Source organism: Sceloporus occidentalis, unplaced genomic scaffold, assembly GCF_023333645.1.
Source record: "Sceloporus occidentalis isolate IW3139 unplaced genomic scaffold, rSceOcc1.0.p SCAF_430, whole genome shotgun sequence".
NCBI classification, from domain to species: domain Eukaryota; kingdom Metazoa; phylum Chordata; class Lepidosauria; order Squamata; family Phrynosomatidae; genus Sceloporus; species Sceloporus occidentalis.
The window spans coordinates 1-70,147 of NW_028317410.1; the positions used below are offsets into that span (position 1 = coordinate 1).

The 70,147-nt window shown below is 46.5% G+C and overlaps 5 protein-coding genes across 5 annotated transcripts in view; 3 read left to right on the forward strand and 2 right to left on the reverse strand.

Annotated features, from left to right (window-relative positions):
* Positions 1-1,651: 1,651 nt before the first annotated feature.
* Positions 1,652-22,557, reverse strand: LOC149272616 (roundabout homolog 4-like; the record flags this gene model as incomplete). Its single annotated transcript, XM_089506897.1, has 19 exons — positions 22,497-22,557; positions 20,755-21,063; positions 18,716-18,873; positions 17,912-18,032; positions 16,868-17,000; positions 16,496-16,623; positions 16,128-16,249; positions 15,508-15,733; positions 14,583-14,704; positions 13,232-13,400; positions 12,542-12,736; positions 12,232-12,274; positions 11,717-11,856; positions 9,982-10,293; positions 8,230-8,337; positions 7,602-7,758; positions 7,073-7,267; positions 5,143-5,522; positions 1,652-1,839 (listed from the first exon to the last, which is right to left on the reverse strand). Coding segments are annotated over exons 1-19 (3,267 nt in total), but the record flags the coding sequence as incomplete, so codon positions are not given.
* Positions 22,558-32,829: 10,272 nt separating this feature from the next.
* On the reverse strand, positions 32,830-37,110 carry LOC149272617 (hepatic and glial cell adhesion molecule-like). The gene is made up of 7 exons (XM_089506879.1): positions 37,017-37,110; positions 35,127-35,462; positions 34,767-35,048; positions 34,578-34,671; positions 34,370-34,443; positions 33,852-33,922; positions 32,830-33,099 (listed from the first exon to the last, which is right to left on the reverse strand). The coding sequence occupies exons 1-7, from the start codon at positions 37,108-37,110 to the stop codon at positions 32,830-32,832; spliced, it is 1,221 nt and encodes a 406-aa protein (XP_089363005.1).
* A 1,098-nt stretch (positions 37,111-38,208) lies between these two features.
* On the forward strand, positions 38,209-44,418 carry LOC149272618 (coiled-coil domain-containing protein 15-like). Its single transcript, XM_089506880.1, has 10 exons — positions 38,209-38,349; positions 38,646-38,795; positions 39,195-39,407; positions 39,962-40,072; positions 40,449-40,607; positions 41,154-41,273; positions 42,910-43,013; positions 43,777-43,947; positions 44,062-44,210; positions 44,309-44,418. The coding sequence occupies exons 1-10, from the start codon at positions 38,209-38,211 to the stop codon at positions 44,416-44,418; spliced, it is 1,428 nt and encodes a 475-aa protein (XP_089363006.1).
* A 4,131-nt stretch (positions 44,419-48,549) lies between these two features.
* On the forward strand, positions 48,550-58,671 carry LOC149272619 (glucose-6-phosphate exchanger SLC37A2-like). The gene is made up of 18 exons (XM_089506881.1): positions 48,550-48,608; positions 50,356-50,437; positions 50,931-51,021; positions 51,805-51,883; positions 52,768-52,903; positions 52,981-53,057; positions 53,138-53,304; positions 53,521-53,558; positions 53,639-53,797; positions 53,889-53,979; positions 54,390-54,452; positions 54,663-54,748; positions 54,844-54,892; positions 54,979-55,052; positions 55,135-55,213; positions 55,448-55,545; positions 55,681-55,750; positions 58,568-58,671. Exons 1-18 carry the CDS (start codon positions 48,550-48,552, stop codon positions 58,669-58,671), a joined length of 1,602 nt encoding a protein of 533 aa, XP_089363007.1.
* Positions 58,672-60,785: 2,114 nt separating this feature from the next.
* The window catches only part of LOC149272620 (high affinity cGMP-specific 3',5'-cyclic phosphodiesterase 9A-like), an 11,070-nt gene continuing 1,708 nt past the window's right edge, over positions 60,786-70,147 (forward strand). Inside the window, exons 1-14 of the mRNA XM_089506882.1 lie at positions 60,786-60,856; positions 61,726-61,796; positions 62,347-62,431; positions 62,522-62,603; positions 62,846-62,920; positions 63,253-63,339; positions 63,522-63,626; positions 64,202-64,284; positions 64,915-65,071; positions 65,623-65,736; positions 65,972-66,076; positions 66,348-66,476; positions 67,013-67,108; positions 68,254-68,307. Of these exons, the coding sequence (XP_089363008.1) occupies positions 61,730-61,796; positions 62,347-62,431; positions 62,522-62,603; positions 62,846-62,920; positions 63,253-63,339; positions 63,522-63,626; positions 64,202-64,284; positions 64,915-65,071; positions 65,623-65,736; positions 65,972-66,076; positions 66,348-66,476; positions 67,013-67,108; positions 68,254-68,307 (1,239 nt within the window). The 5' untranslated portion in view covers positions 60,786-60,856; positions 61,726-61,729. The remainder of the gene's footprint in view (positions 60,857-61,725; positions 61,797-62,346; positions 62,432-62,521; positions 62,604-62,845; positions 62,921-63,252; positions 63,340-63,521; positions 63,627-64,201; positions 64,285-64,914; positions 65,072-65,622; positions 65,737-65,971; positions 66,077-66,347; positions 66,477-67,012; positions 67,109-68,253; positions 68,308-70,147) is intronic.

Consider the following 70,147-nt stretch of genomic DNA (forward strand, 5'->3'; position numbering starts at 1 on the left):
CATTTTTACATTGATTTATTTATAGAAATATACAACTACTACAACTATAAATTAGTAAATTCAGGTAAAAATCATATTCTAAAAGATAACCTGAGTTTTCAAATCATTTCCAACATCTGCGCTGTGTGTATTTAGGAAATAAGGGGTTAATGACATGGGGGTAATGGGGGTGCCCCATTTAGAACTTTATGGGGGACGTGAGGGAACCTTTGGTCTGTGGAGGATCACGTGAGCTGACATTTCGTAGCCCTCACAGCGGCGTTACTCATTACTCATGCAGTCTCATTACGGGACGTCTCTTCTGTGCCCACGGCCGCCGGGGTTTGCAATGGACGCTCTCTCTCCATCAGTATGAAACGTAATGGTTTAAAGGTGTAAGGGTTTATCCGCTGACCGCCGGCCCCTGTGTGGCCCTCGCTCGTTGCGGACTCCAGAAGTGCACATTTTGGTTCCCAGAGAATGACCCATTTGTTATATTCCACGCACGGCGTTAGAACGTACATTAAAAACGCTCATAAAGCAATAATTTCCGCTTAATGCCGGTTTGTGACAAAATCATGTGATTCCCGCCAGATCTGGTTTTATGTTACGTGTTCGCAACGCGTTACAATTCCCTCCTTACAATAATTTTAAATAATAATATTTTAACAAAATTGGGCTGTAGAGGAATTTGAGAAGAAAATAGACGTTATTATCGCCCCAATTCCGATATGTCTAAAACTTGCGTTTGCACTTTAACAGAATACTTTTGAATCATAGAAAAGGAATAAAAACCTTTTAATTAGACTTTTTCTAAACATTTTGGTTCAAATTTTCTACCTGCGCATCTGTAACGGCTCATCGCGTCCCTTTTAGTTTATGATGGCGGACGGCGCACTCTGGGAACACCACCAGTTTATCAGAGTTTACCTCCTGATCCGTAATCTGCAGATAACAGAGAGGCAAATCAGTTGCCGGGAACCGGCGGCGGTTGGTACCACGTTGAGCCATAATGATCTTTCCGGGTGTTCGTGGCTCTGCAGCTTAACACACAATCGTTCGGGTAAAACCTTCACTAAGGTGGCAGCCCTGGGGATGGTCGAGAGTCTCGGACACAAAGTCTTCTCATCGTGCGCTTCACTGGAGTTAATTGAAAGGATCCATCTGCAAAAAACGTTGACTGTTAGAAAGAAACGTAATTACGGACAAAGATTTGCCGTCCGCTCCCTGCGGTGCAGAGGGGTAACTTTGGCTCTACCGGGCAGTTCGGGGGCAGTCTGCCGGCATATTAACCACTCAAGCTCAGTATATGACCCCTCAGCTCCTCGACGTACCAGCGGCCGTGCGGCTGATTTCTGACTCGGGGTACTTTCACTAAACATTGAATATATCCAGAGACCCCCACGATTAAGGGGTAAATCTGCAGTGGGGTAGTAATAAGTCGGAAGCAGGAGGAGTGCGGCAGAAAATGTGCGAGGGATTCAGTTCAATGCGAGAACACGAAAAGGTCGGGGGTTTCAAGCCCCTCAGGGACGTAGAGTGCGGATTATTGATTAAACGAGGCGTTCTGTCTTTTCTGCGATGTGCGATGTGACAAGTTTCCGACAGAGGCTGCCTCTGATTAATAAAAACAGACATTTTCCATCCATTTGCGGATATTCCTGACTTTTACCTTTTTATTGAAAGGAAAGTGTTTGGCCTCCGTCCTCCGGCTGTACTTGGCCTCCATCTCGTCCATCCAGTCGATGTTCCAGTCCAGGACCGGCAGTGGATTGGCTCTCGTCTTAGTAATATCCGCGCGATCGATGTGATTGTGTCCGGACCGAATTCCGTCCAACGGAGACGCTGAAGACGGGAAATCTAGGAAGGAGGCGAATTTGAGAAGGAAATCAGATGATAGCATCTAGAATTTGGGTAAAATCCACATACATAGAAAAAACATCATCCTCAGCCACCCTCGGAGTTGCGCATGAGCAGTCGCCATATGCAATAAACACGAGGTCAGCTGGGCTTTTGTCCTAAGAGTTTGCAGTCTAATGGAGGCCAGTGGATACTTAGAAGTAAAATTGCTGTACTATATAGGTTATATATACAGTTCCTGGGCTATAACTATAAAAGCGTGAGCGCAGGGCCACAGAAGCGACACGGTAAATGTGTAGGGGAGAGGAGGGTGCTGGGGTATATTCAGCATTTCTTGCCCCTGTCCTCAGAGCCAATAAAACAGAATGCGGCAGGCGGGAACCACCAGCAACGCGAATCCCGCATCATACCGACGAGGAGACGGTTAAATAACGCCCCGCGAAAAACATTTAAAAAACATTAGCGTCCCGGCAGCAGGACCCGATAAAACGAGATATCGGAGATATCGCGTTTGGGGGAGAAGCGGTTAATGTGACGAAGCCTTTCTGTACAATACGCCGCGCTTCGTCTCTCTACGGAGTTAATGTCCATATATTAAAATAAAACATAAAATCCATAATTTGTCTCAATTCAGCTGAATTTCTATTGCAGTTGGATTTTACACAATTTAGGTGCAGATTTCACAGTTTTTATCGATTAGTTGATATAAATAATATATATGATGGGGGCGCTGGCCAATTTATTGCCCCAGTTCAAATGCATCTACATGACACGCAGGATTCTAAACAGGCACGGGGGGCACTTTATTTGGTTTGGAATGTGAAGGATATCACACGGTATTTAGTGGCTTGCTGGAGGAGTCCAAGATCTTGACTCGAGGGCCGGCGTCCATTGCATGCCTTGTTCCGAGGGCAAAATTGTAACAGTGAGTTCGGAATGTCAGATCGGGGCTTGTTTCTCTTAACGATAAATTCTCCAGGTTCCCGAATGAGTCTCAGGGCAATTGTCTAGACCTTCAGCAACGTGCCGGCTGGGTAAATACCCCGACACCTTCCATGCACACTTTACACCATTGTGATACCTCGATGACATTCAGAAACAGACGAGGACATTAAAGTCAACACATTGTGTGCGGCAGAGACAGCTGGTTAAAGAAGAGCAGCTTCAAATAACCATGTTTTTACTGAAAAACAAGGATTTTATTTTTTTTTCAGAATAGATAACATTAACCCCGTTTCTCCCAGCGACTGGATGCTTTACTGGAATGAGCTTTTGTCCCTAAAATATAACAGATACTTTGTGGAGCTTTAGTCGCTCGTTATTTAATCCACAAAAAGAGAGCTGAACGAGTGAAGATTTACGAGGCGAGTAATGGAAGCCGAGGCGTTTCTGTCCGCTCTGTAAACATATTATTATACAGTTCTAATGAAACATTTACTGCGCCCCCCCCCGTATATCGCAGTTTATTTTAATAGGTTTTATAATTTGTTGGAATGTTTTGTTTTTCAGACATCTGATAGCGGACGTCGTCGTCTCTTCGCTCAACCGAGCATCTTATTTAATTCAGTTTATTTGAAGCTGACAGATCTATCAGTTTAATGTCGATCTCTCAGCGGGGACTCCCTGGCTCTCCATACGCAATGTCTGAGATATCGCGTCACCGTAAACGCAGGCATTTTATGCCATCGTTTCATGATGGACCCCCCAGCCCCCCACATTAACCTGTAGACCCCTTGGGCTGCGCTGCGCAGGCGCGACTCTGAATAGTGAATTTTCATTGTGTTTCTGGCATCATCCTTTGAACACTTGGCTCTGGAAATAATCATTATACAGATTTATGGGGGGGGGAAAAAAGAGAAAAAGACAACTCGTAGCTTCATCGAGCAGATGGAGGATCAGACTCTGTGACCTCATCTAACCCGGGAAGGGAGGCATGTGTCCAGAACGGGGAGCAAAAAAGACACAGCGATATGCCTCAAACCAACTGACCCAGTTATTCCACTGAAATGATGAACCCCCTTATTCCCCAGACGCCGTTATTCCTCCATATAATGGACGCCGTCCATTCAGCTATTAAACTACATTATTCCTGCTTTACCAAGCAGTCCGATACAGGCCATTCAGGGGGACTGACTCGGATCGGGTCAGGAAGCAAAGAAAAGTAAAAATTTGCATTAACTCTTCTGCTTAAAAATGTCAGAAATAAGAAAAGAAGAGGAAACGATCATCAGTCGAGTCTGTAAGGGACGGATTTTTCAGTAAACTGATGATGCTGGCCGGATCGAGAACCCGTTTTCCAGTAAATCCCCTAATTCTGCCTGCGCTGTTATTATTCAGAAGAAACCAGCCGGCCGTCGGGCGTTCCCAGTGTCCCGACGGTCACAATAATCCCATGTAACGAGTCCCACGGGGAGATCCCGGTGTCTGCCGGTTCCTAAGATCCCTCACCAAGTCTCCAGCCGGTGCGGCCACAAACATTACCGGCACATCTTTCCAACGTACCAATAATGTATAGATGACCGTCGATAGGGCAAGAACCACCAGAAAGGGCCCATCAGAACGCGCCAATCGCTGAACCCAAGAGATTTTAACTGTATTTTCGGCAATCTATGTAAAATATAGGACTTCATTTAGTTATAAGATTTGAATATTTTATAAAACTTTTCCACGTGAATTCTTCTTACAAAGTTTGTTTTCCCATTTCCTAGAGGTCCTGTAACTAAATTACTCTACTGATCAATTTTGCAAACCACAGAAAGAAAATCTGTTTCAAAAAGTACAGATCTTCAGAGTTTGTGAAGGTCTTTAACTTTCTGGAGGTTAATATTTGCTAAAATTTGGTCCATACTTGGGCACAGGTGAGATCCTGACACTGATAGGAGGGAATTATTCTTAACGGCGCTAACGTTATAAACCTGAAAGTAAAGCGTGTTATCAAATAAACCGACAAGTTAATGTTCGACAGGACGGCGACAAAGGCTCCCGACGAGCCAACGGAGTTCCCAAATCCCACGCGGAGTTATTCGAAGGTTCTCCCAACAGAAAAATTCCTCCCTGACTTAAGATATAAAGATTAATTATTATCGGGACGTTTCTTGTCCTCCTTCAATCGCTTGTTAACAGGGCAATAATAATGATAAATTCGTACTTATTTTTAAAGGGATTAAAAACAATCTTAATTACGTTACAATTCTGCAAAGCATATTCGTCCAGACAAACACCGAGAATCCCGACAGGAGACGGGCTGAGTTCAGTCATGAAAGGATAACGAACGATATACGAAGCCACCTTTCTGCAACTCACCTGTATAACCCATCTCGGCTCCTCCGGCCTCCGCCTGGGGCAGCCCGGAACAAAAACTGTCGACTGCTACAGCGAGGGCCTTGGCGAAGTTGGCTTCCATTATAAACGATGCGTCTGAGGAGCTGATCATACTGCACCGGGCGCTGGTGTAATTATCCTCCGAAACGGAGCCCCAGCCATTGACAAGAGACCCGGCCATGGAGCTCTCGTACTCGCTGATGCTGGAGGTTGGGGTTTCGCAGTACTTGCGATATGACTTCAAGGAATTGATGTCATCGATCTCAAGGTCTTCATCTTCATCCAATCGATGGGACGGCAACGGGCTGAAGATATAGCCGTACGTGCCCGCCGAGGAGATCGACTCACACTCTGAATCCAGCCTTGAGAAGAATGGAAAATGAAAAGCAACTGAAAGGACGTCACAATTCCTCAGAAAATTCTACGCTTTCCTGGGAAATATCAAACAGCTTTACTTCTTGGCACAGGACATTCTGTCTGTACGGCAACAGCTTCTCACCCCTCAAAGTCAGACATGACCCCACGGTTCCTAAAAGCTCATTAAATGTGTCTTTTGATAATCTTTTGATAAATGGAGCATTTCCCAGGACGTTAGTCTTATATTTAAAGCAGAATCGGGGACCCCCCCAGCTTCTGAGTATTTCTCTCCGTGCCCTACGAGCCTGGGATGTAAGAGTTAAAAGTACAGAGTGTAAGAAGCTTGTTTGACATGAATCTCCGTCAGGATTATTGCCGACGACGCAGAAAGGGACAGTCCAGGCAGGAAGACCTTGGCAGGTTTGATGGTCTCGGCTTGCAGCGTCTCGTACAGAAATGATTAATATGCACGGCGGGGATTTAGGCTTTAATGCGTCCAGCTCCATGGCTGCCAAATTTACTAAGATGATTAAATGCGTTAATTCGAACGCAGTCTGATGCCCTCTGGGCAGCTCACCCACCTCTGCCACGACCCCACTTACCGTATCTTCTCGTGTATAAGGTTACTGAACCCTTTAATGACAGATATCAGCCCCTATCACTCTCTGAGATAATAGGTTTTCTAATGTAAGTTACCTCAACGGGGACAAAAACTCATAAGGGCAAAACACACATTTTCACATTAAAAATAAAATTTATTTGGGAAGCGTCTCCCCAACTCAAATCTTGAAATTGTAAAAATTCTTAAGCTAACGTTCTTGACTTCATCCACAAAACCATTTAAAGAATTGCCTGACGCGGGAGCTTCTGACAGCTGAGAACGCTTGGCTCTGCTTTCCTGCGGCCGCTCAGCGCTCGTTTATATCACGCGTGACAGCGGCCGGTTATTAATCACTTCATAGCCAACGTTTTAGAAAACATCCTTAATATCCGAGCCAATCGTTGGCTTTTTACATTAAATAAACTCATCGTTCGTCTTCCACTTGATTTATGACTTATTTTGGAATCAGGGAGGAAAATGTAATGAATCATTAATCAACGTGATGCCAGCCCAGCGCCAAACACATTATCACATACTTACATTAATTAAGATGGCTTACCCCAGTGGTGCGCAGGGGGTGTGTGGCGCCAGAGCTCAAGGGCCACAAATAGGCTACAGTTACCCCTGATATAGCAGCTTTAGCAGAAGCATCTAAATGAAAGAGTCATTAAATGTGATATACTGAATTCCCGGGCCGTTTGCAGCCCTCGAGGACTGGAGTTGTGCAGCCCTGGCCGATGCTAATAAAACTGTAACCATATTAACCATTTGTGCTCTGTGCAAGGCTGGGTGGGCGCTACATTAAAGCCATGATTGTATTGATACAGTTTGCTGTAGTTTGATCAGCTTTCCTTCTAATCACTTTCTATTAAACAGATTTGGACACATTCGTTGGATACGTCTGGGATACAAAGAAAAAGTCACATTAATGTCCGACGTTGCGCAGGCGCTTACCCCGTGGTGTCTCCTTCACCGAGTTCCAGATATTTGGCGACATCGTCCGGTGTAAGGACGCTGTCCCCGTTCATTGACAAGGGAAGCGATGCTGCTGATATTCGGTTGACATTTAACCTGTTCGGGGGGGTCCTTTTATTGTTCATATTCTGTTTCTGCTGATTTTCAGGTTTGGCGGCTGAATACGAGGAACCTCTTCAAAAAACAAAAAAACATTTTGGAGGCTGCATTTAATTATGCGATGTTATCAGCTATGCATTGATACAAGACCGTTATCTTCGTCTTCATCGAATCAAAACATAGAATCTAGAGTGGGCGTTGTAGATCTGACCCGGCTGATGGGGTCCGGATCAGAGCCTCTCACCCCCAGGCTCCATCGTCCTGAGGCCTAACAAACTTACGCCTGAGGCTGAATTTATTAGAAGACATTCCCTCGCGACTTTAGTCTAAGAATACGTTTGTTTGGTAAATAAGAAAGTTGGCCCCAATGGAGTCAGAGGGACTTCCACGTCGCACACAAACATCTTACTTGTCATCCAAGGGTCCACAGCTGGGGTCTTCCTGAGGGGGTGGCATAGGGGGTGGTGGGAGAGAAGTGAATGGAATGAGGTCCATGACTTTCAGTGACGTTGTGTACTGAAGGATTTTGGGGGAGCTGAACGTCTTCATGACTTTTGCGTAGTCACCTGAATAACGATAATTATTCATATTAATTAAATACTCAAGGCAGAGAAAACATCAAATATGAGAGCGTTTAAAAGCAGGACGGGAATGGGGAGAATTCCTAACATGCAAACTTGCTCTACCACTATACACATCTCCCTCTCACCATTAACCACAGACTCACCCCTGACACTGCTCTCCCTCTCACCATTAACCATAGACTCCCCGGACACCATATGCTGACACACCATCACACCAACACCAAACTTACACATACATACTCACTCTCTCCTTCTCCATTTATCCATGCAGCTCACACTGCTCTCCTTCGTTGTCCTTCTCTCCCCCTCTCACCTAGTACAGAGCCCTTGCTTCACTCCATCTCTCACTCTGTGATACTGCCACCTAATTGCATGTATTGGTTTCCATGCGCCTCCGTGCCGTGTACTCTTGGCACCCACCCAAACTTCCCCCTGGACCGCTGCTTCACTCACCTTTACCGCTTTGGTTGATTTGCAGTCGCTCAACGCTCGCTGCACCGCTGCTTTGCGTTGTCTTCTGGCAGAAAGGAGAGAGCGGGGCGCTGTTTGCATGGTGGAGCTCTGAGAACAAAAAAAAAAAAAAGACTCATTCAGAGGGTTACAGTTTTGGGTCGTCCAGCAGATTTTTTATGTTTTATAAAATTTTGTCCTTCGCACCCGCTCGTGGCCCTCACTTATACGTTTGATTTGCGTCAGAATACGAAGCGCCCTTGTTCTCTGTTTTGCCGATGGTTTTACCCCAGTTCAGAGTATTACCGGCCCCGAACAGCCTACTAGCAGCAGAAAACCATCCCCTTGCGCTGCGTTTTCTGCCGTTCATTGACATTAATGGGAATTATTGGAACTGCTGGGTCTGTTACCCACACAGAAAATGTAATATAAAAGGGGAGCCCCGAAAGGGCATGCATAATATAAGAGAGAGAGGTGAAAGGTCAGTATCATTTTAAATACATTGTATCAGCCGACAAACACACAAACTCTCTATCCAGGACAGTGAATAAAACGAATAACTATTCGTTTTCTGAATTTAGAAAAAAAACACCAATTAATAGTTGGGGGACAAATTCCAGGACTGGGAAAAAAGGCAGCCAATGGGTTATTTCAACAACAACCATAGGTGCCCTGCTTGCTCCACATTGTTCTATGGGGAAGGCAGCCAATGAGAGGAGCCGCTGCTGTCTCCGTGTTACTCGATGGAGAGCAGCGCATGCACTGGCTTCACCTTTATGCCATGTGACCATGTGATGCTAATCTGTGGGGGGCTGCGCTGATGCACTCCCACTCCCATCACATAGTGAAAAACCAAAGCCAACGCTTTAATCCCCAGACTGGGGCAAGTGTTTCGTTAACCATCGCTGAGAAAAGCAGTACAGACCTGGCTGGCACTGGAGGGGTTAACATTTCATACTTCTGCCAATTTACAAATCAAACCCAATTAAAACGCTGTAATTTTGAGATTTCAGGGTTATTTGTATTTAATGAACCAGATACAGTTTTAATTACAAAAATCTGCCAAGCTGTTCCCCCATTTTCAGGGCGATATTACTAATTATGTTATTATGATAAAAGGATTAATCTTCCGTGTTCTACAAGTTCCGCCGCATGCATGTGGGGAGGGGGGAGATTATCTCCTACCTCTCACCGTGTGTATAGGGCAGTGTAACGCTCTGTCCCTTTAAATGCAGCCAGGGATTGCTCAGTCTTTAGGCAGAATTTCTAGAATATTCTAAGGGAAGGCAAAGGCCATGCTGCCCATCCCCATTACTGGGCTCAGTGCGGAGTCCCGCTCAGGAGCCGAACCTGATAAACCGGACACCACACAGGATAAAGCTGGAATTACTGCACACACTCATCACTCACAGCCATCCCACAGGCCGACAAACCTACGGGCCTCAACCTAAATAAAGGCAACCCCCAGATCATTCTACTGGGCTACTCACACAGATATCGTGTGGGAAATCTAGGTTTTTGCGCTTTCATAATTTATAGTCAGTAAAGTCACTAACGATCACAGCCTCGGAGGCTGCTGGAGAAAATGCCATAAAGCAGAACCTTAGTGCTGTGCTTTAACAATGAGCAGGAATCATTTAGCGCTTTCCCTTATAATATGTCTGCCTGCGCCACTCAGCGCTAAAGATATTATCATGCAGTCCAAATCTAACACGTCCATCACCCAGCATGTTATCAGCTTATTAAATATTTTACCTTTTTTGAGGTTTTGCAAGATGTTGGGGGACACGGGGAGCACAGGTTTCCCCGTCTGTCTACTTCTTGCTCCACTGTAAGTAGTAACATTAAAATACTGCGGGAGGGCCGTTTGGTCGAAGAGTCCGAGCGGTACAGGAGCTCTGCTGTGCGGTGCTGCTCCGACCTGCTTCCCAAGCTGTGGACGCTGAAATGTGGTCAAGTCTCTGCCAGGGAGGTCAGCACAGAGGGCTCCGTACAAGCCGGCGCCGTCAGGACCCAACGGGATTATCCGACTCCGGCTCCCTTCACTTCTCCTCTCAAAGGACATCGCTGGAGAGAAAGCACAGGACATACGATTATCTCACGCGCCACCAAGAGCCTCGCTAATTCCTAATATACTGTTATGTATTTATACATGGCCCCGTCACCCGGTCCAGATACTGCATTACACCAACAGAAGCCACGACCTGGCGGGTAACAGACATTTCGCTGAAAAGCACACAAAGCTCACATAACGGTACGTTTTGGGATTAATCTGGATCTTTATGGCTTTGCTGCAGCAGACATGGATTTGAAGCCGTTGGGTTTGGAAGAAGAGGCTAATTTATCTCAGACACAGAACCAACGGAATGAAGGGACTGTCCGCGCATCCGTCACCAATATTTATTTCTCTGATCTTTCCAACCCATGGCCTCCCTACATCATCAGGACTTCACAGGAGGCAGCGGGGATTTATGCTCAACTATGGAAAACATCTTCTGGAGCAAAGATCTAAAGTCAGCGGTGATTACGCATTAAATACAGGCTTCGCAAATGAAGCAGGAGATCCTGGAGAGTCCGAGCAGCATCTGTATGGCGTAGAGTCAAGGAGCCAGCAGGCTGGGCCAGAAGACGATCAGGTGTCCCGTCTGGGTACAAACGCCACCCACACCCCGTTACAGTACCTAGTAATGGCCCCGACTCACCCTTAACGTGTCTGAGATAAGCAGCCTCCCGGACAATGAGGAGATTTATGGGGGACGCGGCACTATAGGGGCATTATAATTATTATTATAATTCAGGATATCACTGTAGTGTGTGTTCTGCCCAAAGGCCAATCCCTGTAACTACTGGGCTTTCTGTCCCAACCCAGTGGCCACATGGAATAACGCAACGCCCTTCAGATAACAAATGGTCAGGGTGCACTAAGGTATCTCACTAGAGCAGGGGTCCTCAAACTTTTTAAACAGGGGGCCAGTTCACGGTCCCTCAGACCGTTGGAGGGCCGGACTATAGGGGCTGGCAGTATGTTCCCCCCACAGGCATACAGCCTCCAGCCATACAGTATGGCTGGAGGCTGTATGCCTGTGTACTGCCCCATTTCAGTGTTCCGACCATAGCAGGACCGGAGGATCGGTGGTCAGAACACCGAAGGGACGCGCATCTTTCGGAACACATGGATGTCCTGAGGCAAAAACACCCGGCGGGCCGGGTAAATGCGCTCCGCGGGCCGCATGTGGCCAGTAATAATATACCAGTAATAATAAATATAATTAAAAAATATTTATTACTATTGGTACAAGTGTCACAGTATTTTATTAATGGATTCTTCTTTTTTTTTTTTACCAGATCCTCTATTTCAAATTAAACTGTATTTACTGACTGGGGTCTGGGAAATAGAAAAGGATATTTTTACCCATTCTCTCCCTTGATGTCAGTAGCAGCACTGCACGTTTATTTTATAGTTAGATAAGATACAGCAGATTTAACTCACTAGATTTGTGAAAATCGTTCGCATCTTTGGCGTCTGTCCACAGTAAGTGGCTGTTCACGCTCGTCGTGCTGCTGTGGTTTCTAGAGCAAGATGTGGATTTCCAGGTGTTTGAGAGCCACGGCGAGTCGCTGGTGTCCATCCTAAAGAGTGAAAACATAAGGATGGAAATCAATCTGAAAAGAAACGGACATTAATGTGCAGAGCAGCGGACACGGTACAAGACGGTTTCTGTAGCCAGTAGCCCAGCCATTTAATGTTCATATAAACGAAAGGACTGGCTTCGGGAGACAGTAAAGCTCATCTCCTGAAATGAGATGTATAACTCGGCGTGAAGGAGCCACGTTAAGCGAAAAGCGAAATCACCACATCTGAGGTGTCTCAATATGAGCCTCGTAGCGGGTCACGCAGGGAGCGACACCCCGACTCCTCTTCCGAGAAATGCAGATAAAGCGCGTATTGTGTCCGTTCTTATGGTTCTTATAGTCTAAACCAGACTTAAAATGAGCGTCTCTTACCTGTGCTTAATTATCGTATCTTCGCTTGCGAAGCGGTACAGACCTGAAATAGAAAAACATATAATGATTTCATTTTATCACCATGTCTCAGATCCCTTCAGTGATTTTGTCAATAAATAAATCTGTAGCCGAACCCTGAGTGAGGGTCGCAGAGTCTGGTTTATGGGTCAAAATATAAACCTCTCTTTCTCTTCAAATGCATGAAACTTAACGTGCAGACAATTTTCTGAATATTCACATTTACGTTTCCAGCTGGACGGGGCCGGTACGGTATAAGGTGAGACAGACAGCAGTTAAGCGGACACGTTACCGTTTCCCCAAACGCTGTGCTTTTTGGTGCTGTAACGCTTTGAATGGCGCTGACACACGTAGATAGCAGCCATCATTAACACGACCCAGGTAACTCCCCCCGCAGTGGCAATAAATGCTGGGTGACGGATCACGCGGAGGAACAAATCCACCGACGTCAGCTCTTTTGCTTTCTCTCTCGTCACTTCTGGAGCTTCTGCAACAAAAATGAAAGGAAAAGAACAGATTTTCAGACTTAAAAGAAATGTGTTGAAAACGGACCGGTATGTATCTCCGTGTCCATTTAGAGCTTAATAAATAAAAAGTACAGCGGAGGTGAGTTTTATTTTGTTAACAACTCAAGCGATGAAGCGGATTGAGACTGGCTGGGGGGATAAGAATTACAAACTCAGTATTTTGAGTATATTTTCAGAATTGGGAAACATTCCCTATTAACACACACTGTTCCTGGTCCTTTTATTGCCTTTACTTTACAGGACTCTGGGCACGCAGAAGGTTAATTGCCCACAATCACAGCCTTAATGATCTTTCTTCTGTTTTAGATTTATTTCTTAACAGGAAACAGAAGGAAAACAGGGAGATGATGAGGGTGGAATAAAATCCTCTGCTTGGGTGTGGAAATAGACCAGACGGGTCACGTTTATTGCTTTTATTACATTTCCATCGTGTTCCCACCCATAGCGCTTCTCACCAATAAAGACATATTTGGGTCCGCTCGGCGTCCCAATTCCCGCATCATTTATCGCCGCCACCTGGACGTGGTATCGGACGCCAGGAACCAACGTGGGAATCACCAGACTCCTGGTTTCCTTATCCACAAACCAGTCCGACTGATACGTCTCGTTCCCAAAGCACCAAACCTGAGAGAGGACAAGGAAAGAGGCACAAGTTCAGCATGCGCGACGCATCAAAATATTACACTGTCCAACTTAAAGGGCAACAGAAATGCGGTCATTTATATGACGCCAACAATTTCCGCAGCGCTTCTTCCTAGACATATCTTCAAAGGGTCTGACAAAACTACAACTAACCAACTGAGGCGAGCCGTTGGGTAACGAGGGCCCGGCGGCTCGTGAGCTTAACCCATTGATTGTTCGAGATGCCAGGTCCTCCAATATCAGATGCTAAACCCAATTTTGTATTATTTATTATCAGGCTGCTGCGTGATCTTCTACACAAGGTGCAAAGGAGTCTGTCGCTCAGCTGCAGCCAGAAACCGGCCCCAGAGCTTCGCACCCCGCAGACAGACAGACAGCGCTCCATGACATCTGTGGCGCATCCCGCTCCGAAGCCGACATCTCCCGCTGATAGATCATTTGCATCTCCTGCTCGATATTGATGTATCAGGATAAGTATACATTTATTTGAAGTGAAAATTACACGTGTAATTAATAAACCTTCACCTGTCGGCTGTGATTGACAGGCGCCTCGTCCTCGTCACATTATACGGTAATTAGAGATTGCGGTAAGTGCTAATTTTGAGGCTGACTCTGGGATTTTGATGTTTTTAGTGAACTCCCGAGGCTTTTAAAGGTTTTAGTCGGTGATACGGTTATTACGGCAAACGCAGCATTAATGGCGGAGTTAGGAAGATTCCTAAAAAAAATGTATTTAAAGGAATGTTCCCTGACACATATAGATATACAAGCGGGGGATGGGTTTGTTCGATTCAGCTCATGTAATGAATGGATTTTTATTACAACCAAAAGGATAGTTACCGAAAACCATTTGGGAAAAAATAAAGAGTCCAGAAGGAAGAATGGAAGTAAGAAAAAAATTTAAAGTAACAATATTATATAGATGTCGGCACGCGGGACTAAGAGCAGGTCGATCCATATCCGATAATAATGGTAACATTTCACGAGGCGGCAACGCATGTTCCCGGGTTCTGTCTGCCAGGCGGCAGTGGATTTAGTGTCACATTTCTCACATTAAAATATATTTTATGTTATTTAAGTGAAAATATTTTTTCTAAACTGGCCCCAAACAAAAGTCTTCTGGCAGTTTTTTGCTGTTATTTCGGGCAATTTTTGGTTATTTACCTTATAGCCTTTAATTTCCCCGGCGTGGGCACTCGCTGGAGGCGGCTCCCAGCTGACGATCACCGTGCCGTTTCCTTCCTCGGCAGCCGTCACGTTAATATTCCGGGGAGTGACGTCCAGAGCTGAGAGGAAGTGGAAGGAATAGCGTGAATCGCTGTGTTACACACACTGGGGGTGACACATCTACGGCTCGTACACAGGGGGCTGTTACAGTATGCTGGGAGCTGCCAAAGAACTTGCAATCTAGGCTATAACAGAAGACATTAGAGGAGGTGGACAGCAGCCAATTCAGGCATTAACGGGATTACTTTGTGTGAAACTGGCCTTAAGGATATTCAGATATTCTGAATTAAGTCACCTGTTTTCAAGCAGGGATTCCAGCCGTGATATAGCCGAGAGAAAAAGCACCAATCTGGATACTCGGATATTATTAAATCAGAGGAGAATATAAAAAGGACCCAGTCCCAGCCTTTGTGAAGCCAAAAACCTGCCTAGTCACCCTGAGAATCTGCCCATCCACCCCAGACTCTGAGACTGAGGTAAAACCTGGGGATCAAACCCTAACAGTTCCCTGACATTAATGTTGCTTTTTGAGGTCGCTGAGGAGTTGAAAATGAAAGGTCCTGATTGGCCCAAAGCTTCTGCCTGTCCTATGGATGGACATTGTGTGCCATCTAGTGGCTAGAGTTAACTGCAGCCTCCCATGTATTTCATCTGCTGGAATACCTTAAAAAAATGCACCCCGCGTAGTATAAACATCAGAACAGAGCAGACCCCAAACGCTGGCTATTCTGGATGTTCCCTAATTTTTTTTTTTAAATGTATAATTTTTTTATTTTTTTTTATTTATATTAGTGGTGGTGTTCGTTGGGTTAAATTTTCTTAGAACATAAATGACCTTTTTTGTACAATTTAGGTATTTTACCTTCCCCAGGAATCCGGAGGCGTTTGATATTGCTGCTAGCTCCGTAGATCTTCCCTACAAAGGGTCGGACTTTAACCTCGTACCTCTGCCCCCTACGCAGGGAAGGAATAACGGTGCTGGACTGCGTGCCCCTCGGCAAAGTCCATTCAGTCCAATCAGACTCTATAGGCAAGTGGAGGCGATAAAAAACGCTATACCCCTCGGCGAGCGGAGAAGAAGTCAAAACCTTAAAGACATTTAAATCTTCGGATTAACATCATTATATGTATCAAGACATTCTTCTTAAAACATGCGCAAGATGTCACAGGAGAGCAGGCAACCAAGTCTAATCCATACTCTGAATATTACACATCAAATACAGCATTAGAGACGCTATTCCCACACATGCATCCCCCAAACGTAGCCAAGTAATCAGGGGAAAGTCACCCCATTTATGTTTTCCGGGTGAACGGCATATTACTTATATATCACATATATAAAAAGGGTTTATTTTCAATTTCGGAATGTTTTTTTTGTTAGACACAGAGCTTTTCCTGGGGGTCCTGCGGTAAATCCGGACCAATGCCAGGTTGCTTGGTGAGTTCTGTAGAGAACAGCTCATTTACACAGAAGCCTCTTACCTTCCAATGGACATAGACAGAGGAGCTTGGAAGGGCCGTTATGTTATCCAAGTGCACGCGCACGTTGACCGGATCCCGGTATATTTCTTTTTGCCGATCTGTCTGGCCGGTGTCCAGTGGATCTAAGAAACACACGTAAGGGCTCGGTTCATAAACAACTCATTGCCTTCCTGTCGCTCGACCCAAGCCTTTTGTAAGATGCCAATTCTACTGGCGGCAGAGGGAGGATACGACCCCACACTAAATGTGTTTAATAAGCAGATTGCTGCAGGTGCAGACAGGTAGAGAGAGGGACGGACAGGTAGGAACAAGGAGAGAGAGACGGAGAGGGACAGGCAGACAGACATGATGGCAGCTGGGTCTCGTACCCTGTACCGTAAGCAATGCTTTAGCAGACACAGAGCCAGCTGTGTTCTCTGCCGCGCAGGTATATGTCCCAGAGTCGTGAACAGTCACTTGCTGGATCCATAATGTATTTTCAGCTGTGATTTCAAACCTGTTTGATTTAACAGCATCAGAGGTCGGTGTAAATACATGCGCGGGGTAGTCAATGTTTTACATAACACTTTACAGTCAGATACGACGAGACCATAGTCCCGATTTTAGTATTCATCAATGTTTCATAATTACGTTTACCCCACCTCAATTCAATTGCACCTTTTACCCACAACTGCCTCATTGGCACTGAATACACCTATCCCACTGGGTTAAATACCCCTCCCCATACTGAGAGAACTTACCTGCCCTGAGGAAGCTCCCCCTGCTCTTTCCTCCATCGCACCCCCCGCGCCCCCTGCGTTCCGCACACAAACTGGACAGCGTCCCCCAGCCTGGCCACAATGTCCTCCGGCTTCTTGGTGATCAAGGGTTTTTCTACCATTACAATTAAGATGGATCCTGGTGAATAAAGGTCAATAAACCCTGCAAAATGGCCCTAAATATTCATTCATATTTCCCACAAAAAAAATGAACCCACAAATCTACCCCCAATTAATGTAACGTCCACAAAGGTCCACACCCCAGCCTGACCACAAGAAGAATCAAATAACAGCATCTCAGCCCAAATCAGAACCCAGTAACAGGTGTAATATCTAAAGAGAACAGCCAGATCCCTGCCCCAGAGAGCCTCTCCAGACACCCACTCCACGATCCAGATGTTTTAGCTGCTAAAAACAGCCGATTCGTGGCAGGGAAATCCCTCCAGTGAAATCAGGAGCCTTCTGCGCGTGGGATTTTCATTAGACCCCCTTTCAACTTTCTGGCGAGCCCATGCTAGCGCCAGCTGTCAGTGAGTAGCTCATGCGTGCGCAGTGCTGAGCACAGGGCCGAACAGAAGATATGAAACCCATTTCCCACAGGTCAAAAAGCTGGGAGAACAAACAAGGGATACCCCATTAATTTAAAGGTTAATCGCAGCTGCTCTTTATACTCATCTCTAATTTGACCCGTACGCAACGTTCAATCGATACTGAGCAGAACCTTCAGCAGCAACATCTCTGAACCTCTGCCTTATTCCAGATCTACATCCAATTTTCAAATGACGCAAATCCAAACATCCAGCCTAATTTAAACCCCCACTCACTGAAAGTTACCCCAAAATTATTAAGCCTCTGCCTTAAATCTCACTTCACCCTCAGAACTAATCTCACCGCTAACAGACTCCAGACCTTATTGTGAAACATGTTCTGACATCAGTAACCAGCACATGTTGTATAAAAACACGGAACTCCATCAGCACACGATGGGGTAAGCGATGCCAATCGCCATCATCTCACCAGCCTCACCCAGGACGGTGATTTGGGTGCCTCGGCTTTCTCTCTGCCCAGCTTGATTGGAAGCAACGCAGACGTAGACCCCAGAATCAGCCTTCAGCACGTGACGGATGGTGAGTTTACCAGCCGCGACCTGCCAGATGCAAAACAGAGACAACGGGTTAAGAAGACTTTCCTGCTGGATCATCCCGATAGCAGGATGATGAATGGAGGGTTAGAAAAATCAGAACCCGTGAGACCCTCAAGGAGTGAGAGATCTCCGGTTACAAATCCCTGATTTTGAGTAATTAGCTTCAAAGTTCAATACAAGATTACGGATACCAAAATAATGGCCACCACAGGACAGTTCCAGGATCAGTACTTGTGGGGATAGAAAGGGTTAATAATTATATGGAAATGGAACGAAATTTGGAAAATTTGCAAAAAACATCTTTGCTGGAGAAATTTCTCCAGAGCCTCGCGGACGCAGTGTCACCGACGAGGGGAAACCTTTGCCGATCGAAACCAGTTGGGGGGTGGGGGGTAAACTGGCTGGTCCTACGCAACAGCAACTGCCCCGCAAGATATCCATTCTTCCCATGTAGAGATGACGGAGCATCATCACGGTTTGAAAAACAATGCAGGCATAAACAGTGAAGCCCTCGACGTTCTTAAACAATCTTCTGAGACGATCCCAGAGATTTTCTGCGGGTCGTTGCAATGGTTAGCGGAATAAAAGCAATGTAAGTGTTCGACGCAGCTGGTCCTGTAATAAACAGGTGACTGATATGTTGTTATTACACCTACCGTATCATTAAACAATAGAGTCATAATTACCGTGTAGCGGCTGCTGTTGAGGTTTATAGCGACGCCGTCTTTCTTCCATGTGACAGTCGGCTCGGGATACCCCTTGGGTGGTAGACAGTCGACAACGAGTGGATTCCCCACAGCCACGGCCGCATCCGCAGGACTCAGCCGAAAATCCTCCCGCAGAGCTAAAACGAGACACGCGAAAATCAGGAGACACACAGAGCACCCCGGGGCAGACAGTGGGGTAGTTTGTATTGACAAAGGTAGAGGTAATTTGCCTTTCAGCAGGAAGAGACAGCTTAGAGAGTAACCAGACTGACAGTCCCCCTGGGGGGGGTGACTTATAAGAGGGGCTTCTCCTTACGGCAGCCTCGAGTTTTGGTCTTCCGTGTGAAGTTCGGCTATTTGAGTCCGGCTTGTATATTATACTACTGCCCCGGGGTCTGTTCCTTTGAGAGGCTGGGGGTATTTAGAGGATTCATTTGGGTGGAAATATTCAGTAAATGGTTGCAGAGTACTGACAGCGGAGCCCCCCTGGTTTTCCCCGGATGAATATTAATCATTGTTGGCCCTCTGGGGCAGCTTCAGGAATCCCGTGGGAGCCGCCGAGGGAAATAAAAACTTGTCAAGTAACGAAGTGTTAATTAAGGGCCCTGTCTGCGCATCTGACAGGAATTAATTGCAGCGCTAATTAATCGGCTTGTTGGTTATTGTTCCCGGCGCAGGCGGCATGTATTACCCCGTGTAACCGTCCTACAAATACCCCGGTCACGCGTGTGTCCTGCGTGTCAATGAGTCCAGAAAATAAACCTCATGTAAAGCAGGGGGTGCAAAGGGGTATTATAGCAGGTAAAGGGGATATTATCACAACTAAAAGGGGTATTATCGCAAGTATGTGGGGGGATTTTATCCCAAGTAAAAGTTATCCCAGGTAAAAGGGGTATTTTTTATCCCACGTAAAAGGGGAATTTTTTTATCCCACGTAAAAGGGGAATTTTTTTATCCCACGTAAAAGGGGAATTTTTTTATCCCACGTAAAAGGGGTATTATCACAAGATGTTACATGAGCTTCCAGGGCCTCAAAGGTCTCTGAAGGTTTCTCCATCTGAAGAAGAGACCTCTGAGGTCTTGAAAGCTCATGCAGCTTTACAGCTTTTTCTTTGTTGACCAACTGCCCTGGAGTGTTAGGGGCCCCGGAAACCCCCATCCGGTACTAGATTTACCTCATTAGTAGTATCTGAGCCGCCATATCCCGCGCAGCCTGTAGCGTGAGGAGCCGTCAGACCCCAGCAGCGAGGAGCCGGATTAATCCAGTCAGAGCGGCTCCTCCCACCCAGCATCCCTCTGCACCCAGGCAGGGAGAAGGGAGGGGTTTAGGGCATAGAGTGAGCTCTGATTGGCTGTTCAGCCTCCTTCTTACTTCACTTCCCCTCCCTTTCCTTTCCCTCCATTTTCTGTCAGTCACAGGCTGCTGAGGAGAGGCCGGAGCCCCAGTCAGCGAGGAAGAGCCTCCGACTGCAGCGGCTGACAGGAAGTCTAGGTCAGTTTAGAGGAGTTTAAGTGCCTAGTTTTTCCACCCCAGTGCTGTGTGGTGTATGCAGTATTATGTTGTGCTCCATATTAAATTGTTGCCAGTTGTCCTGATATAAATAGGACAGTCCTGACCTAGTGTTAGGCCGACACTTGTCCTGTCCAAGTCACCACAGATAGGCCCTTCATTGGCTGCACACGCGCAGCACCCGTCTTACAGTAAAGCTTGGTTTGCGCACGTGCAGCGGCCCTGGGGAGGAATAAGGTGACATCAGCGCGTGATATAACCAGGGTGTGACATCATGAGGGAATTTAGAGGGCTCTGCAATGAACGGCCTTTTATTCTCTATTCATTATGTCTCATTTCTGCTGTTGTGGAAAAATAGTCGGGTGCAAGAAAAAAGTGGCCCTTTTGTATAAATGCTCCAGGACCCCAAAATCCTCATCTTTGACTAAAGACTCCATTTCCTGCAATGTGAAGATGGACGTGCTGCCTGGTTTCTGGTTATTACATGGATTTTCACTCCTTTCCTTACCGGCAATGTACAGAGAGGCGTTGCGGCTCCATGTGGCCCCCAGCCGGTTTCGGGCCAGGCAGGTGTATACCCCCTCGTCAGATTTCCCCTTCAGTCGATAGAAGAAAAGCGAGCCCCCCGGCAGCAGGGAGCGCTGGGGGTGCACGTCGTCCTTACTGGTTTCCACATACTCTCCGTTCCGGTACCACTCAATGGTGGGCTCCGGGACCCCCGCCGCGCGGCAGTTCAGGGTGGCCGGCTGGTCCTTCTTTACGACCAGATCTGAAGGGTGGTCGATGATCACAGGGGGGGTTTCCTCCAGCTTAGTACCTAAAAGAAATAAGTGGTAGTCGTGAGCAGATTCAGTGTATGATGTCATAACGCTTCCAGGTTGTGAAGTACAAGGGTCGGGGTTACATCATCTGCCACTGAGAGTGAGTAATACAACCGGGTAAGATCCATCGAGAGCCCTCGACAAGGCAATAAACCGTGGTTAGAACGGCCTCTACACGGCTTCGTTTGGCTGTGCTGCTTCTTAACGTGTTTCGTTACATTATAGAAGCGATCCTCCGACCGGGACCTGCACATGGAGATGCGGCTCCGGCACGTCCGTAACATGTTAATCAATACGCTTCGGAGAAGCAGGAGTTTCAGCCTCCTTTTAACCCTTTCGTGAAGAAGTTGGCTGTGATATATCCCACAGTCCTCTGGCAGGGAAAGGGTTGGCTCTGTCGCTGGAGTTTGAACAGTATTATATAGGACAGGACGAACGCGGCTGACGTGAGGGGACACGGAATAAAGCCCTCCAAAAATGTTAGGAATTAGGAACAGGAACACGTTCGGAACAAACAATAGGTGATGCAACGCTCTGTTTCTGTCTGCTACAAGACGGGCTGTGCCAGTTATCGCTGCTATGATCTTGCATTGAAATAGAACCAACAGGTTCTGTAGCGCATACAGTAGGTGATACGTACTTATGAGAGATTTAAACAAATAGGAGGCCCCAGAGAAATTCACTTCCGCAGCATTTTGGGTGGATGCAGTTTTAGGAAGATTTGGGATTTTAGAGGTAGGTTTACCGGCACCCGGGGGCATTTCTAACACTCAGGGCATCACTGAAATGCCCCATTACATACATGTTACGTATTAATTTATATACAATTCTGTGAACATTTTATACTATTCTCAGATTAACTCTTCTTCTTACTGGGAAAAAAGTTATTTAAATAGGAGCTGAACATCTGCCCACTCCCTACTACTGCTTAGACTGTAAGCTCTGCGGGGCAGGGAACGCCTTTCCCACTGTATTCCTATTATAAATGTCTGTGCTTATTATATGATATTTCCCATTTATTATACTGGATAGTGTAAAGGGCTGACTACATAATAAAAAATCTACGTGTATACAGAGAGCCGCCACCCGGCAGATGCTTTGCAGCTTTTATCTGCCGCGGTTACAGGAGACAGTCTGCGCATCGTCTTCATCTTCACCTTCACTAAACGAAATCGAGAGCCTTAAAGTAACACGCTGTCATTCGGAAGATTAATGAGATGTAAGTCATATCCTACAACAGACTGACCGTAAAGATGAATTAAACAATGAAATGACTTTGATAGACGTTAAATTTAAGGTGATAAACTAAAAATTAGTGTAACTGAAGGAAATGCAGAATAAATTTGGTTCGCGTTGGGGTGAAGCGTGTAAAATCTGACGCAAAGTCCTAAACTATTCAGTAAATGAGAAAAGCATCTCCAAAGCTCACCTTCCAGAAGAGCCGCATCCACCCAGAAGAGCAGGAGCGCTGCGTGGAGACGCAGACACATCTTCCCGGCTCCTGGTATGTAATATGTTCTATGTAATATGGAATTCTCTCAATCCAGAAGACGCGGCTCGCTGTAACTAACGGGAACGTCTCCGGCTCTACTGCTCCGTGCAGCGCATTGGGATCATGTCATTATCCAGCTGCACTGCGACCCGCCTGTCGGAGCCGTTCGTCTGTCCGCGTCACAGTTTGTCCGCGTCGCAGTTCGGTTTGGAGAAGCCGGATTTCGGGCTCCCAGTCCTTACTGGTCCGGCTTCCTTTAGTAGAGAATCAGGGAAGCGACGAATCCCTCCCATTTCCAGACAGAGGAATTACTGCTTAACTAGACTTCCTCTCTTTAGGGCCCACCACAGAGCAGGGGTTTATGGGACCCTTTTAAATTAGAACGAAATCTTTGTCTCTGAGGGTCGGGATAATGATATAAACGGAACAGGAAGATGATCTTAAACCTGACAGACGGCGTTTAATAACAGAGGACAGTAGAAGAGTTACAAGAGGCAAGAATATAACACTAGTCAGAAGTTTAGCTTTACTGAGAGAGAGGTGGATAAGTGGAACAGCCTCCCAGTAGAAGTGGTAGAGGCTCATACAGTGAGTGAATTTAAACACGCATGGGATAGCTACAGGATATCGATATGCCTAAAATGAGGACTGATTAAGGTTTGATTTTTTTACTGCAGGAGAATGGGGCTGATCTGCCGACGGGTTCTGTGTTTCTGTACCCTGATCGTTATTAATTATCCTGATCAGAGAAGATCAGTCATATTTCACTTATTATGTAAATATAATAATAGAATAATATTATTTTAAAAAATCATTGGCAGCCCTGGGAAAATTAATCAGCTTGGATTACAGCTTTCTGTCAAATTTAATAAAGAAATATTTGGATGTATCGAGGACGCAGAAGTCAAGCAGGACCGGTCAGACTGACACCTGGATCTGCGTAGGGACAGCCTGGCAAGGGTTGCAATTGAAGATGTTTCCCTGTTGGAGATTCTCATTAGCCCTGGGACCTGATGCTATGAAACTGCATCACTTGGGCATGGCCACAGGAGAAGCATCATCAATACCCGAGAACACGAATCTTAATAAAATATTAAGTAAATATTGGAGCTTTGGTGTTGATGCAGCAAAGGACGCTCCGCAGCCAATGCCCTCTTACAGTAAAGACATTTAACCTGGTATTTAACTCAATGTAACAATCTGTTATGGTTTTTTTTAAATTATAAGCTTTCAACAGACTTTGAAGAGTCGAAAAGTGTTTATTTTGCAGAAATCACCATAAGTGACTCCGACCTTCAGGAACCCGGTATGATCAAAGCCACGTTTAATGAAAGGATGAGTAAGGCATTTACAGAAACAGAAGTCAAACCATAAAAGAGAATACATTCAAATAGCAGAACGCACAGAAACCCACAACGCCTGCAAATCAAACCCACAAAGGATTCTACGAGGAGATGCTGGCTCGCAGCCTCACACCAGGCAAGAGATGAACGTCAGTAAAATGTATGAATAGGAAGCATCGCTGTGAATAAGGTTAATGGTTTTGGGCTGGCAGATCAGCACTGGCCATTGGGGCTGATGTGTGCTCTGTGCCCCAGCGTGATCCAGTATGGGCCGACGAGGGTCATTGTAATATGGGCTGCTGTATGTATGTGCTGAGCCCACCGGGAGGGGAGAACATCTTCTCCATGTTTGGATACCTGTCTTTCTTGAGGAATTTATGTAACTAGCGTGTCCTGTTCTGCTGTGTACTCTACGCAGCACCATGTATACTGCTGGCTCTGTGAAGAGTAGGTGTCTGGTTACTATTAGCGGTCTGTAAGCCGTGGCAGGAGAGGTACACCAGGCTCGCACTTTGCCTCTTTCTGTTTCTTTTAAGAAGCTGGAAAATACATTACTTAAAAGGGAGAATCCTAAATCACCGTCGGGGAGAGGCGTACGTTTGTATCAGCTCCGCAAAATAAAAAATAAAAACAGTGATTGTTTTAAGGAGAGTGAAACAATTGTCCCTTTTCCTTGATGCTCCAAAACAGGATGAGAACGTCAGAGTTCCTGGAACGTCTTGGAGTAAAAAATAAAAAGCAGGAAATATCACTACAATGGGCAGAGAGGAGCCAGAAACGGGTCACCTTTCAAAAATAGACATTATCAGTAAAATCCTCACTGACTCTGTTTAAATTCACACCTTCACCCTCATGGCTGGTCAGAGCCCTCCATGTGTTCACTGCTAGTAGGAACTGGTTTTGTGTAAACAGTTTCGGTCATGTCCATGTGGCTGTCCAAGTGCTAGACTGAGGGCTGATTTGGCCTTCAGTGTTTTTACCAGGGCCCCAATCTTGCTTGAAAACCTCATGGATCATTAATAGCCGGGTCAGTCGCCCTGTGCCAAATATATGCATTGCCCGTCACATAATGTTAGACAGATTGTCATTAGCCAGCCTGTTGGCTCCTCCTGGGCGGGTCATTTGGGTTTACATACTAGTTTTGAAACAGGGGGAACTTAGAGAGAATGCAGTGAAATGAGGAAAAGCCTTCAGAGCTGAGGATTTTGAAAAGAAAGAACATGTCGATTCGTGACTCTTGGATAAGATCCTGAGAGGATCCCAGAGATTAGAGTCCACAGGCTGTAGGCTCCATTCCCTATTTTCTACACCAGGTGTCCAAAGCAAGGGTGTGTTAAACAAAATATCAAACACATTGGCAGTAAATGTGACAATACATCTCTACGTTGTTTTTTCATTAACTCTCACCAATGACATTTGGTGATTCACAGGTGAAACTGGATATTATGTAACTTTTTAACATGTTATGGGTTCCATTGAGAAACAAAGTTCTGATCATTGAGTGTGGACGGGCTGTACTGGCATCGGGTTCAGCCTCGCCCATGTGGAGCAGACTATGATTAGATGGGGTGACATCGGTTCAGAGCCCCCGGGCTCGGGTTTGTGGCTGATTCTGTTGAATAAATTTATTGGGGATATCAGCAATAACATCTAAAGCAAAGTGCGTATCCTACAAATCAAACGTTTAAATGGCCAACGACTAAAGAAAAGCAAAGGGCCTCACAGCTAAGGGCCAGAAGACTCATCATTTAGCAAATGAAAAAAGGAATTATTTGTAACAGAATCGGGGAGCTCCTTCCAATGGCCACCTACTTTATATGGTACCAACTGTATAGGTTCAAAATTACATATACAGTGTTTGCATTCACAAAGTTGGATTTTAGCTATTGTTCCATATTAAAGTGTTTTACAAAATTATCTTCAACAAAAAGAAAGGAAAGTCTTGATTCTCTGAGAATTCACTTCCGTTGCTGTGACAACTGTTTTGAAGAAAATGGCAGCGCTACAACCCATCCTAGAGAACCCACCAACCCAATCAGAGAGCCCAGCAAAGAGCACAAAACCAAGAGACCATTGGTAACTGCAAAAGAAGCGAGAGGGGACAAGCCGTCTATAGGACACGAAGCACCTGGACGCTGGGAGTAATGGGAAAGAGAAGTCAAGAAGCTACAGACGGTCCACGGCAAAGAATCCAGCAAAGACTGGAACACGTCATCCAACAGGATGCACCTCTTAAACAAGCATTTTGGTCAAAACACAAAAAAGTACAATGAAATGCATCAGGAATTTCTTCCTGAAAAGTTAATATTTTGTTAATAAAAAATACAATATTAAGGTTATTTTGATAATCAGTTACTAATGATGACTCTGCCAGCCATTAACTGAGAAAAAGTATTGATGGAAAAATCATCCCGGGAATAAAGAAATTACAAGCAAAGCAGGACTGAGATCAGCAATTCACAGCTTGCCTAAAATCACCCAAAATGAGAATATTTCAAGCATGTTTGCCCGTATATATGACATATAATAGCATGCAATTGGGTAAGCATGCAGAAATTATTTACCTGAAGAGCTTACACTCTATCCATCACAAACCATTCACGTCAAACTTAATAAGGCTTCCCACAGAAATTTGAATGATTCTTACCAATTTATCCTTGAGATTTCCAATTGTTTTTCTGGGTTTACAAGCGGTCTGGTTCTGGCTCTGTGTTATTAACCGGACCGTAAGGATTTTCCAGGTAGGGAAGTTCCTGGTCTTACCTCTGATTCTGTGTCTCCTGCTGGATGGTCGGTGATGGTGGACGTGCCTCGTCTTTCTGTAGGAATGTGCCCTTCCATGTCCTTCATGTTTCTCTGCGTGGTTGCACTGGCAGAAGTTTACCTGCGAGCCGTGTCCCAGAGGAAGCAGGGTGAAAACAACCAGCAACCAGTGGGTAAGCATATCTGGCGCAACGTATGGAATGACCTTCCCTGTAGAACTTGGTTTCAGATAATAACTTCCTACAGAAGATTCTTAAACTTGTCCTCTTCTCATGGAAAACCTACCCCCTTCTGCCCAGGGTTTGGTAAATTATTTGGAATTTGTTATTAAGCATGTTTTCCACCGCTTTTGTCCTTTTTTAAGTCTCTCCTTCCTCCTCCTTTTTTTTCTTTATGAAGTTGATGAACAATGGTGTATAAAGGCACGCAGACCCCATGCTGTGAGCGGCTTTGAGACAGAGCTCCTCTCTACGACAGCCGTGGCCTGTCGGAATAAAACATACGGTCATTATAACTCGCTATGTAAAAATCAAGACTTACAAAAACATGTATGCTCCAAAAAATTGGGGTTTTGTTGGTAAATTAACATTTTTGGTCAGCCTTGATTTTCTTGGACGTTTTACTAAAATCCTATGGAAATGCGATTTTCAACATGATTGACTACATAAAAGAGTAGCCAAGGAACGTCACCAAAGGCTGTTTCCAAACAAAATTGATTGTCCTTTGATAGTTTTTAAAGCTTGTCGACTGAGCCTTTGTCAGCCCGGTCACAAAAAATGGGGAAATTGAGGGAGCTTAGAACATTATCATTTGTCAAAAAAAAAGGAACAATGTCCCTAAAGTGTTCACAATAGCGTTTATGGCCATCTCTGAAATCATTTTGTGCGGTCACCACAGTTGGGAAACACTGTGTTCTCAGGGCGGCCGTTTGGGGCTCCTTATTTCGACTCTTGTTTGAAGTCTCTGCCGTAGGTTCTTTCTTTCTGGGAGATCTACAGACAGAGTTGGCTGCAGGAAATTTGTAACACTCAGCGTGCAACGCATCGATCATTTATCACCTGATGCTCACAGGCTGAGCATGTCGCCGCACCAATCAATTTCAAATAGAAATTTGATAAATTCGACAATTGGTGATATTGTAAAAAAAATATTACATTTTTAGTACAGTTTGGTATGAAAATCATGAGTGTTCTTTTTATTAATACAATATAAATAAATAAGTGAATGGAAAGGACACAGTTTTGAAGTTGCTGTGTTCACCCATTGGGTAGAGGCTGCTGATTCACCCGTTGGGTAGAGGCGGCCCCCGATTCACCCATTGGGTAGAGGCTGCTGATTCACCCGTTGGGTAGAGGCGGCCCCCGATTCACCCATTGGGTAGAGGCTGCTGATTCACCCGTTGGGTAGAGGCGGCCCCCGATTCAACAGTTGAAATTGAAATTTATATAGCTCTGAAAAAAAATGGAAGGACTGGAAAAAAATGCGTATCTGAAAAAACAGATGATCTTTAGACTTTTCACTAAGGAGAAAAAGGTTATTGTGTTCTGAATGCGTAATCCAATGCGCCGTTTATTATTATTATTATTATTATCCTTTATTTATATAGCGCCAACAGTTTACGCAGCGCTTAATACAATCCATAAATTCAAGGGATATGACAAGACAAGAATTGACAGACTAAGACAAACCGATACATTTGGTGGAGAGAGCCCTGCTCGCAAGCTTACAATCTAGAGGGAAATGGGGTGACAAACATAAGGCATAGAGAAAGGGTGAGAGGTAGTGTGGGGGTTGTATCGATGACAAGGAAGTTCTAGCAGCTAAGATGGTGCGGCTTCTCTGAAGAAGTGGGTTTTTAGATGTTTCTTGAATGTTGGGAGGGAGGGAGAATGCTGAAGGTTCCTTGGGAGTAGATTCCAGAGATATGGGGCAGCTCGAGTGAAATCTTGTAGACGGGAAAAGGAAGAGGTGATGAGTGAGGAGGAGAGCCTTAGCCCATGGGAGGAACGTAGGGATCGAGTAGGAGAGTATTTGCTAATGAGGTCAGAAATGTACGGAGGAGCAGTATTATGGATGGCCTTATATGTCAGTACCAGGATCCTTTAATTGGGAGCCAGTGGAGGGTTTCACAGAGGGGGGAAGGAGAAGAGGAGCGACGTGCAAGGAAGATGAGCCTAGCAGCGGCATTTAGGATAGACTGTAGAGGAGAGAGTCGAGACAGTGGAGTGCCAACCAGAAGAGTGTTGCAGTAGTCAAGACGGGAAATGATAAGGGAATGAAGCAGGGTTTTTGTGGATTCTTGGGTGAGGAATGGGCGGATACGAGAGATGTTTTTTAGGTACAAGCGGCAGGATCTGGCGAGGGACTGAATGTGAGGGATGAAGGAGAGGTTTATCGCTGTAAGTCACTGAAGAAGTGTAGCCTGTTGGCTGCTATCCTCCCAATATCTACTAACAATACACAGCGAAAATGAGAAACATCTAAACCAGTAAGTCTAGTTCATCCATAGTAATTCTACAGAATCATTAAAATGTGGTGCTGTTACCATGGAAACCAACATAATGTTCCTAGTTCCTGCTCCATGTTTAGCACCAGATCCCATGCGTTTAATCCTGGAAAGAATTATCTGCCACGCCGTTTGGTGGGATTTATCAGATTGTTTTTCCCACCAACGTTCTGGAGTCACCTGAATCTTTTTTACATTTCTATGTTTATGGGTCAGCTTGAGGCCGTTTCTTAAGCTTCTGATTGATGACCGATTCAAGTGATTCTTAGACACCGGATCTAATGCTTGGTTCCTCAACCGATCTCTGTCAGAGGAGTATAACGCCGTCAACCAAATCCCCATCGCTTTATCATAACGGTCAGGAGGGAAGAGTCGCGTCTCGGCCTCACATTCTCTGGGCTCCGTCCTGTTTGGGTTCTTGGTATTCCGCTCACATGTGCAAAGTCCTGCACGTTTCATGAGACGCTGACAATGAGTCCCTTTCATCAAGTGGCTCTCAAAAATCAGTGTTTGCAAACACCAAAGAGCCGTGGAAACGTCTCTGTGGGACTTCATCTGAAAAGCAAACAAGACGTGCGCCCCAGAACCAGCGACACGTTATCATTGATGTCGCAAAAAAGTTCCATTTGACTCCTGAGGGACAGTTTGCCAAAAACATGCTAGATTTTCTTAAACCAACCCTGTTTATGTAAAGCTGGCGTCTGTTGTATTTCCAAAAAAAATTTAATTTAATTGACTCATGTTCGTGTTCCTCGTCCTTGATATTTAATCATGTTAACCTATGTTGCGTGTTGTATAAGGAAACACACAGATTTCACCTAAAATCCCTTCCGCTGGGCCTGTGGATTCTGGAGAATGAGTCACAAAGGGGTTAACAATACGTGGTGTTATTGGCATGAGGGTATTTGTTGTGTCTGGGCCCTGACGCCTCCTGTGGCAAAGTGATCAGCTCTCTATTGTTCCGCATCTTTCTTGTAAGCCTCCTTGTTTAATGTCTCCATCCTTTTGTCTGTCTTCACCTGTGAACCTTTACCCAGCGGGGTCTGCCCAGGACACGCACGGGACACACGTGGCCCCGGCAGGCAGGTAGCCCCAGCACAGTCTGAAGCAGCATGGGGCTTTTTCACATTGCTTGACCCTCAAATTGGACCTCAATCACCCCTCTGGTATAACTGATCATTCTAATCCCTCCCGTGGAGAAGCCATTTCTTTTGGCTCACGGCTTTTGTTTAAATCTTCTGTAATTTGACAGCTTTTCAGGCTGAAACCAAGCAGATCAAAGCATTTCTAAAAACTGCTAAATTCGTTCTCACTGCAGGTGAACAATTTCGGAGTGTTTTTCTATTATTTCGATTGTTGCACTTGGCTCAGACCACACAGGATCCCCATAGCAACCTCTAGGACAAGATGTGTCACTTGCCATTAATTTTCCTCGAACCCATGAAAGAAAATATGAAGTCCGATCGCGGCTTCAGAGTCAGTTAAAATGAGAAGTACATCTTTCTCTGTGGCCGTCCCACACAATGGGAGACATGTCACAGAAGCAATAAAAGGTGCTGAAAGTATAGTTTTGTTAAAAGCAGACAAAAAAAAAAGTAAAGAGGAAAGAGAAAGGCGTTGCGAGGGAAGTCTTCTTCTGCTTGAGTGATGCTGAAAAGCACGGGATCTCTTTGTGACTTCTTCCCAGCTGGATTGTGATGGGGGTGCCACATAGAGCCCCCAATGACAAGCCATTCAGCGGGGCTTTGTTCAGAGTATTTTCCCACTCGGGGAAAGGACGGAGGGGGGCAACAAATGGAGATCGTTGGGTGTTGGCGCTGAGAGCAGATAAAGGTGGTGATTCCAAGGCCGTAGCTTTGCATACATCACCCAAACGGCGCATTCACACGTTAATGGTGAAATCTCGATACACAATATCTTAGCAGCTCGTAAAATAGAACGTTTCACCACCAATCCTCCTATTCTGAACAATGTCGGATCCGGCGGAGTCCTCCAGAGGGACATCAATGAAGTTTTTAGACTTTTACCAAGAGAACAAAAAGTCTTTTCTTCCTCAGTGGAATCACCTATCAGCGAGAGGATGAAGTCAGGGCTTTAGGGGAATTTGGCTGAGATTTATAAGAGATTTGTAATACTTGAATGTTGAGTGGATTACAAACCGTGAGGATCCAGAACAGATTCCATGTGCCGGTATTTTCAGGAGTGTGTTATACATGAGTGGGGCTGATGACTTGTAGAAGAACCATTGTTTGTTGTGTCCCATGAGCCGGAAGGGTCACTCGTCCCCTCTCCAGGGATGTTGTGTGTTTCTTTACAAACGCGTTTAATATATCCGCAGTCTCTTTCTGTAGTGGTATTTTGGCCGGGACTGGCTAAAGCACACTGAGCCCATTGTCTTGGCTTTATTACTGGGCCAGTCAGCTGGATGGGCCCCGGACTGAATGCTGCCGGACCTCAGGGGCAAATTCACAGTACTGAAGCTGATGTGGGGCAGAACTAAGCGCTGTGATAGGACAGAGGAAAGAGGTGAAGACTTTATGTTAAAAGAGTGTTAAAGAAAACGGGTTACTGAAATCTGGGTTTTCTGAGCTGTTGCTTTTTCTTGAGCAATTTAAGTCTGAGCACCAATTTTCTACGGTGAGGCGGCCCCCAGCGTCCGGGCGTCTTGTTGGTAAATAACCAGAAGCCGCATTGAAATGAGGTGACGGATCGGCTGGAAAATGCTGATCCTGCGCGACACAGTAATTGTGTTGACATTTCTGGAACAAGAATTTCCTTACGCAACTTCATTAAGTTTTAGATGGTGCGCCAGGACCTGCGACGCATCGATGACAGGCGTTTCATTGGTTCACGACCATGTCGCTCGCATCATCGTGTTTTCTGGGACACTCCACCCGTAACTAATAGGATTGACTCGGATTCATTAAAGCCTCCAATATATCGCCTGGTTTAGTTTCCATCGCACGTTATCCACATTTTTCCCAAAACTTATCGAGGATTAAGGACCGCAGTGATCTGACAGTGATATTTCTGTGCGGTAGAGGAACGCACCCCCAGCAGCCTTAGAGATTAAACCAATGCTTCACTCCCCCTGTGTGCATTTAGTTAATAAGCGCCTCTTATTTAAATATGGAATCGTTTCCTGAATATATTTCTGACCTTTTAAAGTTTAAATTGTCACGAATCTCTCTGATGATTTCAGCGGCTTATGCTCTTTATTTTACAGTTTAACAATTAGATGGTGTTTAAAATAATGTATATATTTTATATTTAAGTAAATATTTTTATTGCCAGCTGTCAGAAAGTGGTCCTTTCCCTCTGTTTAGCCAGGGATAGCAGCTGGATGCACCTATGCTGACCACTGGATAGGTTATGTTTTTGTTGGTTTTTTTTCAGCAGGTGATGTAAGAAAACTCGGAAAAATGCTAAGACTCATAAATCAGCGTCCCTTTTCATATGTTTAATAACTTATACTCATCACCTGCTCCCGTAGGGGGATTTCACGGCAGGCCACGGATGTTAGGGTGAAGAAGCGATGATATTTTATACTCTATCAGCAAGCTTATATTTATATCAGAAAGCTTTATGCACTAAGCCTAGGCCTCGGTAATAGAAGCGACAACCCCACGGGACCAGCAGAGCAAAGTCAGCGCATGCTTTAGGTGTTACAGGCAGAACTGCCACCTTCCTCCCGCTCCTGGGTAATGTTTTCCCCGCAGGCAGAGCGGCCCATGCTTCTGGACCCGGAGCCCCTCTCTGGAGAAATGGCCGGTAACCCCTTGTCTCTGCTGCTGAGAGCTGACCTTGTGGTGTGGTGTCTGTGAGAGAAACGGCTGGTGGGCCTAGGCGGGGGTCCCGGGCTGGGGCGGCAGCCATAGTCAGAAGCTGTCCTGGACTCGATCGGGGAGTCTTCATCTTCAGGGGATTCCTGAAATACACATTTCATTGGGTGTTATTGTTCTACACGGCAAAATATTATTAAATATACATTGTAAGCTCGTTTGAGCAGGGCCCTCCTCACCTGTTGTCTCTGTTAGTCAATTTGTTATGCTACATACTACTTGTTAGGTCCTGTCTACACGTTGTACAGCGCTACGGAATTTGATGGCGCTATATAAAACAATAAATAATAATAATACAAACTGCATCAAATACACAAAATGTCAAAACACAGCAATCTTCACCATAACAGAGGCCACAGAGAAATGAGGGCAAGAACAAGTGCGGCATCTAGTGGCCTGATCCGGCTACTGCAGAGCGTTCCTCGTAGTCTCTGACCTGGAAACTAAAATAGGTAATTGACGCAAGATGAAAACGATCAGAAAAGACTACCTGATCTCACTGTGTCCAGCTTGGAGGGAGGGAGTCGGAGGAGAGAAGAGAGCGGGGATGGGAGAGAAGAAATGTTACAAGAGACCAGAATCTAACACTAGAAGATATCATTGGCTTCTAATGGAAGGACGTTTCACTTTACTGAGAGGGTGCTAGATACGTGGAGCAGTACCCCAGCAGATATGGTAGATTAATACAGTGAAGAAATTTAAACATGCATGAGATATGGCTCCTGAAAATTACAACAAATTCACAGTGAAATAAAGAAAAAACATGAATGTTTCACCATCCTGTACTCAGAGCCGTGGTCCGGACGCCCTGGGACGGGTTCTATGAAATTATCCTCACCTTATCTTTCAGGATGTATAAAGCGACCGGATTCCTACATTCCAGCTCCTCTGTCCTTGATATTATTTCAACTGCATAAACAACACAAAAACGGGATACAAAGAAGATAAACTCGGATGCATGGAAGCAAATCGCTTTCCGAAGACCCACCGGTCTGAGGTCTATGTAGGATTTAAGCTAATTCAAATGGGGTTCTTTGTTGCCTCACAAGAAGGCCCCGGACAGCCTTCCTGTTACGCTGGGGCCCCCACGGACAGCCTCCCCTTTCCACCGGGGTGACCCGGGCAGCCTCCCCTTTCCACCGGGGTGACCCCGGCAGCCTCCCAGTTCCACCGGGGGGACCCGGGCAGCCTGCCTATCAAGCTGAGGGATCAATTGAGCTGGATAAATCAAGTGAAAGGCACAGGACCTGGTGTGTCCCGCAATCTAACCAAGGAAAACGTATTCTGTGTTCACAGCGAAAGCCCAAAATGACCCTAACGAAGCCGCCGCGGTGCAGCTACCTCTATACGCGTTACCTTCGCGTTTCACAGGGACGTCCGTCCGTTCTACATATTCACAGGAACCTTGTTTTTCCAGCCTCTGTTTCTTTCTGAAAGAGACCATTTTAAAAGATCTTTATTTTATTATTAAAATACATTTGTATTTAGTCTTTAATATTGTAAAAAAAATAGTTAATTATATGGATGCTGATTATAACCCCTGCGTTACAAAATTACTTCGTACTTCCGGGACGGCTTCCAACATGCGCAGACCGTTACCAGGGTAGCCAGAAGGAATATTCCCCCAGTGGAAAGGATAATGTACAGCGAGCTTCTTCCTGGGTGAGAAGAGAGATAATATATTATTCCTAAGCGTCTTACTGTATTTCACGACCATTAAAGGAAACGCTACAGACATTTTCACATTGCTTACGGTACACGGTAATTTTAATAGGGGGGCTGCGCCCGCTGCTGATCGGATTCTCTGCCATGCAGCTGTATATGTCATCGTGTGACATCACAACTCTGCTGATCGTCAGGACTCTGTGGTCTGGGGACAGAAGAATCCGGGAGTCGTTGTTTAGAGGTCGGTTCCCCTTCATCCAGACATAGGTGGGCTTGGTACCGTTCTCGTGGACACAGGTCAGCGTGAAATTATCTGTCAGCTCCAGAACAGACGACGAGGTGACAGATACGTGGGGTTTCGAGATCGGGACTGTCGGAAGAGACATTACTGTTACTGAGCCGTAACGCTGAGATTTCTGCTCACCCCCATGTAATATTTATCACCTACTGTCCACGGTGAGATTGATGGATTGCTCGCCGGTAAACGTGTCGTCTGTGATGGAGACCTCCACCTCGTACGTGCCCTCGTCCGACAGGACCAGGTTACTGATCAGCAGGGAGCCGTTCTCAAAGACTTTTATCCGACCCTTGTAGTCCGTGCGGAGACTTCCGATGATCTCAGTGCCGATGGACTGCACCACGGTGACCATCTTCTCCCTCTTCACCTGCCACTTCACCACCGGTTTATCGCTGCTCGCGCTGGCGTAGCGGATCGACAACAGGGCCGACTTTCCGTACGTGCTGTGGATATGCTGGACGTGGCTGCTAACGTTCACAACGTCCACTACACCTAAAAAACACCCCACACTTACTGTTTGCCTGAAAGGGGTGAATCTGTGCTCGCCCCCCGTTTCCTTTTATTAAATGGTCAGCTGTTAATTAAAATATAAAAAAAACTGCATTCCTGTGAAAATAAGTGAGCGTGAAACGTTAGTGAATATGAACGCAGGTCCGTTATGGGTCTCCATACATGAGAATCGAGACGAGAACCGTGTTCTCAGAAGGTTCTTAACACTCTGCTTCGGCCCCCGTTACTCTGGGCTTTCTTGGCTGGGTGACATCCGAAGCCACAGACAAAAAAATCTACTCGTCCTGAGACATAAAACAGGACTGGCGACCGTATTCAATGGGATGCCGTAGAGGGGCCAGTGGGCTCGTTACGGGACTGACCTCGGCAGCCAGCGATGGTACCCAGGGGAGTTCAGCCACTAATCCTGCAGGGGGCAGCACCGCCGGCAGAGGTTCTTTAAATGCCCGGTGCGTCAAACTGTAAATCTATGCGATTATGTGTCGGCTTTTGTACTTTATGATCTGTTTTTAAGGTTTCGGGGTCACAGACGCACCATGTGGCAAAGAAAACCTCAGCCTTTTCTCTTTCACAGAGCAGGAAAAGAAATTAGTCAAGGCTGGGGACAGAAGCCGCTTTCAAAGAGCCGCCGTGCTTTGTGAGCTGGACACGGGTTGCTGGGAGAAGCGGACAAAGCCCCAGTGTCTGGGATGCTGGGAAAACGCCGTGTATAAAAACATCTGCATCGGGCAGCCAGAGACCGGACAAAGTACTCGTTCTTACAGCCCGGTGTGTGGTTCTGGCCCTGAGAGTCGCTGCACAGGGCGGCCCCCAGGATCTACGGATTAAAGTGTCCCTGAGGATAAAGTAGGACAGCCGCGTCACAATTAGCGCCCCCCAATGCATATTATTACCACAAAGATGCGCCCCCACCATAGCAGCGCCACGCTGAGTGCCCATGTATACGGACCGTTGTATTCCGTAAACGACCTACTCCGTACATAGATAAACTAATATATTTTACCTGTCTAATGGATCGTGTAGGTGCACCGATATATTCTGTAAACAGATTCATATATAGTCTAATTTTACTAGTGGCTAGTAGATTTTATAAGCTGGCTATTACATTCTGTCAGCGGCCTATCAGACTGATTTGTGCTGCGACTCTAACCATTAGCTATGTGATCGGTGAAACGCGCTGCGCTCTACACATTTACAGTCATTTAATGGTTACAGCGGCGGGTGAAAGCTTTAATATAATAAACATATGACGGGACCCCCCAGGTCCACAGGACCCCCACTGGAAGCTGACAGCGTCTGACACAACAGAAATATCTGATTCATTGCATTAAGGCCAAAAACGTATTAACATTTTAAGCTTTTTGACCAAAATAAGCTTTTCTGTGAAGCAGCAGGTGTGACGATGATACCCCACGGACAAACTCGACTAACGAACAGGCAGGTGCCGTTTATTAATCCTCTCAAAGAGCATCCGGCAGGATTCTGGTGCGTCGGTCTCCGGCGCAGTCTGACTCTAGACGGTAAGAGAGCGCATCTTACCTGCTTGGGTAGCAAGGAGACAGACAATGTGAAGGAGGGCCGGGGAGATCAGATCTCTTGTGTGGCTGCTTCGTTCTGTCTTCATCTCTAAGTTTGGTCCCCCTGCAAGCAATTAGCATGTTTTCTCTACTCTGTGCACGTCCGGAGCCGGCCCCTGCCAGCCCGAGGAGAGCCCGGCCCCTGCCAGCCCGAGGAGAGCTCTGCCAGCCCGACGCACACAGCCAGCCTATTGTCTTCTGAACCCATTAAATGTAGATACCCTCTAGATACAGATCCTGCTGGGGATACAGAGAGCAGCAATCACAGGACCCCCGACACTATACAGAGAGCAGCAATCACAGGACCCCCGACACTATACAGAGAGCAGCAATCACAGGACCCCCCACTCCGACACTATACAGAGAGCAGCAATCACAGGACCCCCGCTCCGACACTATACAGAGAGCAGCAATCACAGGACCCCCCCCCCCTCCGACACTATACAGAGAGCAGCAATCACAGGACCCCCGACACTATACAGAGAGCAGCAATCACAGGACCCCCCCTCCGACACTATACAGAGAGCAGCAATCACAGGACCCCCCACTCCGACACTATACAGAGAGCAGCAATCACAGGACCCCCGCTCCGACACTATACAGAGAGCAGCAATCACAGGACCCCCGACACTATACAGAGAGCAGCAATCACAGGACCCCCCCTCCGACACTATACAGAGAGCAGCAATCACAGGACCCCCCCTCCGACACTATACAGAGAGCAGCAATCACAGGACCCCCGACACTATACAGAGAGCAGCAATCACAAGACCCTTGGCATTTTACTGCCTGGCACGTGTAAAGTGCTGCCCCTTGCAGGCTATGGGGGGTATAACTGGTTCCCCTGGGGCAGAACCTTTCCTGTGCAGGGCACGTGCTCGGTAACATGCATGTGACATGCATGTGTGTGTCCCGGGAATACTGATCCATAGGTCTGTCGATTATTAACCCTGAGTATGCTGCGGATTTGCAGCGATTACCCGTAGGAAGCAGCCATATTACTACACCCAGACACCCTGCTTCTATAGTGACGAAATCACTCAAGGCTGAACGCCAATCAGCACGCAGCCTTCCCAATGACAGATATCCTGGCGCAGCCCTCGTTGCCATGGTGATGCGGGACGCAGCCGTTTGAATCTAGGAAGATGGCGGCATCCGGGCGCAGGGGAACTCGGCTCGTGGTGAATCAGGCGGTGCTGGCGGAGAGGAATCCCTCCGATATCGCGCCCGTGGGAGCCTGGGTGGAGTGTGTCCGGGGGCAGAGAGACCAGGAGTGCGGGGCCACGGTGAGTGACAGACGAGAGAGAGAGGGGCTGAGAGCTGGGCCCCGAGAGAGAGAGAGAGAGGGGGGGCTGAGAGCTGGGCCCCGAGAGAGAGAGACTGAGAGCTGGGCCCAGAGACAGAGAGGCACTGAGAGAGTTTCTGGTATTATTGTGACACGAGACGTTTTGCGGGTATCTCCGCGCTGCCCTTTTCTGTACCGGCCCCTAAAATCCAGTTATTCCTCCCCACAGCCGTCTGTATAAACTGACCCGTCGCTGTCATCCTTTCTCTTTAGTCATTAACTTTATTGGCTCTTCAGGCGTCGGCTCGGCAGGTAGAGGAGCAGCTGCTCCAACATCAGAGAGCGAAGCAGGAAAAGCTGCACCACTTCCAGGTGGAGGTGAGACGGCGGGTGAGAGAACACGCCAAGCTGCGCAAGAAGCGTCACATCCAGAAGTCCTATGATGCGGTAAGCGTGTTTCAGGTTTCTATACATGTATGGAAGTGTCACTAACATACCCTTCCCAAACACCCTGAAGCCCCAGCCTGTGGCTCTTACAGACGGGTGCGTTGGGGCTCTTTATCATTTATTGATCATTTTGGAAGTCGGCCTCCATTGGCTGAGCTTTGCGTTGTAGGTTCTGCTGGTTTAATGCTGCCGGGTTCCTCTGGGTGTATTAAATGGGTCGGATAAAGTCATTTCTGTACCTGGCACACCTTTCTTCATGCAGTTCTGTGCGTGTCGCAGCTCCCGTGACCGCCATTAATGCTTAGAGCGGGCCCCGTGGAGATGTGCATGACCGTGACGCTCATTCACACACAGCGTTGTAGGTGGAAAATTTATCTTCCGCTTCGTATTCTTCTTCAGATCGTGAGGGAAGGGTTTGTCGTGGACCAGACCTCTGATGCTGCCGTGCGTCTGACCCCTAAAAGGAACACGTGTGTCTTCCGAAATACGCCGGTAGCCATTTGCAGCCCCCGCTCGCAGTATGTTTCAGCCAAAAAGATCAGCGGAGGAATCGATGAAGATGATGGCAAAGATGAAAATAATAACCGGCCGTTCAAACAGCAGGAAAAAACTGTAAGTGTGTTGGCCGTTCGCTGCGCTACATACTGGCAGGACGAGGCGGTAGCGCGGAGGCAGGACCCGACACTCCATCTGCCACCAGCCATTCCCGCCTCTGGTGTGTAAAAGGCGTTAGCGGATGAATGGACGCGCCGCTAGCGGATAAATGGATGCACCGTTAGCGGATGAATGTGTCCTTAGCATGTCCTTTAATGCCCTTTTATTGTACTCTGTGGCAGCATCATTCCGTGTCTCTTTATTGTGATTTTGGAGGCCAGGGCTTTATAGCGTCCACTCCGTGGTTATAGGTTCACCTCGTTCTTTTATTACGCCTGCAATAAAATGATTTGGCACGGAACGGGTTGGGAATGCGAGGAAAGACCTACGGCTAATGTCCCTGCACCCTAAGCCATCATCGTCATATTACAGCAAAGCTTTGCATGCATCATTTCATGCGATACAAAGTGATTTATTAGGAGGGGTTTAGGGAGAAATCCTTCGGATCATGCAGCGGTTCTGTTGAATTTGTCGCGTTTTGTGTCTTTTCATGTCCCTTGTTTTCTGGAAAGCTCGGGAAAACCATGAAGCAAGTGCGTCGCCGACTGGCAGCTCTGAAGACCATGGAGAGTGAAGCGTTAAGTCTCCCAGGCGGGGTGTGGAAGGTGTCCCCCACGCGGGATGTGAGTGCGATATAATCCAGTTATTTATTATTCACATGACATTTATATGGAAGTCAGATTCCAAAGGGCGCAATAATTACACCCTTCGGAACCGCCACGGGCAGCACCCTGTCCCAAATGTTGCTGCTGTCACCGGTTTATGGTTTCTGCTGTCAGTGGGGGTTATTGATCCGGGTAATAAAGCTTTATTATTTTATTTGCGTCCTGCTAAAGGAGGCTCCAGAACATTTCTGGAAGGGCATTATTTTGGAATTTTGTTGCCAGGGAAATGAATTATTTTTTTTTAAATGACAGGAGTTTGGCTTCACGTGGCCTGATTGTTTCTTCCATATTATTAACAGTATCTGTATTTGCTGTTTCTTGGGTGTCTGCGCAGAACCCCGTATCTCGACGATCTCCCGTGCCGCGTATGAATGAAGAAGGGAATGACGAACTGGTGCTGTCTGGGTACCATGATTTTCCAGTGGAGTTACTGGTGCAGGAATCAGGGGGTCGCCTTCCTGAGCAGCAGACATCAGAGAATGGGATGAGGCCCGTGAGTTTAATTCTTTATCTGTGTGAGTGAATCGGCTGCACAAGCTGAGGGATAGCGATCCAGACTGAACGGTGCTTGACACCTGATGCCTCGCAGGAGAATATACGGATCATTCATGGCGATGATTATGCACCCAATGGAAATACATTGTCCTGGAATTATTAACGAAGGCTGGCCGGCCCCGGAGCAAACGCTCTTCTGCAGAGCATTTCCTTTTGGTGGCAGAAATAGGAGGGTATTAACACATCTTACGCGTTAAATAATGTGGCGTCATGCCACGGAGCGGCCTCTTAATCGTAAGCCGACCAACATGCGGCCCTAAAGTTGCCTGCTGTGGGAGTTAACATGTGGCTGTGCATGATGGGAAATGTAGTGTAACAGCTGGAGGGCGGATTAAAGGAGTAGCCGTGTATTATCGTCTGGTGATAAGTGAAGGAAACTTCAGGCCAACACATTATGACGTAGGTTTGGGCACCTGCCAGCCATACTGTTTCTGTAAGCTGGCTGCGCATGATAAGTTTTTGCCCATTTGCTTCTATTTTGCAGACCTGCAGCCGCTTAATGAAGGAGCCTTACCCGGCGGGTCCCGCGCCAGCATTCAGCACCGATTACCGCGCGACCCTCGTCCTCCGCCCAGGGGTAGATGAGGAGGATGAGCGAAAGCAAGTGCGTAAAAGTCAAGATATCCACTAAGTGTAGGAGGTTTTGGCGGTGAGAGGGAGTGCATTCCAGAGCTCCGGGAGGAGACTGCTGGGGAATGCATTCTGGAGACTGCTGGGGAATGTATTCCGGAGCTCCGGGAGGAGACTGCTGGGGAATGTATTCTGGAGACTGCTGGGAAATGTATCTATTGCTCTAGATTGGTTCCTATGTGTCTTGGGAGCAGCGACCCAACGCTGTGACACTAATTGGTACCGTCGGGAAATATGTCCCCAGGTAACTCACAGCTCTGTATTTCCAGATCAGCTGCGCAGAGCCGTTGTAGAGGCGTCTATTCCTGCCCCGCGTGTCACAAACCTTCCTGGCTGTTCCAGAGATAAAGATCATAAAATAATGTAATCGCCGTATAATTATGGAGGTCATTTTGCCATAAATATTATTGGTGACTTCCTTTTTATAAGCCACTTAGCGCTTTATTGTTTAGAGCAATCGTCTCATCCTGGAGATAATTGGAGGTTTCTGAAGGTCACAGAAGACACTTAGCTAATGTCCCAAAACTAGACGGAGCTGAAGGTGATGGGTGACCCGGCTCAGACTCGGTGCTGACGGCTCTCGACGATTCATATTATTACTGTTATTATTTATTGATTTGTATAGTGCCATCGTATTCCACAGCGCAGTACAATGGGATCAAATCGATACACGGTTTGGGATGGGCTCCCGAATGTGCTTTACATGGGGTGGCTCATCCTCTCCATTCACAAGAGGAATAATCACCATAGAAACCAGAGCCCTTTCTTCGTATCATTACCGACACGTTTATGTGCTGAAAATGCAGAATTCCTTATTTGTTCCAGAAAAGTGGGGTCATCCCATTAAAATAACAAACATATCGCAGTGACCGGGAATCCCTGTATATATCACGGCACACACACGCGTGACTCAGACATATGTTACGAGACGTGGCTCCGTTTGCAGGTTGTGTAAACATTTCCAAAACCTGTCATTACCGCAGATCTGTGTTTTGTTCTCAATGCCTGTTTTGTGTTTTAAGTTAAAGTTCCTGTGAAACAAGCTGCGTTTGGCAATAACCGGCAGGGCCCTCCGCGGCCTGACCTTTAAATCCGATCCCTAACACTTCATCATCATCATCATCATCATCATTATTATTATTATTATGCAACTAAACTGGACAAAGACTCATTAAACATATGCAAATCACCACATTATTGTACAGCGCCGCAGAATATGATGGTGCTATATAAATCAATTACTAATAATTATTATCCTTAACAATCTATAGGGCTACTATACAGAGAGCTGATAACCCTCGGCAGATCAGTTATTTTGTTCCTTCCTCTGAAGGTTTAAACGCATAAAAACAACAATTTAATGATTTTTAACAGTTTCTACGGTGACCCACATATTTGTCACATGGGAATTAATTATTTCTGGTAATTAATGAAGCAGCGTTTAACCTGATTAAATAATTTATTCCCGGGGAATGTTTGGGTATTCAGCAGGAAACGCAATGCATTTTGCTATAAAAGGGGTAATTTAGCAGAGAAAGTGGAACGGCAGCCGTAAAGCAGCCACAATTTCGACACGTTAAATATTTGACATGAAATATTCTGTCCCGTAGCGGCAGCAACAATACGGCGCGTACAGGAGGCTCTTCATGGATATCGAGAGAGAGCAAGTCAAGGAAACGAGACGCAAAAAGGAGCAAGAAAAGAAAATGGCAAAGTAAGAATTTGTTGTTATTATTTATTGTTTTATATAGCGCCGTCATATTCCGTAGCGCTGTACAATGGGTGGACAGGACATAACAAGTAGTATGTAGCATAACAAATTGACTTACTGAGACAACAGGTGAGGAGGGCCCGGCGCACAGGAGTTTACAATCTATGCTGGGAGTTATATCTGCACAGTCAGGAGTGCAGGGAATGTAATCTGATGCGCAGTCAGGCGCAGGGGGGAATGTAATCTCTGATGCGCAGTCAGGAGGAGAGGAATGTAATCTCTGATGCGCAGTCAGGAGCAGGGGGAATGTAATCTCTGATGCGCAGTTAGGAGCAGGGGGGAGTGTAATCTCTGATGCGCAGTCAGGAGCAGCAGGGGGAAGATAATTTCGGGTGCGCAGTTAGGAGCAGCAGGGGGAAGATAATTTCAGGTGCACGATTGCCCATCTGTTTCCATTTCCTGCCGTTTGTCTTTAGCTTGTGCCTGGGTTTCCTCTGGTGTCGCAGGGAGTTGGGGTCCGTTCATTCTGCTTTTTCACCTGCTTAATTTTTCGAGTGTTTCAGTAAATATGGGCGCCCTCGTTTTATGCAGCCGCGGGACCGGCGAGGTACGCTGTTCACTCTCCTTATTTGATTGCATTTATCTCGTGTTCTGAAGAAGAGACCTCTGAGGTCCAAAAGGCTTTTGTGATTTATGTTTTTTTAGCTCGGGAGAAAGGCCTTGTTTTCTCTCCAACCAATCGGCTCTTTCTATTTCCTTTACGTAGAATTAAGAATGAGAAAGAGTTACGGCGACAGTTAGAAGAACACAGATTACGTGACGCGGCGGATCGCAACGAACGCTCTTCACACCAGAGACGGTTAGAGCGCTTGGCCTTGGAATGGGAAATCCATAAAGAAAATCTGCTGAGAACCCAGAAGACAAAGGAACGCGCTCGGTGAGTCCTTATCTGACAAGCCGGCCTCTCTGGGGCACAAAGTGTCGACGCGCGCCGTGACCAGCCCCGTCATACCACGGAGTTCCGCCCCCATCACGCGTCTCTCTGTTTCAGGTTCGTGGACGCCTTACGGGCCCAAATGAAGCAGAAGATGGAGCTGCACTGCGTCCCCCTACCGGCTCTGTGCTGCTGCGGACCCACTTTCTGGGACTCGCACCCCGATACCTGCGCCAATAACTGCGTGTTTTACAAAAACCCTAGAGGTGAGTAATTCTTGCTGCGATATTATGGGGGTTTTTTTTTAGTAGATGCATCACTCCGAGAGTGAATATCCTCATTCGCACGCATTCTCTGCCCGCAGCGTATACTCGGGCGCTGCAGTCCCTCATCTCGTCTCAGGACGCGTGGGAAGGCGGTCTCAGCGCCCGGCTTTCTACCTGCAACCTCAACCCGGCGCACAGCTCGTCCTGAGATAATGTGGTCGGTCACTATTAATAAAGAAATTCTGTGCAGGAAGTTACAGGACGGACGTCTCGTGAGGTCACTACTAATAAAGAAATTCTGCGCAGGAAGTTACAGGATGGACGTCTCGTGAGGTCACTATTAATAAAGACGAGTGGAGAGCGTTTGGGACGGATCCGTGCCGCTGAATCCGGCTTTAATAAAGAGGACTGGCAGACGCCGCCAAACTCAGTCCCCCTTTAACGAGCCCCCCGATCCCGCAGTCATTACTGTTCCTATTAACGACCCCCACGCTACGGATGTTGTAGGTTTTTAACGTCACTTTTTGTCTCGCGATTCTGGGAATAAATGGATTATTTTGCGATTTGTGATAATCTTTGTGATTATTTGGGTTTATCGCTGCGCGGCTCCCGACGCGGCGCTAAATAAATGCGCGTAAGGTGTTTGCGGGTTACAGTAAACGATATAAACAAATTAAATACCCGCCTTCTGCATGTACGTTGGGAAGGGGGTGTTCTCAGTGTCTGCACTATTATTCCTCCCCATGGCATTGATTCCATTTGGGGGAATGCGTGTCCCTCTCCCTGCCCTTTTTATGAATCCCGCTATATGATATCTATATGATAAGAGCTCTGTAGTTTTCATAATATTGCTGATAAGGTGCATGCGCCGCCGTCGCATTCCTTGCATTTTACCGAATTCTCTGAGCTGCTCCACCGATGAACGTTTTTTGGAAAATATATTCGGCGAAAAAATGTTTTTGCTGCTTTGAGGGATTGTCTTCATTAAACAATGTAATAATTAAACCCCCGTCGGTCGTAATGTTTTATTAAACACACTATCTTTATTGCCAGAGGTTGAACATTGTGTATATAATTAAGTGCTTTCACTTGAAAACATGAGGAACTTGCCAATTAAGAGCACCCCACGGCAAGGGCAGCGTCCCGACGGGGTACAAGGAGTTCCAGGGGCCCCGCCGTCCAAAGTCACTTCATCATTGGGGGCCTCTAGGATGCTGAACGTGTGAAGAGGGCTGGGGAGAAAGGCGGCTGCCATCGTCACCGGGTATAATAAATGGAGACTGTCTCGCCCTTCCATCGTCACCGGGTATAATAAATGAAGACTGTCTCGCCCTTTCTATCACCGGGTATAATAAATGGAGACTATCTCGCCCTTCCATCATCACCGGGTATAATAAATGGAGACTGTCTCTCCCTTCCATCATCACCGGGTATAATAAATGAAGACTGTCTCGCCCTTTCTATCATCACCGGGTATAATAAGTGGAGACTGTCTCGCCCTTTCTATCATCACCGGGTATAATAAATGGAGACTGTCTCGCCCTTCCATCATCACTGGGTATAATAAATGGAGACTGTCTCGCCCTTCCCTGGGGGTCTCGAGCTGAAGGCAGAGGATTTGTGAGCTCACGCATCTGCAACAACACCTACAAATATGCAAATTACACGATGATGTCACACATTCACATGGTGAAGTCACAGCCCTTTCCTCGTGGTCTGCACATTTCCATCAAACATTAATATTCTATAGTGACCAGGGGGCCCGGGCAAGGAAGCCCCATTTATTTTACTGAACTCGATACCGGACGCTCCCTTCACGCTTATTCCCGTACGCCTCGCTCGGTTACACGTTACCGCATACAATGGCCGGCGACTCGGGAGAAACGGATCGGCTTTGCTGTATCCTCCTCCCCGAGAACCTCACTGACGCGTTTCAGAGACTCTGCGTTTCTGGGCGTGATCGGTCGCCTCTGAAAAAATTGTTAAAAGGGTCTAATTGAGGCGAGGTGTGTGACCTGCGGCCGGCATTCCGCGTGTATCTGTGTTTACAGGGTAATAATATTCCCATGATTAGAATAATAATTGGAGATAAGAGATTATCCTCAGCTGCACCTTCAATACGCCTGCCCTCACGATGCATCACACCCAGCACAATGTGTACACTATATACTCTCAATACTATACATTATACAGGGGGTCGGCTCACTAATTTAACTATACATTACACAGGGAGCCGGGTTGCTGATTTATCTATACATTATAAAGGGGGGGCTCGCTGATTTAACTGTACATTATACAGGGGCCGCCACACTATTTTAACCAGGGCCGGACTGGTCCAGGGGGCGATGCAGCCGCACGAACACCTCCGACGGCCACCGGCAATTTTGTAAGTGGTCGTTGAATGCTTCTGTGAGGCTCTTCGTCCCGCCCCCTTGATGATGTGACGCTGGAAGGGGTGTGGTCACAGTCACTGGAGCTCCTCGAGTGGCAGTCGGCCCCGTGGAGGAGAGCGCAGAGCAGGGAGAGGGTCAGGTAAAAAGTAATGGTTTTGGGGCATCACATAAATCAATACTAAAAGGAGGGGCTCACAAAGCGGTGTGGAAAATACATTTTTTTATTGATGCGGGCGTCAGACTTCGGGTCCCAGGCAGCCTGAATCCAGGACACCCTCCTGAATTTAAAGTCACTTCAGAGGCCAACATTTTCTAGGCCCAGGAATCAGTGAGAGGAAAAGTAAAGGTTTTGTGTTATTTACTCTGTTTAAATCAGCATATTTTATTAAAAATGACTTGTGGCAGTAAATTCTGGCTTCAGGCGTCCCGTGTTTTTTTAGTGCACTGATTACTCCCAATCCCATCACATAATTTTCTATCCGATATTATCTGCCGGGTCTGATGTCATCTTTATCCATCACACATCGATGCCGAGGAGTTAGGATTCTGTCTATTCCCAGGTACTTACTTGGGTCTTTTAACACTTTTGGTTCCTGGGATTTTAATAATAGTAATGATAATAATAATGATAATAATGAGATATTCTGTTATCGTAAAGGAACAATTTAATATAGTTTTAAAAATAATGATTTATAGCGATTTGGAAGGTTAATAGCTTGGCTCAGATAGTTGTGTGGGGGGCGAGCACACGATACAATACATGGGGCCGGACTTTTCATTCCTGGTCCGGGAATTAACTATACATTATACAGGGGCCGGCTCAGTGATTTAACTATACATTATATAGGGGGCCGGCTCAGTGATTTATCTATACATTATACAGGGGCCGGCTCAGTGATTTATCTATACATTATACAGGGGCCGGCTCAGTGATTTAACTATACATTATACAGGGGGCCGGCTCACTGATTTATCTATACATTATACAGGGGGCCGGCTCACTGATTTAACTATACATTATACATGGTCGGGAAATTCCACAGGTAAAGAATATACTTGTGTTTTTCCATACGGGACGCTCTATATGTCACGGGTTGGAGGGCAGATGATACTTTATTTCCAAGAATTTCTCATCTGGAATCTCTGAAAAGGAAGCCGGAGTCCAGCAGGTTTCGAGGTACAGGACGGCTCCCGGAGGGACCCCAAATAGGGGTAAATTATACACAGTGACTGTGGGGTGACCCAACCACCCTGCTGCATTGTGTAATGATACATTTATATGCCTCTAGATTGTAAGCTCCAGGGAGCAGGGCCCTCATGTTTTGTCCTACCCTTTGTACAGCACAAAAACATTTTGTTATTATTATCTTATATTTATATAGCACCAACAATTTATAAAAAATAATATATATGCAGCATTCCAGCTGTGATCTGAGCTAAATAATGCTTTGGGGTGGAAGGGGTTACATTCCAGAGTCTGGTGGGGGGAATGTGGGGCTTAACTATTCCAGTACCAGTTGAGGAAGGGTTAAATTAAATCTGTATGAAGGAATGATGGTCGCATCTCCAGGCAGAATACTTAAGGCTCCCACTCAACAAATATTTGGATGAATTGGTTACAATGTTTCCAGTCTGTACATAATGTTATTAGGACACACATGTGCCATGCATGGGTTAAATGTCAGACCACGCCCTCTCGGTCACATGGTGGGCTGGTCACGTGGTGTCTTCTAATTCCCATTCATTGTGAGGAGTTGAATGCCCAGCACTATATATTGGCAGCTGCCCTGGGCAGGGGTGCGAGGCTGTGGCTGGCAGTTCATCTTCCTCTAGCCTCCCTCGAGTTACCCCCCAGCCTTACAGTGGCAGCAACAGCGCATCTACCCCATATTCAGCTTCACCCACTGAGGGTCAGCAGCTCCTGAACCACCCACCCCCCAGTGATCATGAGATCCCCCCTGGCTCCAGCTGTTAGGCTCATCCAGGCTGTGTCTAGAGATGGATGGTAAGTATAACCCCCAGGGCTCTTTTACATCAGCCCCAGCTCTGCATTCCTGTAACCATAAACTCTTTTGCCCACGTACCCCTTTCTTTTTATTCTTTGCTACCCTTCATGCTACTAATATGTGCCCCGTTGGCTGGGTCTGTCTGTGTTTGAATGTGCCCCATCGCCTGTGTGTGTGAATGTGCCCTGTCTGCTGGGTCTGTCTGTGTGTGAATGTGCCCCATCGCCTGTGTGTGTGAATGTGCCTCATTGGCTGGGTCTGTCTGTGTGTGAATGTGCCCCATTGGCTGTGTGTGTGAATGTGCCCCGTCCGCTGGGTCTGTCTGTGTGAATGTGCCTCATTGGCTGGGTCTGTCTGTGTGTGAATGTGTATAATTTCCGACTGATTGCAAGCTCCTTGGTGCGCACCCGTCAGTCAGTTCCTGCAAATCAAGTGAAATGTGGTCCTGTAATGGAGGAGATGGGTTTATCTCTGTGGGGAGAGCTCTGGGTTTCTCGGGGCCCCAAGGAAAAGATTTATCAGGTGCCCAACTTTAGTGAAAAAATAATTCTGCATGTTTTCGACAATAAACTGAAAAGGATTTCTAAAGCATCTCCATCACTCATACGCAGAGGTCTCTCCGCCCCGTCCCTTTAAGGGGTGCCCAAGCAGCTCATATGGTGGCACTGCACTTGCATCTTTAGCCAAAAGCGCTAACAATCGAGCCACTAGCAGAGCTGTTTTGAAAAGATGTAAAGTTGCCGGATCCCGGCTGGGACAAAATGAAGCTTGGGTCCATGGTCTGCCGGTTATTAATGCTGGCGGGCTGCGTGACTCTCATTCCTGATACCATTACTCATATTACTGCGCATGTACAAACAAGCCTTATCTCTAGAAGCTCAGAATGTTTGCTGGGTATGAGGGGATCACAGGGCTCTACAGTCCTAAAAGCCCTGATAATGTGTATAGAAACAGCTTTATAAATTAAACGGGGTAAATAAAACCCACTAGTCTTCCAAATGCCCCACCCAGTTACACAACTGCCCCGGCCTGGCCATGCCAGACGGCGCGTGAGCCTCTAGCGCTAGAGATTGTTTCCAGCCGCGCAGGTCCCACTGTAACGCTATTATCACAAATATCTCAAGGCGACGGGCGATTTATACCCTGTGATGGGGCAGCAAGATGGCGGCTCCCGCATATAGCATGATGGGGGGGGGGACAGAGGGGTCACTGCAGTGACTAATAGAACCTCCATTCACAGAGAAAGATGTTAAACTCTGCCCGGTAATTGCCCCGGCCTCCCCGGTAGTTTGTTGCCCTTTATGTTCTGTTTCGAGGGGTTGCGCAATCTCCCTGCCTGCGGTGTTCACTGAATCAGTTCCTGCGTCTCGGTTTCCGCTGCTCCGTCTCGCGGTTCTTCGCCTGGCTGTGGAAATCGCTGGACGTTCTCTCTTACTGTTCGTTAAACATTTTTATTAAGCGCCCTCTTTATTGTTCTTTTGATTTCTTTCTTTGTGGTGTGGGGCTCCCCCCCCCTTGTTTTGCCCCCTGTTCAGTTTCTGCCCCCAGAGGACTTTTCTATTTAATTTTCAGGACTTTGGTAAAATTAGTGGCGTTATGGATGTCGACGATATTGATGTAAAGTCCTGGTAAATAGGGGGCAGTTGGAAGGAACTTCTGCCCCCGTGCCCCCCGGTCTGGATCGTCGTGGTTATGAGCTGGTGAAGAAAAGTCTTCTGTTTATGTCCCGGTATTTTTCCTCCCCAGGTACCGCGGATTTATCATCGTTCTGACTTTCCTGTTCTACACGAGTTACCATCTCTCCAGGAAGCCGATCAGCGTGGTGAAGGTGAGCCGTGTGCCGAATGCGCGGGTCACGCGTGTTCTTATGTGGATTTCTGTGTGTATCGAAGCGCGTACCTGGTTGTTTCGTGCAGTAATTTGTCCCTCGGGACGGACATTTTTGGGCCGATCATTTACTGGAATTATTTGAATAATAATATTTCCCAAATCATTCAGCCGCTTTCCTTTCTAATTAATTTGATTCCTCTTACCGGAAGCTGATGCCCGGCACCGGCTCGCTGCCGGAATAACCGTGTTAAACATGGCGTGTGGAGGAGATTCTTGGGCGCCCGTAAGTCGGGGCTCGTACCCTCTGCTGGCCCTGGGGGTCTCCATTTGAGCCTCGGCTGCTATAGGGGAGTATGGAATACGAAGTATGTTTGGAAGTATAATTCCCCCCAATTGGTCGCTCCCTGATTCAGGTTAATAATGTGTGATGGAGCTGCGGAATGATCCAGTACCGGTCTGCTCCCGTTTATTTGTTTCCTCTTATGTTTCAGAGCCAGCTCCACCGGAACTGCTCCGAGCTCCCGAATCCTCCGCCGAATGTTTCCCGTAATGACACGACGTGGTGCAGCTGGGCGCCGTTCGGTAAGTGCGTTACGAGAAGCGTCTGAGCCGTGCCTCTGCAGCCTGTCCTGGGAGTCTTTAACCCCTTTGTAGCGCACTGCATCCCGGAAGGGGTTAATCTTGAGAGTACTAATCTGAACCATAAATCAGACGCAATCTGCAGTTTGGCGAATGAACTGATTTCTCTGTTTATTTGGCTGTAAATGCTGTGAAAGTTGGCAGCTATTGGTTCCGGCTCCTGATTAATGGTGGCCGCCGATGAATTTATTGCTTTTCTTTCATTCTGAGTCATATCAGAAATCACATTAGCGATAAGTTTTCGCTCGGACTTGGAGAGACCGTTTGTTTGCTGGACTTCGGTGGGTTAATTTTTTTCCGCCCCAGATGATGCCGTTTTTTTCCAGACTGTTCTTGTGATTTTTGGGAAATGATGAATCTGGAAACTTCTCCTTTTCTATTTTTAGTTTTCAGAACAAACGTCTCATGGAAGGATTTTAAATCTTTATGTATTTTTTTTTCTTAGTCCAGTTATGATAAATATATGAATGAAACATCTTTTCAAACCACAACGACCCCCCCCCACCACCACAATGCTCCGCGGGCAAAGCTCTGTTTGTGGCCCTTTGTCATTACGCCAGCTTTATGTAAATTGCCCTGGTCGGGGTAAATGATAGCGTTGGTTGTTCTCTATAATAGTCTTTCCTTTTATGAAAACAAACCTCGGTACAAACTGCCCTTGAAGTGGCCAAATTACCAATTTCACGACTTTGTGGTTAGTGAATGTTTTTTTTGCTCCTTTTTTAGACCAATCAAATTACAAGGAGCTGCTTGGCGCCCTAGACACCTCCTTCTTGGTTGCCTACGCAATTGGGATGTTTTTTAGGTAAGTGAGGCTTTCTGCTCTGTGGGGGGCAGATTCTCCATTTTTTTTCCGGTGGGATGTTCGAGTCATGGGGCAAAACTGCATGAGAACTTGTGGTCCAATACCACCGCCCCCAACCCCCCCCCCCCCCGGTATAATGGGGTCTGATCAATGCGGCGAGACATTCATCCCAAATGCTGGGTTGTAAGGCGCCTTTCTGACTGCGATGGGTTATAACGCTCTGCACCCAGACCCCTGATCTTGAGACGGTCTCGGAGTGTTTGTTGGTTTAAAGGTCACTCCAGACCGGAGACCTGAGCCGTGGGGGGAGTTCACTAGTAAGGGGTAAATGTGAGACGTGTTCCTTGCCCCAGACGTGACCGTCGTTTTCTGCCTCGTTGTGACAGTTTTAGACTGTTTTCATCACACGTGATCTCGATGAGATACAAGCGCCGGTAAATTCTTGTAACAATAAGTATTTATAATGTATCTGGCCGCTCCGTGTCCTCGTTGTCTCGGATAATCCGGTAATTGCCGCTCCTTTAATATCAAACGGATCGAGTGCCGGATTCTCTATTGTTAACGTTTTTTGTCAAAAGGTAAAAGGGATCAAATTCACCATAAATTCTGTTAATAAATACACTGACGGCGTTCGCTTTAAAGGGCAGCAGAAACCGGAGCCTTAAAATAGTCATTATTAATAAACTAAGCAGATAAAGTGGCTAAATTCTGGCCACGAGCACCTCCGGTAATTAACCCATTGAGGCCCCGTTATAGTGTGGTATCGCGCATGCTGCCGGTGAGGTCTAAACGCGTTCTGAGACCTCTCCAAATCGCCTGTAAATGGCTGCTGGGGCGTTTCATGGTTTGTGCCACAGGAATTAACCCTTCCTATTCATTTTCAGTGGCATCTTTGGGGAACGCCTGCCCCTGAGGTACTACCTGTCTGGGGGTATGATACTCAGTGGATTATTCACCTCTCTTCTGGGGCTGGGGTATTACTGGGACATTCACTCTCTCTGGTACTTCATACTCTTCCAGGTAAGGACCTCTCTTTGCGATTACATGTTATGGTCTTTATTTACTATATTTACTAACTTTCCGCCGTTCCCCTGCAGATATTGAATGGTTTGGTCCAGACGACGGGATGGCCGTCTGTGGTGGCATGTATGGGAAACTGGTTTGGGAAAGGAAAGTAAGTGTCTGCGTCCGCACGGTGCCGGGAATCCGCAGTTAAACCTGAAATATTTCAGTCCTGATCTGTTTCCCCGACAGACGCGGGTTTATTATGGGAATCTGGAATTCTCACACGGCGGTCGGGAATATATTGGGCTCCCTGATTGCTGGAGCGTTCGTCTCGTCGGCGTGGGGCCTCTCCTTCATCGTGCCAGGAATTATAATTGCCTCCTGCGGGGTCATCTGCTTCCTCTTCCTCATCGAATGTAAGTTTATTGGTGTAAATATGGTGGGGACACGTTTAGTAACGTTGCGCATGAATCTTAATGCTGGTTCTTCCAGCTCTCCTTCGGTGTGTGAGCCTTTGGGGCAAATTCCTACTGTCCATGTAGTCTATCCACGCCACATTCCTCCCCGGCCCCTCATTCCTCTCACTTTAAATATTTATCAAACGGAAAGTAACCCTTTCCTTTTATTTCCAGATCCGGAAGACGTCGGGTGCGCATCTCCAGAGACGAACGTTCGTATTTACGCTGGTTGGTTGAAATTGTATCATATGTCGTGATTTCTTTTCTGATTGGCTTTTCATTCTGATTTCAGGAGGTGGTCGAGGACGACTTGGACAACATTCAGGTGTCGAGTAACAGTACGGAGGCCATCTTCAAGAGTCAGCCTTTAGACAGCGTCGACGAGTCCGGGAGCCACGCGGCTGGGGAGCATCCGCAAGCCATCAGTTTCCTGGGTGCGCTCCGGATACCGGTGCGTGAGTCCTGCCCTCGGCGGCCCGCGTGGATGGAAAACTTTGTGTGTTTAGTGGCGCCGATATGCTGACACCTTGTTTTACCCCCAGGGCGTAGTGGAGTTTGCACTCTGTCTCCTCTTTGCCAAGTTGGTCAGTTACACGTTCCTTTACTGGCTCCCTCTCTACATTTCCAACGTTGGTAAGAAACGCGGCTGATCGAGTCGCTCCATATAAACCGGTCCAGTGATTTTTCATTATTTGCTTAAAGACCCCTTTAGGAGTCCCGAGGCCTCTAGCTCTGTCCTTCTTTGCATAGCCCAGTTTTAGTAACTACTAGCTCCATGAATTATCGTTACACTGCTGCAAAGGAGTAGTGTGTGCAGGGAAAGGTTCCGCTGCTGAGGTTAATGCTGGGAGCCCAGTGGGTGTCATCACTCAATGGATTATTTCGGAAAGGTTTCAGAGATAATGGCTGCTGTCTTCAGTTGGGGTGAAGGCAGTGAGAAGGAGATAAGATCTGTAAATATTTTCAGCCGCTTCTCCAGAAACTCCATCCCTGACTCTCGCTGATCCGCATTTAATTTGCTCCCCCCCTCTGTTTATTTTCAGCACACTTTGACCCCAAAAAGGCTGGAGATCTGTCGACGCTGTTTGATGCCGGCGGCATTCTCGGTTCGTCATTTTCTTTTACTTAGTATTATTTCGGCTTAATATTCAGGGCATATCGAGTGCAAATTTTGGAACGTTTTTAGAATTGAATATTCCTTCTATTTTTTTTTTTTTATTTTTTTTTTTGCCGGAGTAGATTTCCGTGCTTTTTACTTTATAATTGTGTTCACTTAACATGATCTTGATTTTATTTGGTATGAATTCTCATAATAGGAGGGATTCTGGCCGGTGCCGTATCGGATTATTCCGGAGCGAGCGCCATCACATGTTCGGTTATGTTGGTCCTGACTGCGCCCATGGTAGGTGTGGGCAGCTCCAGATCTTTCTGAAGAGGCTGGCCTGTGTTTCGATTTTGCGTTTCTGCTCTTCATTAACGGGATTTTCTCTCCTTTAGCTGTTTGTTTACAATCAGTTCGGGCAGACGGAGGTTTCCACCACGATCAGTAAGCAGAACCCGCGTTTCTCTCCAGTTTAAATCCAGAATCGCGTCTTCCTCTAGGGTTGAAATGAATGCTTTCTTCTCTCGCAGCCATGCTGATCGTGTGCGGGATGCTGGTTAATGGACCCTACTCACTGATCACCACAGCGGTCTCGGCAGATTTGGTAAGGCCGTCTCTTACGGTGATGGCTGGAGGTTGCTGGATATGTTTTTGTGCCGGAGATGACCTTTCCGCGTTTCTCGCAGGGCACTCACGAGTCTCTCCGTGGGAACGCTAGGGCGCTGTCTACAGTCACGGCCATTATCGACGGTTCGGGATCAATAGGTCCGTACGTTTATTGAATATTTATTTATGTTGATTCAGAAAATGAGACCAATATTTGGTAAAACCGGTCGAGGTGCTTCGTTTATTGGTAACCGAGTGCGTTAGACTCTTTCAGGTATGATAGTCTCAGAAGCTTGCGATCTAACGCAGTTCAATTACTAGTGAGGAAGTCTATGCCACGTTTGGCTCTCTTCATGTCTTTCATTTAGTAAAATGTCACCGATTTACCCTCAGGGGCTGCACTCGGACCGTCTCTCGCCTCCGTCCTGTCCTCTAAAGGCTGGAATTATGTCTTCTACATGTTAATAGCGGCTGATATCTGCGCATGTTTGGTAAGATTCTCCTGATTGGGATCTGGCGGTGGTTTACAGTGTCGGATATGGCCAGGACGTGTCCGTCGGCGTCTGTTCGGCAGGCCGTGTCCTGCGCCCGATGCGTTTCATGTTAAGAATATTATTCTCTTCCAGTTGTTGTCACGATTGGTTTACAAGGAGGTGACCCGCTTGTGCCCGTGTTTCCGGAAGGCCAGAGGGTACGGTAATATAGTCTGCGTTGGCGGGGGCTGTGGCTTCATATAACTGCCATGGGGGGGTCAGGGATGGGTACTCCATGCATATAAAATGACTTCTTCTGAAATCGCACCCCAGTCGCATTCCGCATGCGGTCGATAACCACAAAGCGCGGTGTCTGAATCGGCCGGCGGCTTCCCGCGTTAGATGTCAGAAAATCCACTGATAAGGAAACCCGACCGCGTATCGACCAAACCTTTGAGGTCACGTTAAGCGTGTCTCCAGCAGCGGCCGTAGCGGAGTATTAATCTGTCTTCGTGTGTTTTATAGCGATAGCCTGAACCTAAAGCCCAGTAATGGTGGATGAGGGAACTTGTTACAAATAAGCGTTTGTCGTGAGTATAAGTGCTTCAGCTGGTGCAAAGTTTGGCGGGAAAATCAAATGGAAGCTTTATTACGAAACCTTTTCTCCAGGGGACAGAACAGGCCTCGGGCTCCGAGCCCCACGCGTTTCACCCATTGCTGCCGCTTCTCACATTATTAACACAATACTCCATTAATCCTCCAATAATCCATTAATAGATAACACTTCCAACAACGCAATCCATCCGGCCACCAGGTCAGCTCCATCCGGCCCGTCCAATCGATGGTCTTGTCCTAGACTGGGGAGCCATAAGCCCGTCCTGCGCATGTTTACTCTCCCTCAGAGCGTTATAATCATTAATCCTTCACTAACACGACATGGAAACCTGTGTTTCTGAAGCCCCGCGGCCTTTTCTGTCATAATTAATACCACCTCTAATTCTAAAACTCCATTCCTTTCCACCTCTTCTCTGCTTTAACTCTTTGCTGACTGCTCGTCCGGCTCAATGGAAATCCTCAGCTGGGCAGCCGTGAATTAAAAACATTTCGTTCAAATGTCCGTTACGAATTTTGGTATAAAAAGAGGTTATGGGGGAGGCCGCCTGCCGCACAGGGGCTTCTCGCCCGGTGCATAGTGATGCCGATGTATGGGTTTAAAAGCCATGGCTTCATTGTACTTTGGGAGCAGAACATGGGGGGGCCCGTCCCTTCCAGCTTGGGACCCCCACGCACACTTCAGTCCTCCCCCATGTGATCAGACAGTGTACAGAAGGGTTAATAAGGGACCTGTCCATTTAATGGGTTAAATTTAGTTCCAATGAGTCCTTTCAGGCGCAAACAAAAGAGATAATAAATGGGATGAAAGACGAGGATACAGACGTTTCCGGCGGGAGGATCATGAATAGGCAATTCTGCTTTTTTCCTCCAAATATTCTCTGCTTCTGGTCGGTCTCGCTCGCTGTATTGATCGCCCTGGGACAGATAGTTAACATTTTCTGCCATTGTTGATTCATTTGTGGATAATCTTGCAGATCCCGCAGGATTTTGGGGGTCCTGTGATTGCCCCCCCCCCCCCCTGCTGAGCCATCTCTGGGGAAACTCACGTGAATTCCATGTATTTCAGGTTTACGACGATGTGACCTCCGACGAAGCTCCACTCCCCGCTGGCAGGATCAGCCGTTATGCTGCTATTTAAAAAAAAAAAAATGAACAAACTCTGGAAGTTTTCTTTGATTTTTTGAGTAATGTTGAGGGATTTTAAAGAATATTCTGTAGATTTAAAAAAAAATTCCATTTGTCGTCCCCCCCCCCCCCATGTGACCATTAAACGTCCTTATTTTACTGTCTCATTTTTGTATTTATTTGCTGTAAGCGACTGCTGAGCGGATTTATAATCTATATATAGTAGCTGGTGGCCGTTCCTCCTTACTTGAGTGCAAGCTCCTGGGCCTCACCTCCACTGGTTAGCAAGCAGCCCCAGGCCTCCTTTGGGCAGAAATAGAAATACTAATTAAGAAAACTTCGTCTCAGGGCTGATGACACAGAGATATTGGGGCGCAGATGAAAGTCTGAACGTACTGCGCTACGGCTCCGAGGGGCCCCTCTCGTGTTCTGTGGTTTCCCCGGTGCTCTGGACAGTTCGTGGTGTTAATGAATTAATTAGCGAGGCTGGGATTCTATTCCTGTCCCTGATTATCTCATCCTATTCTATATTGCTCTGCCTCTGGGGATTGAGCTCAGGGGCCGAGTCCCCGGGGCCCGGCCCACTAATTGCCACCTGGAAGCGTTTCCAGGAAAACGCACATATCTTCTTCTAGGTGTGAAGCGTAAACGTTAATAAACTCAAGAGTCTCCATGAACCTCCTGGCACATCGGCTCCGTCCTGCCCGTAAAGCCCTAAACCTTAATCAGTCGTTGGTCTCGTCTTCAGGAGCCGTATCCCCATCCCATGCATGTTTAATCCCTTCACTGTATTACCCTCTACCACTTCTGCCGGGAGACTGTTCCACTTATCTACCACTTCTGTAATAATTCATCGTCTTTATATCTGTTTAAATGGCATCCAGCTAGAGATCAGCAACAAGACGCATCGAGAAAGTGTTACGAAAGGCTGTGAAATAATATCGGCTCGTGGCGTTGCGAGTAAACGGGGGGACGCCGTCCTGTCCACGTCTAGTGAAGTGTGGGCCCTGCGCAGAAACCATTATGATTTGTTTGCACGCATCAAGTATACGAAGGGTAATTACATAGAGATGGGGGAGATAATTAGCCTCCAATACACGGATGGTAAACCCCCCTAAAACAGGGGCTGCGCCCCTCGGTGTAGGCGCCACGGCACGGTGGCCCAGTCTGGGCCATTATACAGAGCCGAGTCCCACGAGTGAGCCACCAAGACACTGCCATGACAACCCACCTCCCGCGGTGCGCGCCGCCGGCAGCTAATTATCTCACCTTTATCTCCTCTCCTTTAAATCTGTGATAGCGGAAGATCAAAGCCACAGACACCACGGAGCGAACCTCGCCGCCGACCTCCCGCCAGACGCTGCTTACGCTCGGATCGTTTTATCGTTCCTGCCAAAAGCGTAAACGGGACGTTTCTGGGATCATTTATCTGGGGAAATCGGGTTGTGCTGGGGGGACATGGGGTCCGCAGCATCCCACTCCAGACAGAAGACCATCTACGTGGACGTCGGTGGGAACATTCACAAGGTGGGGGATTTACTCATTCTATATATTCATAAAGCGTCTCATTAACACTTTGTTTCCCCCTCATGCACCCGGGTGGCAGCTCGGTATCTTTATAAATATTTGAGACACCGCCTGTTACTGGTGCAGGACTCGGGGGCCGGGCCACTCTGCAGAAAGCCTGCATTAAACGAAACCTGTCCTGTTCTAGCGTATAATTATTCACTTTGCGATACCTTTGGGTGGGCTTCCCGTTGCGTTACCCGTAAAGCCACCGTCTACTTAATGTTTTTTTCAGGTAACTTTCAGCCACCAAAGCAGCTCATCAGAAATCAAAGATCTGCTCTGTGCCTGCGCCGGGCTGCCACGGTATTACTGCTTATTAATGTAATTACAACATACTGAACCGTAACGATGCATTTACACATCTGTCCCAACCCAGAAGGGTTAATCCCGGCAGCGGGATAGTTATATAATAAATCATAATTAAATAATAACAATAATTAATAAATAATATATCTTATTGCAAACAATCGCTAATATCGATATATAAATAAAGTTCATATTAACCATTTTACGTTTTTTTTTCTGGCGCCAGACAAACCTCGGTGACGCTCGTCGATTCGTTCGGCACATTTATTGCTACAGACACGACGATTCCGGCCAATTCAAGGAGGTAAAATCTGTTATCAGACATTATACATTACTATGCGTTATACAGGGGCCGGCTCACTGATTTAACTATACATTATACAGGGTCCGGCTCGCTGATTTATCTATACATTATACAGGGGCCGGTCACTGATTTATCTATACATTATACAGGGGGCCGGTCACTGATTTAACTATACATTATACAGGGTCCGGCTCGCTGATTTATCTATACATTATACAGGGGCCGGTCACTGATTTATCTATACATTATACAGGGGCCGGTCACTGATTTATCTATACATTGTACAGGGGGCCGGTCACTGATTTATCTATACATTGTACAGGGGGCCGGTCACTGATTTATCTATACATTATACAGGGGCCGGTCACTGATTTATCTATACATTATACAGGGGCCGGTCACTGATTTATCTATACATTATACAGGGGGCCGGTCACTGATTTATCTATACATTATACAGGGGCCGGTCACTGATTTATCTATACATTATACAGGGTCCGGCTCGCTGATTTATCTATACATTATACAGGGGCCGGTCACTGATTTAAATATACATTATACAGGGGCCGGTCACTGATTTATCTATACATTATACAGGGGGCCGGCGCACTGATTTAACTACACATTATACAGGGCTGGCTTGCCGAATTAACTATACATTATACAGGGGGCCGGCGCACTGATTTAACTACACATTATACAGGGCTGGCTCGCCAATTTAACAATACATTATACAGGGCATTTTACAAGATGAAGTCAGGATAGAAACACCGGAAGATGAATTGACTATTTTTCTGATATTAGTGAAATGAGTAATTTGCATTTATTGGCTAATTTCAGTTCACCGTATCAAATGATCGCGCAGTCTGTTACCCGGCATTCAGGTAATGCAGCTGGGGGTGCGGTGGGGTGACAAAGGGACCTCTCAGGTTTTTTACTCGACTCCCAGTCTCGGGGCAAATTCTCAGGGTTTTACCCCAGTCTCGGGGCAAATGGGCAGATTCTCAGGGTCACACAGTCCGGAGCTGGCTCTTTCATATTCTCCTCTGATTTCATGATATCTGAGCATGCCTGCTATATCACAGCTGGAATCCCTGCTTGAATACAGGTGACTTCATTCAGAATATCCTTACCTCCTGACAAGTCACGTTTTCCATAAGGACCGTTATTAGAGCCATTAGCGAGTCATTGTAATAGTATCTGTGAGCTATTAAAGGGTTACTTCTTGAAAAGTCTCAAGGGCAGAACTTTTTAGAAGGTCCCCCGTTTTGGATAAAATCCCTGCAGGATTCCAGAAGAATTCAAACTCCTCGCATTTTAGTTTTACTACATTGTGAATCTTTTACAATTTGCAGACAAAGAAGATTTATTTCATAATATTCTGTCCCAAGTTGCTGAGGAATTTTCCAGGTAAGTCTGAATATCCTGCGGGTTTCCAGGTATGTATTATTAGCCTATGGGGTTCCGGATACATTTGATTATCCTGCGGGGTTCCGGGTGCGTCTTATTGTTCTGTGGGGTTCTGGGTATATCTCATTATCCTGCTGTATTTCGGGTACATCTGATTATCCTGTGGGGTTCCGGGTACATCTAACTATCCTGCTGTATTTCGGGATTTTAAAGAATATTCTGTAGATTTTAAAAAAAAAATCCTGTGGGGTTCCGGGTATATCTCATTATCCTGCTGTATTTCGGGTACATCTGATTATCCTGTGGGGTTCTGGGTATATCTCATTATCCTGCTGTATTTCGGGTACATCTGATTATCCTGTGGGGTTCCGGGTACATCTAACTATCCTGCTGTATTTCGGGATTTTAAAGAATATTCTGTAGATTTAAAAAAAAAAATCCTGTGGGGTTCCGGGTATATCTCATTATCCTGCTGTATTTCGGGTACATCTGATTATCCTGTGGAGTTCTGGGTACATCTAACTATCCTGCTGTATTTCGGGTACATCTGATTATCCTGTGGGGTTCCGGGTACATCTAACTATCCTGCTGTATTTCGGGATTTTAAAGAATATTCTGTAGATTTTAAAAAAAAAATCCTGTGGGGTTCCGGGTATATCTCATTATCCTGCTGTATTTCGGGTACATCTGATTATCCTGTGGGGTTCCGGGTACATCTTACTATCCTGCTGTATTTCGGGTACATCTGATTATCCTGTGGGGTTCCGGGTACATCTTACTATCCTGCTGTATTTCGGGTACATCTGATTATCCTGTGGGGTTCTTGGTACCTCTGATTATATCTTCTACCCATATATCTTTCTACCCAGAACCATGAGAGTCAGTGAGCTGAAGCGAGACCTCACAGACAGGATGACAGCGCTGGAAAGACGTGTAGAAGGTGAGTTTTATCCCCAACTCTTGGGGATAAACGCATTCAGGAGTCTTTTTTTTCCCACTGCATTTTACTGCATGCAAACAGGTGCAAGCATTCCTTAGTTATTCTATGAGTTTTCTGTTCTGTTTTTTAATCTCCACTAAAAGCAGCGCATGTCTAGCGAGGCCAGGATCTGACGGTTTGGCTGCAGCCTCAGTGACTTCATTGGCAGTGCTACTGAGCATGTGCAGGAAGTGTACACACAGATGCTTCCTGCTTTCAGCAGAGGCGGCCGGGGAGGAGCTAAACAACACAGAAGTCTCATTCTGTACACAGATCCGCATGCAATAAAATGCAATCCAACATGCATCAGAACATAGAAATGCAGTTTTAGCTTTAACATTCAAGTTCATGTAAACAGAAACTTATTTTTCACTCATTCGGTGCAAAGTTTATGAAAACTTTGGGGAAATTTTCATTGAATAAAATTTGAAATAATTCTACTAAATAATTAGATTCCTTATGGAACCAGGGCCAGCAGGGAGTGATTTCAGCTGGTTCTCCTGTATTTTAGCTGAAGGTTTGAAGCTGCTGGATATTGAGAGATGCAGGAGTGACCTGAAGAGGCTGCGAGACGAGATGGAGAAGAACAGTAACAGGTGAGACACTCGCCGGTCGGCGGCTCCTGGGTTTTACTGCCCGGTAGTGAAAATATTTGCTAATTTTATTAACTTTCCTTTTAATTATAGATTGACCTGTCCGTGTAAATATTACTACATAGGGGACGTTGTAAAACTGAACCCACGGAGGGATGTTCCCACCTATCCCAAGGTAAAGCTCTGCGGCGCAGCACGCCCAGCGATAACTGAAGCGGGGCATAGGTGCCTCTCACGTGGTTTACTCACCAAACTCTATTCACTGTGTATTAGGAAGGGCTGAGCCGGCCCTCGCTAACGTAGTTTCTGATACTACAGAAAAGTCTAGAATTTTGTCTTTGAAGAACGTAATTCAAAGATCTTTTATAATTTCCTTTAATGTCGGACTCCCTGGATGTTTTTATCGCGTTTCCGCAGTACACCTTATCGTCTGAGACTGTGGAAGCTTTAAAGAAACCCACGTTTGACGTGTGGCACTGGGAGCATAACGAGGTGGGTCTCTGATTACTGTCTGTAGTGTGTGAAGTCTCGGGAGGTGTGGGGGGTCTCTGTTGATTATCCACCAGAACCCGTAGTACGCAGACTAAGGGGAATATGTGAATACAGCGCAATGGCTGAGATGGGAATTTGGGCACATGGAATAAATTGGCGCCATTCCCCTTGCTTTGGTTCGGCTCCTTCTATGCCGGGAGCATTTAGTTAGATTATTTCATTCATATCACCAGAGAATGTAGAGCTTCCCGGGATTTCCTAAACACGCAGACTTTCGCCATATCCGTTTTACATGATGTGACCCAATTATTGTGATTTCTGGATGGTTGCAGATGCTGAGCTGTCTGGAGTTTATGTATCACGACCTTGGTCTGGTTCATGAGTTTAACATGAATCCCATCACTCTGAAGCGCTGGCTGGTGAGTACTAATCATCACAAAGTGTCTGCTGCTCCATACCCGCACTCCTTCGCTCTGCGGCTGGGTTTCACATGCTCCTGATGCTTTTAGAGCCAGGATTTGCCTCCACAGTGGACACGTCTGTGACTGGTATAGCGAATGTCGCTGTTCCGTGTTTACATGTTGTCTTTTTATTTTTCCAGCTGAGCATTCAGGAGAATTACCGCACAAACCCCTTCCATAACTTCCGCCACTGTTTCTGCGTCACGCAAATGATGTACGGGATTATCCACCTCTGTGACCTCCAGGTACCCGGAACCCACCCGTTGTGGATCGCTCAATCAGCCATGTCCAGCTCAGATGTAACTCGTGATTGGTCATTGACTGGGTCGGTGGCACAGTTCCCGTCCCTGGTATTTGGGGGGATAAGTTTTAGAAGGCGATGAAACATAAATGAGGTCACTGTAGTACAAATTATAGTTCATTCTCCTGTGAATGTTGCTGGGGCTGCGCTATGAATGCTGCATCCCCAGTTTTTATTTGTGATTATAATGTCTGGAGTAAATTATTAACGAACGCATCACCAACCATTGTGCCTCTCCCCTGCTAGCCGCCGGAATTCCCTTTCCATGGCGAACAAGGCAGGGCTGGGCTTTTAGCCGCTGGCCTAGAAGGAAGCTTCCTAGGAGTGCCATGAAGGGAAAGAAGACACTGACAGCCCACCCTTATACCCACCACATTTACCCCCAGTATTTTATTCAGGCTAGAGCTGTATCCGCCTGCCATTTTTGGACTGGGTTTTGAGGAAAACCTTTGAATGATCCCCATTGCCTTGCCCTCTGGTTATCAGAGAGTTAAACCTTTTCCCTTTCATCCTGCGCAGCAACGGATGACCCCAACTGAACTGGGTGTTCTCATGACGGCGGCCATATGTCACGATTTGGACCATCCTGGATTTAACAACACGTGAGTAGTCGCTGAAGAAAATATTAACAACGTTAATAAATAAATAAACCTGCTGTAACTGCAAAAAAGGCAATTTCCGTGGAACACGCCGGAAGGATGCTTTTCAGCGCTAATCAATATTATTTGCTCCGGTGCCACACAATGGGTTAAACACAGAACATACATTAGCAACCCTCAAAGGGCTTATATGTCTAAAAAAAATTATTCGAATGCAAAGGGGTCTTATCTCCATAGCAACCACCAGAATGTTTCTGCTGACAAACTAAACAGAGAAAAGTCGATGATGATCCTTGCAGGAATTTTAGGTAAATGAGATCAACCACCGCGGTCTCCTCTTATCAGTCTTTTCGTGTAGTTTATTATATTTCCAGAGGACCCCAAAACATGCGCTACGTACCCTCCGTATCACAAGTGTACATGAAAAAGGATTACTACGTACTGGCACGTGTAAAAAACATTTGTAGCTGGAATCTTATCAAACAGTAACAGGGAGAATGGAAATATAGAAAAGGCTAAACTTATAAGGTTCCGTAGGCCCGAGTCGGACACCCCCGGCCTGGATAAGAAAATGTTCATTGCACAGAAACAGGTGATAACCGAATTTCCACCCTATGGGTCATCATTCTCCAGCTATCAAATCAACGCACACACGGAGCTCGCCATCCGATACAACGACATCTCCCCACTGGAGAATCACCACTGCGCCGTAGCCTTCCAGATCCTCGCTCAGCCTGAAAACAACATCTTTTCCAACATCAGCCAAGAGCTCTTCAAACAGATGAGACAGGTGTGTGTGTGTGTGTGTGAGGCGAGGGCCACGGACAGAGCGAGACAGTGACAGACAGGAGGGTCAAGACGAGAGTCAGAGTGAGGATCAGGACGAGGTTCACAACAAGGGAGGATAATGATGAGGATTGGGATGATGGTAAGGATCAGGAAGAAGATGATGATGATGAGGGAGAGGAAGAGGATCGAGATGAGGGTGAGGAACAGGATCGAGATGAGGAAGAGGATTGAGATGAGGGTGAGGAAGAGATGGTGATGAGGGTGAGGAAGGGGATGGTGATGAGGGTGAGGATCAGAGCGAAGGTTAGGATCAGGAAAAGTGTGTGGGCCTCTGCCGAGTTTACCACGTCAGTCACAATGAACATGTCTGGGCCTGTAAGGCATCTCAGAGATCATTATCTTGGTTTGAGGCCATGGATGACGTTTTGTTGGTTCACAAGGATAGTCCAAACCCTGACGGTCTTCACGTCATTTTTTTTTATATGTCTATTTTTAAGATTATTGTGGATTATAAAGATTCCAGTAAATACGTCACCTCCTTTTACCCCGCAGTCAATCATTCGCCTGATTCTGGCGACAGACATGGCACGTCATGGTGACATTTTGGAGTCTTTTAAGCGCTTCCTTCCCAGCTTTGATTTCGGGAACGAGGAACATGTGAAAGTTGTGAGTATACATTTTAACATAGATTCTGTTGTCTTTAGGCTACCGATTATCTACAAATTCCATCAAATTAACCTCTATATGTAAAGGTAGATATTTTCCAATATAAAAAGGTATTTCATTTTTCAGAGTTTTGTAAATGTATCCTTTGTGAGGCTGAGGACCTGTCTATATGCAACTGGATCTTCATGTATAGATATGTGAATATTGCGGCTGAGACGATATCCTTTGCCTGCAGCTGCAGATGGTCCTCATTAAATGCTGTGATATCTCCAATGAGGTTCGCCCCATGAAGGTGGCAGAGCCGTGGGTGGACTGTTTGCTGGAGGAGTACTTCATGCAGGTGACTTTCTGCTCTGATTTCGGGGACACGTGACACTTGTCTTGGTACAGCTCCTGAGGTTGGACTTCTCTATCTTGTTCCTGAAGAAACCTTTTTGTTTGAGATAATGACCATCATTGTTACTTGGTGCTTCTCCCCATCCCGGGCATGTTAATGCCTAATTCTGCTGTGTGCAAATGGCACAGACACCCCACCTCAAGGCCCCAGAACACATCCTGTTAAGTGCAGATATATTCCAGAAATGAAGACATCTCCTGGTTTGTCTCTCCAGAGTGACCGTGAAAAGTCAGAAGGTCTTCCTGTTACTCCATTCATGGACCGTGATACGGTGACAAAGCCCAAAGCACAGATCGGATTCATCAAGTTTGTCTTAATTCCAATGTTTGAGTCTGTTATGAAGGTATGGAGGTAACACCAGGATCTGGGAGTAAAATTATGACTGTGGTGTTCACGTCCAGACCATATGTCAACTCCAGGACTCATTGGTCAAGGTTTTAGGTACCTGATCAACACTCTGCAACTGAGGAACATATTATTACACCCAGGATTCATAGCCGAGAGCAGATCCCTACACACAGGATGTATAGCCGAGAGCAGATCCCTACACACAGGATGTATAGCCGAGAGCAGATCCCTACACACAGGATGTATAGCCGAGAGCAGATCCCTACATTTAGGATTAAAGATCCACGCTTCATAGCGGAGAGATCAATACATCCAGGCTCCTTAGCCAAGAGAAGATAATTACATCTAGATTTCATAGCCAAAAGCTAATTATTACATGACCTGGTTACATAATAGATCAGATTATTATACCCAGGCTCCATATCTGAGAGCAGATTAGTGCACCCAGGCTCCATAGCCGACAGCTATGGCATTGAAATGAATATTATAAACTGATTGATTTGTGTAAGTGACAGGACTGTTATCTCTCAGCTCTTCCCTCAGCTGGAGGATGTCATGGTTCTGCCGTTACGAGAGGCCAGGGATCGTTATGAAGAGCTCATGCATATTGAGGAAGCCATGACTGAGGTAGGTGGGTTTACAGGGTGAACCTTAATACATCCTGAAATTGGTGTTAATGGCACTTGGTTTTCCATAAGAGTAACGCCAGGGGGCGCCATTGCTTAATGTTCTGATAACGTGAAAGTTCCGCTCTCTGCTGTTAATGTGAATCGCTAACGGATGCGTTCTGGGCGCTTGTTTCTTTATTTTCAGAAAGTGATTAGGGTTAGAGTTGAGTTAATATCTCTGGGAAAAGGATGGGTCTGGGAGCTGTAGAGGCAAAGATTAGGTGGGCATAGGGCAGCGGGGTCATTACGAACCCTGCGGCTCACACTCGCTCCTCTGTGCTGTTTTTGCGCCAGAACGTAAAAGGAACGTCCTCTTTTCTGCGAATGGGACACTTCGGCCTGAAGAAGATCCGTCACAGCTCACCAGGAACGGGGAGGCCGACTCTCTGGCCTTTTTTTCCGCCTCTCCCTCTGGCTGCAGGGGGTAACAGATCGCAGGAATCTAACCCCCAGATCTAATGAAGCATCAGGGGACAGAATTGGCTTAGTTCCCCCCACCCATTAACAGATAAATGCAGGAACGGCTGCATCGACCTAAATCTAGACTTATACTTTGACATCATTCAGTGAGCATGCAGCATATTAATATTAGCTTTGGACATGGGAAGCGTGGCCTGGATATCATCCCAAAATGGAAACTTTGCTTTAATCCGAAACGTCGGCGTGATCCTGGACGTGGCCATCTCTGCGAGCCGTTACCGGTCCCCGCATGCTGCGCGCCTTTCTCCTGTGATCTATTTCTCTTGTTCTTGCGCCAGTTCTTGGGCCGTTCTGTTTAACTTGACACGTTCTTTTGACAGCGAGACGCGTGTTTGAGGAGCTGAAGTCACCTGACACCTGCCTGTTGCATGAAATAACCTCAGTGTTTAATCTCCTGCTGCAAGCGGGCTGCGCAGGCGGCAGGGGGATCCGGCTAACACCACAGAGGTTGCGCCAATGCCAAAAAAGCTGAAGGTTACAAAGGAGACTTTGAAATTGCTAAATGTCGACAATTAATTTTCTGAAGAGTTAAAGAAGCTCTTTTTTATAAAATGATTGGGCCGTGACTTCAGTGTATCAGCCGTTACCGACCCCGTAACCCAACTCCATCTCTTTCTTCTTCAGGTAGAGCAGCGGAAGACAGATACCTGCGGAGAAGGTCGAAGGGGCTATAGTCGTGTAAGTCGTCCCGTGTTTTCAATGTGTTACAAAGTCTGGGAGTCTGACTGGCGGCTCATGCAGCTCTCGCCGGGATCTTGGACGAGGTCTACCATTAATCTCGTTTGGGGTTGACCTTTCTTGGGGTCCTGCATACGTTGGCTCCAGAGCTGTTATCTTAACGACGTCATTGATGGTGTATTAAGACAGCAGGCAGGTACCTGGACTCCGTGTTTTGGGGAATACTTTGGAAGTCAGTGCAGTCATTAAATAAGGATTAGGCTGCTTGGTGCTCAGGGCCAGCAAAGAGGTTAGAAAAACATTTATTGGCAGTTTGGAGCTGGGTCTGTGCCAGGGGGGAAATCAAAATGAGTCCGGCACCTGAACCGGTGCTGTTTTAACCCTGCCTGTGCCAGAGGGGAAGGCATTGGACCCAGCAGAATCAGTACATGCAGTAGCTGCAGTGGCCTCATCCCATGTGGACAGATAAGAGGTAGACTGGTTAACTCCAGTTTAATTACTGGATAGAAACTGCAACACCTTCTCCCCATGGAATCATCCTAATCAAGCCACCCGAACGACCAACAAACTCTACAGATCATCCGGATCCGATCAGCTCATCCCCATCCAAGCCATCCTCTTCTATTTTTTCTCTTCCCCCTCACCCACCGACTAGATTGTAAGCTCCCAGGAGCGAGGCCCTCTTCTCTTCTTTTGTTCCAGTTTGTGATCTTCATTTATTCCTCTGATTGTAACAGCGCTACGGAATCTGTTGGCGCCATAAAAATGTAACATGATGTAAGCTCATTCTTAGGAGCTGGCGTGAGGGCGTCTGCCAGGCACGCAACACACGTCGTACATACAGTTACAGCGGTCATTTTACCGTCTATTCCATTTAGTCTTTACTGATAACAGGTGAAACGGAACAGGAAAACCCGATGAGTTTGTAAGTTAAAATTAAAATTTGTTAATAGACTTTAAATCTGTCCAACCAGAGCAGGGCCGTAACTGCGGTGACCCCGAACTCCCAGGCTATACTTTCTGCTTGTGTCTCTAGATCTCCTGTGGGCAATAATCAGTTTATAATATATCAGCCCTTTCTAAAATAATAATAATCCTATCATCGCCATATTTTTGTTTTTCAGATCTCGACTACTCCAGTCTCGTCGAATCCCTGATCTTATTTCGGATACAGAATGGCTGCTGTAGAGTTTCCTCTAGACTCTCGGCGTGAAACCAGTTGATTCATTACTATTAAGTGTTTAATCGCTGCCTTCTCCTCTCGTTCTTCCCCGTCTGGAGTGGATTAATCAGGAGTTTGCTTAAAACACTTATGTTTTGTGCTAATATTGTGGGCTTCCAGTTCAGCTGAGCACCAACTGTCATTTAATATGTAATTCCTCATTATTCTTGCCATTCTCATGTAATTTGGTCAACTCTCACAGGGTGGTTTATGCTTCATCTGGTAAAGTAGCTTTTCCTCCAGGGCCAACATACTCTCAGTTCTCAGCTGCTCAGTTATTCGGCCGTGGTTAGCCAAAGCCTGAAAATGATTGAGATGTAATGGCGCGCACCGCCGATCCGATCCATGGAGGAAACACCGCCTCGTACAAATCACTGTTCTTGGCTCTACAAGGATATTTGGGGATTCAACATCTTCTCAATGCGTCGGATTCAGGCATTAAGAGTATGACTCATGAGAGCATTTTACTCTGAAAAGGTTATTTGTGCAAACAGACTTTTCTCAGAAATATCTAATTTTGGATTTATTCTTCATTATTTTCCCTTTTTTTCATTTGGCTGCTGACAGTCACATAACGCCAAACAGCCACCCCTGGGCCTGCTCTGATACCATGTTTAT

What these genes read in the sequence shown, in the direction of transcription:
- LOC149272617 (XM_089506879.1), bottom strand. Translation starts at nt 37,110, where the DNA reads ATGAAGACAGAACGAAGCAGCCACACAAGAGATCTGATCTCCCCGGCC. An exon ending in TATTAAAATTACCGTGTACC is followed by an intron (nt 34,672 to 34,766) that starts GTAAGCAATGTG and finishes CTTCTCACCCAG; the next exon opens with GAAGAAGCTCGCTGTACATT. An exon ending in TATACATCCTGAAAGATAAG is followed by an intron (nt 33,100 to 33,851) that starts GTGAGGATAATT and finishes TGTGTATTTCAG; the next exon opens with GAATCCCCTGAAGATGAAGA.
- LOC149272618 (XM_089506880.1), top strand. Translation starts at nt 38,209, where the DNA reads ATGGCGGCATCCGGGCGCAGGGGAACTCGGCTCGTGGTGAATCAGGCG. An exon ending in TCCAGAAGTCCTATGATGCG is followed by an intron (nt 38,796 to 39,194) that starts GTAAGCGTGTTT and finishes ATTCTTCTTCAG; the next exon opens with ATCGTGAGGGAAGGGTTTGT. An exon ending in GTTTTACAAAAACCCTAGAG is followed by an intron (nt 44,211 to 44,308) that starts GTGAGTAATTCT and finishes CTCTGCCCGCAG; the next exon opens with CGTATACTCGGGCGCTGCAG.
- LOC149272619 (XM_089506881.1), top strand. Translation starts at nt 48,550, where the DNA reads ATGAGATCCCCCCTGGCTCCAGCTGTTAGGCTCATCCAGGCTGTGTCT. An exon ending in AGCCGATCAGCGTGGTGAAG is followed by an intron (nt 50,438 to 50,930) that starts GTGAGCCGTGTG and finishes CTTATGTTTCAG; the next exon opens with AGCCAGCTCCACCGGAACTG. An exon ending in GCGCATCTCCAGAGACGAAC is followed by an intron (nt 53,559 to 53,638) that starts GTTCGTATTTAC and finishes TTCTGATTTCAG; the next exon opens with GAGGTGGTCGAGGACGACTT.